Source organism: Eucalyptus grandis, chromosome 5, assembly GCF_016545825.1.
Source record: "Eucalyptus grandis isolate ANBG69807.140 chromosome 5, ASM1654582v1, whole genome shotgun sequence".
Taxonomy (NCBI): Eukaryota; Viridiplantae; Streptophyta; class Magnoliopsida; order Myrtales; family Myrtaceae; genus Eucalyptus; species Eucalyptus grandis.
Window position 1 is genome coordinate 15,738,414 of NC_052616.1, and position 63,105 is coordinate 15,801,518.

The 63,105-nt window shown below is 40.4% G+C and overlaps 5 protein-coding genes, 1 long non-coding RNA gene and 2 pseudogenes across 8 annotated transcripts in view; all 8 read right to left on the reverse strand.

The window, feature by feature from the left end:
* Window positions 1–6,846, reverse strand: part of LOC104444358 (vestitone reductase) — a 13,114-nt gene extending 6,268 nt beyond the window's left edge. The window contains 1 exon segment of the mRNA XM_010058016.3: window positions 6,648–6,846. Coding sequence (XP_010056318.2) covers window positions 6,648–6,768 — 121 coding nt within the window. The 5' untranslated portion in view covers window positions 6,769–6,846.
* Window positions 6,847–11,794: 4,948 nt separating this feature from the next.
* On the reverse strand, window positions 11,795–14,426 carry LOC104444362 (vestitone reductase). 2 transcript variants are annotated; one of them, XM_010058018.3, is made up of 4 exons: window positions 14,219–14,426; window positions 13,004–13,528; window positions 12,439–12,634; window positions 11,795–12,354 (listed from the first exon to the last, which is right to left on the reverse strand). In XM_010058018.3, exons 1-4 carry the CDS (start codon window positions 14,337–14,339, stop codon window positions 12,213–12,215), a joined length of 984 nt encoding a protein of 327 aa, XP_010056320.2. In that variant the 5' UTR covers window positions 14,340–14,426; the 3' UTR covers window positions 11,795–12,212. The 2 variants fall into 2 exon arrangements, with proteins under 2 accessions (XP_010056320.2, XP_039168480.1); XM_039312546.1 differs by lacking the exon at window positions 14,219–14,426 and adding an exon at window positions 14,051–14,202.
* Window positions 14,427–17,660: 3,234 nt separating this feature from the next.
* Window positions 17,661–19,595, reverse strand: LOC120293384. Its single transcript, XR_005551144.1, has 3 exons — window positions 19,239–19,595; window positions 18,736–18,852; window positions 17,661–18,021 (listed from the first exon to the last, which is right to left on the reverse strand). It is a non-coding gene; the product is annotated as an uncharacterized LOC120293384 (long non-coding RNA).
* A 9,466-nt stretch (window positions 19,596–29,061) lies between these two features.
* On the reverse strand, window positions 29,062–31,674 carry LOC104430684 (vestitone reductase). 2 transcript variants are annotated; one of them, XM_039312543.1, is made up of 4 exons: window positions 31,479–31,674; window positions 30,263–30,787; window positions 29,699–29,843; window positions 29,062–29,614 (listed from the first exon to the last, which is right to left on the reverse strand). In XM_039312543.1, exons 1-4 carry the CDS (start codon window positions 31,597–31,599, stop codon window positions 29,389–29,391), a joined length of 1,017 nt encoding a protein of 338 aa, XP_039168477.1. In that variant the 5' UTR covers window positions 31,600–31,674; the 3' UTR covers window positions 29,062–29,388. The 2 variants fall into 2 exon arrangements, with proteins under 2 accessions (XP_039168477.1, XP_039168476.1); XM_039312542.1 differs by having other exon boundaries at window positions 29,699–29,894.
* Window positions 31,675–33,538: 1,864 nt separating this feature from the next.
* LOC120293383 lies at window positions 33,539–34,080 on the reverse strand. Its single transcript, XM_039312548.1, has one exon. The coding sequence runs from the start codon at window positions 34,077–34,079 to the stop codon at window positions 33,645–33,647; it is 435 nt and encodes a 144-aa protein (XP_039168482.1). The 5' UTR covers window position 34,080; the 3' UTR covers window positions 33,539–33,644.
* Window positions 34,081–36,661: 2,581 nt separating this feature from the next.
* On the reverse strand, window positions 36,662–39,389 carry LOC108953995 (vestitone reductase). Its single transcript, XM_018873884.2, is given in 5 exon segments — window positions 36,662–37,186; window positions 37,271–37,466; window positions 37,836–38,333; window positions 38,336–38,359; window positions 39,033–39,389. Coding segments are annotated over 5 exon segments (981 nt in total). The 5' UTR covers window positions 39,154–39,389; the 3' UTR covers window positions 36,662–37,044.
* An 8,981-nt stretch (window positions 39,390–48,370) lies between these two features.
* On the reverse strand, window positions 48,371–50,987 carry LOC120293382 (annotated as a pseudogene).
* A 7,144-nt stretch (window positions 50,988–58,131) lies between these two features.
* LOC120293675 lies at window positions 58,132–60,293 on the reverse strand (annotated as a pseudogene).
* Between the last annotated feature and the right edge of the window lie 2,812 nt (window positions 60,294–63,105).

A 63,105-nucleotide genomic window follows, 5' to 3' on the forward strand; every position in this document is an offset into this window, starting at 1 on the left:
ACGACCTAAATCTCCTTACAAAGAATATTAAGTCGAAACGGGTTTCGGACTCGTGGCCTTCCATCGTCGTGGTTTGATCCAATATTATAGTGGTTAATTAACCGGTTATGGATACATAGGGGTTAATTACCATTTATAATATTGGACCACTCCATTATGCATATGATGTTGTGGGGTTGGAGCCAAATGATTTCCAATAACTATTAAGTGAGGGAATTATTTGTGTTTTCAATACTTGCATGAGATGATGGGCTAGACTTAACTATGATCATGATGCCAATAACTGTTAGGTGAGGCTTTCATGGTCTAGAGGCCGAAGTTATGATTGGGACTCGCATATGATGCGTTGAACAAGCTGGTTCACTCACTAAGTTCATAGGACACCAATAATTGTTAGGTGAGGTGGACTTTGGGCTAGTGGGACTCCAATCCCCACTAGTAATCTTTACCCGACGAAGATTACCGCTTCCCATCTTAAGGAGTATGGGATTCGAATATAAATTTAGTGGGAGGATCTATTTCATTTAAAGGCCAAAATGAAATAGTTATTTTGAAAGATACAACGGCTAACAATTTATTTTCTGCAACAGATATATTATTACTCTGAAAATGGTGACCACAAACCCACTCGCTTCTATACTTGACAAGAATTGTTTGACCGGACCCAATTTCACTGATTGGGTGAGAAATTTGAGAATTGTTCTCAATTCAGAAAAAATTGGGTATGTGCTTGATGAAAAGATGCCAACCTCCTTTCCTGAGGGTGGGACCCAAGAGGAGCGTGTCACTTATGATAAGTGGCGTGATGATGACTTAAAAGTTAGGTCATATATGCTTGCTTCTATGAATAATGAATTACAGAAGAAGTATGAATCCATGGAAGATGCTGGGTCGATCATTTTGCACTTAAAGGAATACTTTGATGAGAATGGTCGAACCTCTAGATATGAGATATCTAAGGCATTGTACCGTATGAGGATGGCTGAAGGATCATCTGTTAATGATCATGCTTTGAAAATGATCGGCACATTGAAGAATTGGCTAGGCTGAATCTTGTTATGGACAATGAGTTAGCGTGGATTTGATCCTCCAATCTTTACCCGATTCCTTCTCTGGTTTTGTCCAAAACTTCCACATGCATAAGATGGAGAAAACTCTTGCTGAGTTACATAGCATGTTGGTAGTTTATGAGAAGGAAATGCATAACACGAGGCCAAATGTAGTGGCTATGGCTAAGGCTTCTTCTTCAAAGGGTAAGACCGTTTTAAAGAAGAATAAATGGAAGAGGCCTGCCAAACCCGTTGTGCAACCAAAACCCATGATTGATAAAGGGAAATGTCATTCTTGTGGTGTCAAAGGGCACCGGAGGAGGAACCGCAAGAGGTACCTCGCGAGCTTGAAGGTCAAGCCCAAGAACCGACCTTATGAAGGTATGGTGTCTATGCTTATTGAAACCAATCTTATGGTTAGTGCTGAATCCAGCTCATGGGTTCTCGATTCTGCTGCAACTTCACATATTTGTATGTCTTTGCAGAATCTGGAAATAAGCAGGATGCTAAGGCGAAATGAGATTGTCCTGACGTTTGCCAATGGAGCAAGAGTTGCTGCATTAGCTATAGGGACTTTTCGTTTATGTTTCCCTTCTGGACATGTAATGATTTTAAAGAACTGTTTGCATTATAAGAATGCTGTTAGGAACATCATCTCTGTACCTCGTTTGGGTAAAGAGAATTATGAATTTTCTTTTGCTGATGATGTATGTTCTATTTATCATAATAGAATATGTGTTGGTTCTAGCTTATTAACCAACAATCTTTATACCATTGCAATGTCCGGTAATGCGATTACCAATGTCAATAAGCAAAATAGAATTGATATAAATGCCATAACTAATAAACGCCCTAGAGACGGTCCAAATAAAAAGTATGTTTGGCATCTCCAATTAGGTCATATTGGAGAAGACAGAATTAACAAGTTGAGTAATGATGGATACATTGATCCTTCAAATTTTGAGTCATACTCGACTTGTGAGGCATGTCTTCTAGGAAAAATGACCAAAGCGCCTTTGTGGGACAAAGTGCGCGAGCTGCTGACATATTAGAATTAATACATACAGATGTATGTGGACCAATTAATGAAACTGCTAGAGGTGATTATAATTACTTCATTACCTTCACCGATGATCAGTCACGATATGGTTATTTATACCTCATGAAGTATAAATCTGAATCCTTTGAAAAGTTCAAGGAATTCAAGGCTGAAGTTGAGAAACAAACAGGAAAATGTATTAAGGCTCTTCGATCGGATCGAGGAGGTGAATACCTTAGTACTGAATTCCTGGACTATCTTAAAGAGAATGGCATTTTATCACAATGGACACCTCCTGGAACTCCAGAACATAATGGTGTATCTGAACGAAGAAATCGTACTTTATTAGATATGGTACGGTCTATGATGAGTTACACCGATTTGTCAATATCCCTTTGGGGATATGCCCTTGAGACAGCTGTATATATACTGAATAGAGTGCCGTCCAAATCTGTTCCAACTACGCCCTATGAGATATGGCATAGTAGGAAACCCAGTCTTAATCATATTAAGATTTGGGGTTGTCTAGCTTTCGTGAAAAAGCTAAAAATGGAAAAATTGGAGGCAAGATCTGAACAAGGTCGCTTCATTGGATATCCAAAGGAAACTCTTGGATATTATTTCTATTTTCATTCAAACCAAAGAATTTTGGTATGCAAGCACGCTTCTTTTGGAGAATGAGTTCATCCAAGAAAGTGGTGCTGGGCGGAAAATAGTCTTACAAGAAGAAAATAATGAAGTGCCAAACAACCGAGTTCGATACCAATCTACGATTCAAAGTGGGAGCTTCTGATACACAACCTCTTAGGAGAAGTGCGAGAATGTCTCGCCCACCTGCTCGTTATAGACACTCGGTTGATCATATCGAACCATTATTCATTGTGAATGATAGTGATCAACCCGGTGATCCTAAAACCTATGAGGAGGCGATGTTGGACATCGATTCTGGTAAATGGCTAGAGGCCATGAAATCCGAAATGGATTCAATGTATTCCAATGAGGTTTGGACCTTGATTGACCTGCCTGATGGTATTGTACCAATTGGCTGTAAATGGATCTTCAAGAGGAAGATGAACGTTAAAGGTCAAATTGGAATTTACAAAGCACGGCTGGTGGCGAAAGGATATCGTCAAAAGAAGGAATTGATTATGACGAAACTTTCTCACCTGTGGCCATGCTAAAATCCATTCGGATTATGTTGGCTATAGCTGCACACCTTGATTATGAGATATTCCAGATGGATGTCAAAACGGCTTTTCTAAATGGTTTCTCGATGAGGACATCTATATGGAACAGCCACGGGTTTTGAATCCAATAGTGAAAAACAGAAGGTGTGTAAGCTTAAGAGATCCATTTATGGACTCAAACAAGCCTCAGAAGTTGGAACATTCGTTTTGATGAGGTAGTCAAATCGTTTGGCTTCATCAAAATCCGGATGAACCTTGTGTATATAAGAAGATCAGTGGGAGTGCAATTGCATTTCTGGTTTTGTATGTCGATGATATACTTTTGATTGGAAATGATGTACCAATGATATCATCGATAAAACTATTCTTGTCACAGAAATTCTCCATGAAAGATTTAGGAGAGGCAACCTACATTTTAGGTATCAAGATCTATAGAGATAGATCAAGACGATTGATTGGCCTCTCACAATCTACGTACATAGACAAAGTGTTAACACGGTTTAACATGCAATGTTCCAAGAGAGGATTATTGCCTTTTAGGCAAGGGATCCGTCTTTCTAAGGAGATGTGTCCCAACACTCTTGAAGAAAGAGAGCGGATGGCAAAGATACCATATGCATCCGCTATTGGAAGCATAATGTATGCTATGCTATGTACTAGACCGATATTGCGCATGCTGTAAGTATTACCAGCAGATATCGGTCGATCCAGAGAAGAGCCTTTGGATAGCAATCAAGAATATTCTTAAGTACTTGCGAAGGACTAAAGATTTATTCTTGATATATGGAGAAGGAGAATTTAAAGTTGTAGCTTATACGATTCCGATTTTCAATCGGATCCTAATGATTATAAGTCTACATCTGGGTTTGTCTTTACATTCAATGGTGGTGCAGTTAGTTGGAAAAGTTCCAAACAAAGTATAACTGCTGATTCCACCACTGAGGCAGAGTATGTAGCTGCTTCTGAAGCAGCAAAGGAAGCCGCTTAGATGAAGAAGTTTATTTCTGAACTTGGAGTCGTTCCTTCAATTGAGCAACCGATCACATTGTTTTGTGACAACAATGGGCGATAGCTCAAGCTAAGGAACCAAGGTCTCACCGAAGTCCAAGCATATTGAGAGACGCTTCCATCTCATCGGAGAAATTGTTGGGAGAGGTGATGTCGCCTTGCAGAAAATTGCCTCAGCAGAAAACGTGCAGATCCCTTCACTAAGGCCTTACCTCAATCTTCTTTTGAAAGACATATTGACAAAATGGGTTTGAGGTACCAGACAAGTTGGCTTTAGTGCAAGTGAGAAATTGTTAGATTTATGCCCTAAAGTTGTTATGTAATAGTTACATATTAGGGATTTCAGTTGTACTTTCATTATTATTATTTAATTAATGGCAATGACGTATTCATTCATTTGTCCAATTATTTTATATTGATGAATGATTCCATAAGATCAGTTGCAACTAGACCTATTCTTGAGACGTCAAGAATATATGTGACGGGTTCATAGTTAGACTGAATCTTTAAATCGTTCCGGTCGATGGATTATTAAGTGGATATTAATAATCCTGTTGAGACCGGTGTGTTCTTAACTTCGCCATTAAGTATTGGATACTTAAGGGAATGATGAGTCACATGTCATTGGGTATTATGATGCCTGAGTTAGAACACGGGTGTTTGTATTAGACAAATTCACTGAACGTGACGCATATGGAACGATTAGCGACATGGAAGCTTTTAGCGTGGTCAATGTCTAATTGTTCATGCTTTGGTCTTGTGTAAATAATCCTTAGACCTGAGGCACAGTGTTAACTTGTGTATCGAACAACTATGGTTCACGGGTGCACATAATGCCGGATCGTCGATCCGTCTTTATACTTAATGGTCATAGTTTGTTCATATACGAAGTTACACGTGTGCGCAATATGGAATCTGTCTCCTTGTTATATGCAAGGTATGATAATGATGTCCTATGCGATCTAATTGTGACACTGCATTGAAATCCTCGGCCGGGGTTGAAACCGAGAATAAATTGTTTATGTCTCGAATAAAATGCATGTCAATTAGATTTGTGCATATGATCGAATTAATGACTTGACAAATATTCAATGGTCTTTGTTTGATCGGGACATAGTAAGACAGAGGGATTGAATTACATTGTAGCCAAAGCGACAGGTTCATTATGTTCTTAAAGCATTCACACTATCTGGGTAGCCATGACATATTGCTAGATGTCAATCGTGGCTTGTAGGACCTAAAAGATTAATCGGGACAATTAATTCTTTTGGAAGTACTAATGTGTTAGTACAAGTCTTACTACCAGCTTAGTGATGAACCTAGGGATGTCACACACCATAAACAACTAGGATGACGTGGAACAAGAGAGAAATATTTTTGCAAATGTGTTTGCAATTACTACAATCGAATTGAGTCGATTTGAAATTAAATTAAATTAGTTGTATCATAGTCACGAGCCTATTTGCATATGATGCACACGCATGCCCAAAGTCAATATATGTTAACATACCAAACAAGTTGGCTTTAGTGCAAGTGGGAGATTGTTAGTAGTATTATGCTCTATATTAACTTGTTTATTTAAAAAAAAAAAAAAAAAGCTTCATGCATGTGCACGAATTCGTGCACATGCCAGCGTAATGGTCAGCGGTTGCTGACCATTATGCACGTAGCATTGATGGTCAGCAACCGCTGACCATCATGCCACATTCGTGCATGAGCGGTTGCTCATGCACGACCATCGTGCATGAGCAACCGCTCATGCACGATCGTCCATTGATCAGCAACCGTTGCTGGTCATTTTTAATATAAAATGAGAGATGGGACGAGAGTTAAAGAGGGTTGTTGAAAAACAGAGAAAAGAGTTAGTGTGTTTTTTTGGTTTTGTTCGAGAGAAACACAAGTGAGAAATCAGTGATGCTTTGCTGAAAATAGAAAGCAAAGTGCATGCGTGTTCTTTTGTCTTTGAGACACGAGGAAGAGAAACAATTCTCTCGTTCGGGCCGTGACTACTATACACCAAGAATACGACGGATTCTTTTCACGTGATTGCTAGCACGATCGAAGTGGTGGATATCCGAAAGTTCTCCCTTCCGTTCAACGTTCGTTGTTGGTGTGTGTCGAACTAGAGGTCCGACGCTTGTGGGACTCGTACTGTAGAACATCCGAACCGACTTGTTTCAAAGCGCGCTTCAAGAGGTATTTCATTTAACTCCCTTTTATGTTTAGATTTTTGATTGAAACGCACGAACAACGCCTAAGGAAAATCATGTGTAAAATATATATTTGTTTCCGCTGCGTACTTTATGTTAATATTTCTTATACATGATTAATGAAAACCCAACAGAAAGAAGAAGGGAGACTTACCCGGGTCGGGTCTGACGGTGGTCCGGACGGAGTAACCATGTTCAAGGAGCCTCATGATGAGCCATGAAGCTACGAAGCCAGTACCGCCTGTCACGCACACCGTGCCTCTGTCGCCCTCCATGGCTTGGAGAAGTGAGACTTCAATTTTCAGGAAGCATCCAACTTTTTTGAGTGACCTCGATGTTTCGGCTGGCAGAACGGGGGGCGCTTCTCCACTTAAAAGCGGATGCAACGCCGCTTACGTCACTTTGATTTTCATTTTCAAAAGGGGCCAAAAAAATAAATGAGTGGTAACGGATACATCTTCCCCTGAAAGTCATTTTCCATTTGAATCATAGACACTCAATCTACTTTTCAATCATCCATTGTGGACGCAATCCTACACCAATGTGTCAATAGACAAGTATCTCTCGACATTAAATGCCTATGACACAAGTTGGCTAGAGATTCATACTCAATAAAACTCTAATTTATGACTTAATTAAAGACAAGATACCCATTTGCTACTAGACTACCACATTCGGTGGTACAACGACTTGACATATGTTGGATAATATTTTTTAACATCTTAAATACTTTGAAAAAAAATAATTGTTTAACATGGTATTAGAGCACAAGTGACAAGGTTGAATGCCTAGACTCCCTCCCATGTTTTGTATGTTTATCCATCCTCGATTTTTCGTTTGATGTGATTATGCACCTATCTCGTATTTCAAATGTAAGTCTTGATTCACACACAATAAAGGGTCTTAAATAATATGGTGTATCAATAATGTTGGCAACCATCTAAACAGCTTAAAACTTTTTTGAAAGAAAAAATGATTTGTTTCACTATCTATAGATCTTTTGATTTCTTAGAATTCAATGAATTCGTCATTTCATTCAAGTTTTTCACTTTATCACCAATCAATAGTTGGACGGAAGTGTTACAACATGATCAGCAATTATTTCTTTTTTCTACAAAATGTCAGGATCATAACAAATACACAAAAAGATCTTAATTGTTTGTGAAAATTAATTTGCCGATCGATAATAGATAGAACAACTGCCCGACACATTAAAATGCTTTAATGATATAGAGTTGTGGGCATCAAGATATCGCGGCACTAAACTATACCAATAATGCCATTCATTTTGTGAAATATGTTCGCCCAATTAAGCGATATAACTGTTGGCCTCAAATAAGAGAATATCGTAATGAACTTGTTACCGAGACAATATGAAATTCTCTCTATACATATTTTTATAACCCTCAGAAATTCTCATTTGAATCAAATAAACCATGAACACACTGGCAAAATCATTCATGGTTTGACGAAGAGATTTGTACGATTCCATCATTATCGCGTCCCAAAAGAGGACGACCCTCGTCGTGCCATTCGATGTTAGTGGAGGTGTCCACAATTCTCTGTCATGGTCCTGCTCGAATGCTGGCGGTGGGGTTGGCGCTCGGTCTCAATCCAACGAAGAGGACCATCCATGGCGAGAAACCCTACTTTTCATCTCAATTGAACTCGCTATCCGGACCAGTGCATGACCGGTGTCGATCGTTTACACGATCTTTATCCTCACCCAGCTGTGCTTGGAGGGAGCACTCCTAGTTAGGTTAATCAGTGCATGTTGACTCTCTTTCCTGCGATGAGACAAAGCTACTTTTCCCTTTTGTCTCTCTCGTGCTCTCGTCCTTTCCTTTCCCTCAATATGGCCGTTCGATCTACACGCTGGTTCGCTTTCTCTGAAGATGTGGGTGATTCTACACTGACCCAGCAGCTGCATTAGGCCTCTGCGGTAGCGCCATTAGCATTTGGACGTCCCTATTAGAAAAGACTCACATAGCATCTGTTTCCACTTCAAGTAATTGCGCTCCCTTATCTGCACTAGGTTCCTTGATCATCACGCAATACGCTTCCAGCTCCCAGGTGCACCTATTGCTCCTACGACGGCACTTTTAGTATTGAGCTTGTGCCAGCCTTCGTGGAGGTCACTTCCAAGGATGAACAGCTCTATTCCTAGCTCCTCCTCCCCCACTTTTGTTCCCAACCCAATTCTTATGTGCAGACGCATAACCAATCTGTGGCCAACATTAGCGCCGGTCCAGTCCCTCAGACTAAGATCATAACTATGGTGAAGGGGAGAAGGAGCACCAATGTCAGCCCAACATTCATTAAGGAGAGATAGTGCTAACATTCGAATCTCTTCTCGCCAGAGTGGATCTCGTGGCAATGCTGGTAGTGACATTAACCAAATGATGAGGAACAACATCCGCTTTCCACGCGCAGCTCCAGTCTTCTTCCAGCTTTCTCCAAGCATCCAAGCCTTCAGCCAAATGATAAGCATCGTTCAAAGTAAAGCGCCAGTCCCTAGAGAAACCCCAACCGAATTCAGAGTGTCCCTTGCCCCTCTTCCGATCTGGACTGCCTGGGTCCATTACCGTTATTCTATAAGTGCTCGGATAAAGTCGCGATCCGCCGTGCTTACCTGGGTCGGGACGGATGGTGGCCCGGACCGAGTAACCCTTCTCGAGGAGCCTCATGATCGTCCATGTAGCCAAGTATCCAGTCCCGCCCGTTACACACACCATGCCTTTACCGCTCTCCATCAACGACTCTCTCTCTCTCTTTCCCAAGCTAGCTTGTGATGGAAATGGTGCTTTTTTATGCTACTGGAGAGAGGTGGCCGACAGTAGCCAGGAAAGAATGTTAGATATTTCGCCGCATATGTAACAGGGTTTGTGGACATTCATTATGAGATCCTGAATTAAATCGCTTGAGAGTGTTCGCTTTGACCAATTCCATGTCGAGCTTCGTGGTTGTCCTTTAACGAACGGGGAAGTAATTTCTCATGAGGTTACCAATCTTGGAAGCTATGAAACATCGACACACCTCAAGAGCTTTTGTGTCGTGTCGGACACTTCGATACATGTCCGACACTCTCCAACACTTTCGGACACTCTCTGACACTCAGTCAACACATGTCGGAAAATCCAACACTTAGTCAACTTTTCTAACACTCTCCAACACTTGAGTCGAAATTCTAACATGCGAGTTTCTAACACAAGATTTTTATATTGAGGTCAATTTTAAAAATTCAATAAATGAGAGGTCAAAATATTTTCACACACAATAATAAAAATAATAAATGGAGAAAGAAGAAAAACCCAATCTTCTTTTATCTTTTGACTCCCACTTCCTGTGATACACAATTTTACCTCTTAAGTTTTTTTCATCATCTTCCAACATATATAACATGCGAGTCCAGAAATATAGACTGCTTGTTTTTTCTCTAAGTTTTATGAATTATTGAAATATAATTGAATTTGTCAAATTGAAACAATAAATGATATTAATAAATGGCGAATTAATGTTTTTAGTGTATATTCATTCTAGGCTTATTTATTTATTTATTTATTTATGAATTTGATTAAAATTATCTTGATTGAAATAATCATAAATATGATAATTTTAATATGCATGTCCCAACGTGTCGGAATTCTCTAGTTTTTGAAAAATGATGTGTCGACGTGTCGTGTCGTGTGGTATCGTGTTGCGTGTCGATGCTACTTAGCTTGGAAGTGCCTTAATTTGAGCTCACTTAACTTTGAAGTTCCAAAGCAAATTTTAACATTATATCAAAAACGCCTCTGTAAGTTAGTTTTTGCACAATTCGGTTCAGTACATAATTCAGTTCATTCATACACCCTTCACCATCCTAAAAGCTCGTCACGAGCCACTCATTGTCTAGGCCTTCTAGCCCCGGCAACTACTCCCCACTCTTATCGGATCGAGTTGTTATGTTTATAATGTAGGATCCATTATCGTTATTATTAGAAGATTTAAATTTACAAATAGAGAAGATTGGCATTCGCTCTGACGGATGATGACCACTCCCGTTCCCCTTCCCCTTCCGCATACGCAACCATATGGAAAGCAAAGGACCCCCTTGAATAGTTTGCAAGCGATAGCATCGAAAAATTGGAGCCTTTACTCAGTCTAGAATCGGCGTGAAGACCGGAATTTTTTTTATTTTTTTTGGCGTGTGAAGACCGGAAATTTGAAGACCGAGCAGTAGTATACCAGTCGTTCCGGCACGGTTGAAATACTAATTCCTAGATGAACGGATTTCAACTTCATGCACGGTCGGATCATAGCATTGACACAGGGAACGATTAGTTTTTCTTGCCCTTTTAGATAAACAGTCTGCAGCGTGGGCAACCATGCTTGGTAGTACCCACTTGAATGAAGGTCAACCTGTTGTTCAACCTCTGCCTCTTTCGCGGCTCTGATTTTGTTTATAGGAGATGCAGAAATGGAGATGTTCATCAAATCTATAGATCAGGAAGCATGGAAAGTCATTGAAAATGGACCATGCGCTGCATCAAACGAAGGAAGAGATGATATTCATGAGAAGGAACTAGCGCAAGCTACAAATCTGGGCATAGGCTCGATTGCACTCCAACGCGGGCTGAATATAATTAGATATCAATGTGGAGAACAGCGATGGAGATTCGGGATGGATCGGGGGTAACCAGTGAGGAAACCAAAAGTGAAGAAGAGTTAAATTATCTCAGCTGATGCGCTTAACTCGAAGGAGCATACCAACTCTCCAAGTAATGTTTATACTGACTAGAAAAATTTGAGCGTTTTCTTTAGGACTTTAGGGGCAAAAGAAATTGTCACGGGACAATGACGAAAGCAACGGGGACAAAACGGAGGTAATTTGCTTTGCTTGTAAGAAATTAGGACATGTCAAGTTAGAGTATCCTGCTTGCACGAGGAGGAGGGAGGAAATCAAAGAAATACAGGGCAATGGAATCAACTTGGAGTGATCTTGGTATCTCTAGTGAAAAGGAGAGAAAAGGCGAACTTGTGTTTAATGGCTAGTAGCCTAGTACCAATGCTATGGAATAGGTAAACGATTTTCTAGATTGGTGATGCTTTTTGATGACGATTTTGATTTTGTCTTGGAAGAAATGTAAGTTGAGTGGAAAAGGGTTTCGACAATGAACGTTGTATTGAATAAGGAAAATGGTTCTATGCAATACTTTCTTGAAGAATGAAAGGGTGTTTTCAGTAGTACTTCCAATAGGAAAGGCAGACTTGCTTGATATAGCATGGATTAAAAAAGACAGTGGAGATGCTATCGATTTCTTACAGTACATGGCAACATAGATGGTGCATTAAGCTTCGGAAACAGAAATTCTCAACAATATTCACGAAGAACAAAACGCACGTATATCATGATCTATGCTATAACTACTTCTGTTCTCAGTACTGCAATATCAAATGCATAAGAACAGAAACATACAGTACCAAGATTATTTATGCGGTTTGCTATCTCCTCTATGGCGCTCGGATAAATTAGTTTTCACAAGCTGTGCTAGGTACATGGTACGCATTTGCTCAACATGTTTCTCTATTCTTTCTGCATTTTGTTTAGAGGACTATCTTTAGCCAAGGTCAGAAAAGAAATACTTTATACCGTTATACGGCATCATGTCCACTTTCTGGTACTCTGAACATTCCTACGTTCGGCCTGATGTACTAAATTCCGTAGGCTTCGGTTGATCTAGAGATACCCCTTTTCTTTGCAGCATTGGATGGCTCCATCGAACATGTCCTCGATCCCGTACTTATACTCAAAACCGGCATCCAACAGTTTCCTTGACGATAGGCGGAAGAACCTGGGGCTTTTCAATTCCTTCAAGGACCTACAAAGATTTGAAAAGCTTTGCTTTCAGTCCAAGAACAGCAATAATCTGTTACATCATGAAATGGAATATATCAGGACTTACTCTGGAGAGGGTATGCGAAACTCCGGGTATCTTTCCGAGAGAAACTTAGACATCTCCTCAATGGTCATCGTGGCCGAGGTACAAATGTACCGCCCCTTGGTGTCGGGGTGCTCGAAGAGGAAGATGTGTGCTCTCGCCAAGTCATCTACATGCACGAAAGCTACTTCGAGAAGAAGAGAGTACTCATTCTCGTTCCCTGTTAAGTTTGAACGCAGTCAATCTAAGATTTGAGATTCTTTGTATCATCGAAATGAAGATAAACATATGGATGGACAGATTATAGTCTTGTCTTCTTTGTCATATACTTGACATTGAGCAGAGAAACATTGTCAAATTATAGAATTCTGGTATCATTCTGGTGACCAAAACAATCAAATTGATCATGAATTTGACAGCAGGACCGAAAATGTATCACAAAAAGTTAATGTAAAATCAATAGATCATGGAGATTAATATTATATGAAACATAGTTTCTCTGTAGATTTCACATGATCAATGGTTCAGATAGACTTGACTGACCCTATTTATATTTGATCATATGATTTTTTCTCGTTTATCACATTACCTAATACCAAAGCCAGCGAAATTCGGACGGATCCAGCGAACTTAGGGCAAAGGAAGGGCCCATGGACAAACGTGGGAGCCACCGTCACCACTTCCAGTCCGTGCTGCTCTCCGAACTCAAGAACCGCCTTCTCAGTCAATGTCTTTGAGATTGCGTAGGAAGCTCCAATCCCCGTCATTTCTCGGATGGACTCAACATCGCTCCAGGAGTCCTCATCCAATATATCGGCCCCAGAGTTGTTAAATGGAATTGCAGCCGCACTCGAAGTGTACACGACCCGCTTCACCGTCTTGGAGTTCAGGCAGGCCTTCAGGATGCCCAACGCTCCATCGATGGATCGTTTGGTGACGACTGGCTCTGGCTCTCTGTCCTCGAAGTCCATCGGGGTGGCAACGTGGAAGACTCCGACACAGCCCTTGACGGCTGGGCTGAAACTCTCGGGGTCACTGAGGTCAGCGGTTAATATTTGGAGCCTTTCTGATGCTCCTGGTAGATTTTTCAAGAAGCTCATGTCCCTTTTGCCATCTGAGCGGAACAAATCGGTCAATCGCTTTGCGAATAAAAGCTCAAACATCTAATGGGAAACTGATGTGTGAGGTTAACTGGAGATAGCAGCCCAAAATAAATTAACCAACATGACTCATTCAGGAAACACTCCGAATTACAGCATTAAACTTAGAAACGAGAACTGCAAGAAAAGCTGATTCAAGAGAGAATGAGCGAATTCATATGTAGAACAAGAGCAAGAGATCATCATTAACCGTTTCAGCTGCCCCTAATTCAAGACATCCTTAGTTCATCTTATGCTTTCTCATGCTTGAAAAAGCGGCAAAAATGGGTTGCTTTTCTTATGGTTCCATGCCCAATGACAATTCCGATCAGAATCGAACCTCAAACGCCCGAATCGGACAAAATACATAGAAATTTCTCCATCTGTCCACACCCCAACTTTCAGCATAAACATTTTACATGCACGGACCGTTCGAAACACATGAGTAGTCCCATACACTTAATCTATACGATCAATCTTCGATCAAGAAAGCTAACCTTAGTATTGCCGATAAATTTACAGGCACAGACAGATCAGATCACGTTGGACCGTCGTGTTGACATATACAGTACAAAACATCGATCTCAGACTATACACTTGATCAGAACTCATGGCAAGAACGAATCTCCATGTTCAAGCAGGAAGAAAGAAGAAGGGAGACTTACCCGGGTCGGGTCTGACGGTGGTCCGGACGGAGTAACCATGTTCAAGGAGCCTCATGATGAGCCATGAAGCTATGAAGCCAGTACCGCCTGTCACGCACACCGTGCCTCTGTTGCCCTCCATGCCTTGGAGAAGTGAGACGCTTCAATTTTCAGGAAGCGTCCAACTTTTTTGAGTGACCTCGATGTTTTGGCCAGCAGAGCGGGTGCGCTTCTCCACTTAAAAGCGGATGCAACGCCGCTTACGTCACTTTGATTTTTTTTTTTTTTTGGTAAGAATACGTCACTTTGATTTTCATTTTCAAAAGGGGCCAAAAAAATAAATGAGTGGTAACGGATACATCTTCCCCCGAAAGTCATCTTTCGATTTGAATAATGAACTCAATCTATATTTCAATCATCCATCGTGGACTTAGTCCTACACCAATGTGTCCATAGACTAATGTCTCTCAACATTAAATGCCTAACTTCAAAAGGGGCCAAAAAAATAAATGAGTGGTAACGAATACATCTTCCTCCGAAAGTCATCTTTCAATTTGAATCATAAACACTCAATCTACATTTCAATCACCCATCGTGGACTTAGTCCTACACCAATGTGTCCATAGACAAATGTCTCTCAACATTAAATGCCTAACTTCAAAAGGGGCCAAAAAAATAAATGAGTGGTAACGAATACATCTTCCTCCGAAAGTCATCTTTTAATTTGAATCATAAACACTCAATCTACATTTCAATCATCCATCGTGGACTTAGTCCTACACCAATGTGTCCATAGACAAGTGTCTCTCGACATTAAATGCCTAACACAAGTTGGCTTGAGATTTTTTTTTTTTTTAATGATCGAGAGACCGCCGGAGATCAATCTTTAAAAATTACAGGACTACTCACCACAAGCCGCTATTTAGACGTAAACCCTCGAGGGCTGGCGCAGTAAACCACCCTTGGACCCCACTTAAGTTGCGAATATCCGGAGATTCGAACTCATTCCCTCAGTAATGAGATAGTAAAGCCCAACCATCACGGCTACCTATGGGTGGGTCAAGTTGGCTTGAGATTCATACTCGATAAAACTCTAATTTATGACTTAATTAAAGACAAGATACCCATTTGCTACTAGACTACCACATTCGGTGGTGCAACAACTTGACATATGTTGGATAATATATATATATATATATATATATATATATATATATTTCTTATTTTAACATCTTAAATTCTTTGGGAAAAAAATATTTGTTTAACATGGTATTAGAGCACAAGTGACGAGGTTGAATGCTTGGACTCCCTCCCATGTTTTATATGTTTATCCGTCCTCAATTTTTCGTTTGATGTGATTATGCACCTATCTCGTATTTCAAATGTAAGTCTTGATTCATACACAAGAGAGGGTGTTAAATAATATGGGGGAAAAGTACCAAAAAAGTCATAAACCTATTGCATTGGTACCAATTCAGTCCTAAACTTTACAATTGGACTAATTCAGTCCTAAACCTTTTAATATTGGTACCAATTCAATCCATCCGGCCAATTTTGGCCGGCCGATGCTGACGTGGACGTCGGCTGGTGGCCGGACACTGACGTGGCAATTTTTATGATTTTTTCGAATGTTTTTAATGATTTTTTATGATTTTTTTATTAATTTTTTTCCTTTTTTCTTTTCTTTTTCCTTTTCTTTTCTACTTTCTTCTTCGTGGTTGCCGGCGAGCCTCACCGGAGGCTCGCCGGCCACCGGGCGAGGGCCACGAAGCCCTCACCTGCCGCCAGCGAGGGCCGTGGCCCTAGCCCGGCCTCTCCGAGCCGCCGGCGAGGCGCCATCGCCGAGGCGGAGAGGCGAGGGCCACAAAGCCCTCGACGGCTGCCAGCGAGGGTCGCGACCCTCGCTCGGCCTCGCCCGGCCTTGCCGCCGAGTCCCCGGCGCCTCCTCCGCTGTCGACCCGGAGCTTCTCGACCTCGTCACCGTTGCCCTCACCTCCACGAGATCCCATTCGAGACCCTGGTTTCCCACCTCCCGCGACTCACGCCGTCGCTCCTCCGCCCGATCTTCGCCTCCGAAACCTTAGCCCGCCGCCCCAACACCCTCCTCTCCTTCTTCCGAGGCTGGCCTCACCCGCGGCCTAGGCAAGGCCAAGCGAGGGTCGCAACCCTGGTCGGCGGCTAGCGAGGGCTTCGCGGCCCTCGCCTCCGCCCTGGCGATGGCCGCCATGGCCTCGCCAACCATGGGTGAGGCTGGCCTCGCCCAGATCCGGGCAAAGCCGCCTTGCCGGCAGCTCTGGGAGAGGCCGGGCTAGGGCCGCAGCCCTCGCCGGCGGCAGGCAAGGGCTTCACGGCCCTCGCCTAGTGGCCGGCGAGCCTCACCGAAGGCTCGCCGATAACAACGAAGAAGAAAGCAGAAAAAAATTAATAAAAAATTCGAAAAAATCATTAAAAAAATCATAAAAATTGCCACGTCGTCGTCGACCACCGGCCGACCAAAATTGGCCGGATGGATTGAATTGGTACCAATATTAAAAGGTTTAGGACTGAATTGGTCCAATTGTAAAGTTTAGGACTGAATTGGTACCAATGCAATAGGTTTAGGACTTTTTTGGTACTTTTCCCAATAATACGGTGTATCTATAATGTTGGCAACCATCTAAACAGCTTAAAAAAATGATTTGTGTCACTATCTATAGATCTTTTGATTTCATAAAATTCAATGAATTCGTCATTTCATTCAAGTTTTTCACTCTATCACCAATCAATAGTTGGACAGAAGCCTTGCAACATGGCCAGCTATTATTTCTTTTTTCTATGGAGTGTCGGGATCATAACAAATACACAAAAAGATCTTAACAATTGTTTGTGAAAATCAATTTGCGATCGACGATAGACTGAATAATTACCCGACATATTAAAATGCTTTAATGATATAGAGTTGTGGGCATCAAGATGTCATGGCATTATACTATACTAGTAATGCCATTCATTTTGTGGAATATGTTCACCCAATTAAGCGATATAACTGTTCGCCTCAAATAAGAGAATATCCTCATGAACTTGTTGCCAAGGCAATATGAACTTCTCTCTATACATATTTTTATAACCCTCAGAAATTCTCATTTGGATCAAAGAAACCATGAACACGCGCTGGCAAAATCATTCATGGTTTGACGAAGAGATTTGTACGATTCCATCATTATCGCGTCCCAAAAGAGGACGACCCTATTAGAAAAGACACATAGCATTTGTTTCCACTTCGAGTAATTGCACTCCCTTATCTGCACTAGGTTCCTTGATCATCACGCGATACGCTTCCAGTTCCTGGGTGCACCTATCGATCCTATGACGACACCATCAGTATTGAGCTTGTGCCAGCCTTCGTGGCGGTCACTTCCAATGATGAAGAGCTCTATTCCTATGCTCCTTTCGCCGCCCGCACCACCCCCCCCTCAACCCAACCAATGTGTGTCCGACTTAGCGCCGATCCAGTCCCTCAGACTAAGATCATAACTATGGTGAAGGGGAGAAGGAGCACCAATGTTAGCCCAACATTCATTAAGGACAGATAGTGCTGACATTCAAATCTCTTCTCGCCAGAGTGGATCTCGTGGCAATGCTGTGAGTGACATTAACCAAATGAAAAATCGAATGTGAGGAACAGCATCCGCTTTCCACGCGCAGCTCCCAGTCTTCTTCCGGCTTTCTCCAAGCATCCAAACCTTCAGCCAAATGATAAACATCGTTCAAAGTAAAGCGCCAGTTCCTAGAGAAACTCCAACCGAACTCAGGGTCTCCCTTGCCCCTCTTCCGATCTGGACTGCCTGTATCATATTCAGAATCTCGTTAGGAAGCGATAAGAGAGTCTGGAAAAGTCCCAAACTCCCGTAGAAATCGAACAAGTCCTTCACTTTCAACTCCAAATCACTGACACGTCGAGGCTCAATTACTAGATCCCCTAATGGACCAGACCCTGGTCAGATGTCAAGTACGCTTTCCAACTAGTGAGCCTAGTCCGAGCCTTCTCAATGATGAACCCAAAACGACAAGCACTAACACGATCTGTATGCAAAGTAAATCCCGACTAGCAACACCTAGACAACCCAAGCCATCTGTGGAGATCGTCATAAGCAGCAATAATACCAGAGAGTTAAATCACACTCATCATATCATATCTCCGGAAAAGAAGACCTCGGATTTACTGAAAATTTAACCTTTTTCCCAGAATCCTCACAGAAAGACTTGACGGTGTCTACTACCAATTGACAACCAGCCTCAGTAGCCTCTCCAAACGGAAAACATTCCACTGGTAAAGAATAAATGCGAGAAATCCAAGGCCCCTCTCGAGGCCTTCATCGGCTTCCAATTGCCATTGCGACATTCCTCGGTAAATAAATAGCCTAGTATTTCCATATAACGGATAAATAGGTAAAGGGTAAATAAGATCACCTTGCTTTAATCCCTACACGGCGAGAAAGGACATAGCATACCACCGTTCACAAATGATAGCAGTAGAAGCAGTAGTAATACAAATTCACCTGTAATTCGAGATTGGTTTTACAGCAAAGGAACCGGTTCTTCGCTTCAGTGTGTTGCATCATAGAACATCATCTTGCGTTCACCTCCCGCCGGGGATGAGGCTAGCCTAGCAAGGACTAATGAGATCATCAAGAAAAAGGCCTCAAATGCCTGATAAATAAGCAAAGCCTTCCTAATTTTCCAGTTCTTCCATTTTATGCGGCAAAACATAAATTGTATGTTTTTGATCCTCTTTCTTCTTCTTTTTTTGTGTGTAGCATGGCCCAAAGGTAGCATGTAACAAATAAAATGAACGAAGTTTTCATGGATTAAAGTTCAGTGAGATCAAACAAAATAATTTTGCGAGTCATATTAGCTACTTAACTCTCGTTTAGCGTGACATAAGATTACAAACATCTTTTTTAAAATTTGTGCAATTTGTGTAGTCTGAAATAAACAAGGAGAAAAATTCTTCTCACCCCTTTTTTTTTTGTCAATCCTCTACCCGAATATGGAAACTTACCCATTGCCCCATGCTTCCTCCACGACCCCCCAAGACCATCTCGACAGCCACCGTTTCCGATAGCTACCTTCGCCTCGATAAAATATTCGATGGGTCCATAGCGTTTACATCAACTGCTGGTCATGTTGCGAGTATTTTTTACTCACGTCCGCTTATAAATTGACTCGTGTTTGTTGATGTGGATGGGAAAAGACAATTAAAATATGTTTCTACTTCCACCGACCATGAAACTCGGACGAGCCGCCTCGCGTTTGTTTTTTCAGTTTGCCTTTTGAGGTCATGGATGAGCAAGGCATGTGGTCATGATTGGCAGCGTCACCGGCCAGCCATGATAGCAGCAACATCAATATGGACGAGCAAGGCTAGAGAGAAATGTGATGGGAGAACGGTATTAGTTCAAACAATATCGAATCAATACAGCGGAATAAAATAATCTCCCATCTTATGTAAACCTAATAGGAATCGATATGATAGAGTAAAATAAATACCAAACACGTGAACACAAGACGATTTTTTTACGTGGAAAACCTCCTCGATGTGAGGAGATAAAAAACCACGGGACCGGAGTCCACCTGAAAATCTTCACTATCAATAAAATTGTTTTTCTCTAGCAAATACTAGAGATACATAACAGCAAACACCTCAAGAACATAATTCTTGGCAATACACATGAACTTCACAAGAGATCAAGGATAAATCTAACCAAAAACGTAGGTTTTGATCAATCCACGAAAAACATGATGTATGGAGCTTCAAACAAAAATCAAACCGTTCAGATTCGATTAAATTGTGCCACGAACATGCTGACAAAATTTAAGCTCAATCGGACCACGAATCGACCTCCGACGCTAGCTTGATGCAAATCAGATATTGCCTCAAACCCAAGATTTTCTGCTTTCTCTTATTGTTTCCTTTTCTGCTACTACCTCTTTATATAGATAGTGAGAAACCATATTTCCTCATATAACTTATTATATGGGCTCAAGTCCTTTTTGGGCTTGCAACTCATTGGGCTTCCTCCACATAGGAGTGAACCCAGCTAACAAATCTCACCATCACGACAATGTGGAGGGATTCACTATCCCTGCTATCAAACGGCAATGTTCAAGCTTCTCTCTTGGTAAAGTCTTCATCATCATATCAGAGCCATTATGATCTGTATGAATTTTCTCAAGTTCCAACAACTTTTCATCTAGAACATCCCTTATCTAATGATATCTAACATCAATATGTTTCGATCTAGAATGAAAAGATGAATTCTTACCAAGATGAATTGCGCTTTGATTATCACAAAATAGCACATACCTCTTTTGCTTGAACCCAAGTTCTTCTAAGAACTTCTTCATCCATAGCATCTCTTTACTAGCTTCAGTCACTGCAATAAATTTAGTTTCGGTTGTAGAAAGTGCAACACACTTATACAATCTTAACTTCCATAACACAGCTCCACCCGCAAAAGAAATCAAATAACCAGAAGTAGATTTACGAGTATCAATATCTCTTGCCAAGTCGGAATCTGTGTATCCAACTAACTCAAGTTTCCCGGTCCCGAAACTGAGTTTCAAATTTGAAGTTCCCCGAAGATACCTCATAATCCACTTCATTGCATTCCAGTGCTCTTTGCCTAGATTTGATAAATAGTGACTAACAACGCCAACTACGTGTGCCAAGTCTGGGCGTGTACATACCATCGCATACATTAAGTTTCCTACAGCTGAAGCATATGGAATACTTTCCATATCTTTCTTTTCTTAATCAGTTGTAGGACTTTGCATCATATTTAACTTAAAGTGGGTAGCAAGAGGAGTACTAACCACTTTAACCTTGTCCATGTAAAATTTCTGAAGGATCTTCTCGATATATTTCTCTTGTGAAAAAAATAACTTCTTAACATTTCTGTCTCGGGTAATTCTAATGCCAAGAATCTACTTCGCCGAGCTCAAGTCTTTCATGACAAAAGACTTGCTCAACTGTTTCTTCAATAACTCAATTCTTGAAGCATTCTTGCCAACAATCAACATATCATCAACATAAAGCAAGAGAATAATAAAGTCATCATCAGAAATTTTTTTGACAAACACACAGTTATCCGAGGAAGTCTTCTTATAGCCCTGTTCTGTCATAACTGACGCAAATTTATTATACCACTGCCTCGTTGCTTGTTTTAGGCCATAGAGACTTTTCTTCAATTTGCACACATAATCCTCTTTCCCTTTCACTTTGAAACCCTCAGGTTGTTTCATGTATATCTCTTCCTCCAAGTCACCATGTAGGAAGGCCGTTTTAACATCCATTTGCTCAATTTCTAAATCTAGGCTAGCTGCCAAGCCTAGTACCACACGGATAGAAAACATTTTCACTACCGGAGAAAATATATCATCAAAATCAATACCCTTTCTTTGACCGAATCCCTTAACAACCAATCTAGCTTTGAACCGTGGTTGTAAAGTATGTTCATCTTGCTTCAACCTATATACCCACTTGTTCTTCAAAGCTCTTTTACCTTTAGGTAACTTCACCAATTCAAAAGTATGATTATCATAAAGTGACTGCATCTCATCTCGCATAGCATCGAACCAATTGCTTTTGTACTCATCTTCTATTGCTTCTACATAGCACTCTAGTTCAACTGCATCAGTCAATAATACATACTTATCTTTAGAATACCTGGTGGAAGGTCGTCGGTCTCTAACGGATCTCCGGACTAGAACATCCAATGGAACAACTAATTGAGCCTCTAGTTCAGAAATACTATTATCTATTTCAACATATGCGTTATTTGGAACATTGACTTCCTGCTGCTCTTCATCAACTTGTGTAGGAATATTTGTAAGAGGAACTGGATCTAAATCAATCAGATTATCAATAACCTGTGGTACTGAAATCATCTTTGATTTCTCAATATTTTCTATTGTTTGATCTTCCATAAACACAACGTCTCTGCTTCTTACAATTTTCTTTTCAAGTGGATCATAAAATTTGTAGCCAAGCATATCCTGTCCATAACCAATAAATATGCACTGTCGTGTTTTCACATCAAGTTTAGACCTCTCATCTTTGGAAATATGCACAAATGCTTTGCACCCAAATGCACGCAAATAATCATAAGAAACTTCTTTGCTTGTCCAAACTCTATTAGGAACATCAAATTCTAAAGGAACGCATGGAGTAAGATTTAATACATACACAACTGTACTTAAAGCCTCACCCCAAAAGGATCCAGGTAGCTTTGATTGTAAAAGTAAGCATCTTACCCTTTCAACCAGTGTTCTGTTCATTCTCTCAGCTAAGCCATTTAACTGAGGCGTCTTGGGAGGTGTCTTTTGATGTCGAATACCTTGTTGTCCGCAGTATTCATCAAAAGGTCCAATATACTCTCCCCGTTATCAGTTCGATGCATTTCAATTTCTTTCTAGTCTGTCTCTCAACTGAAGCCTGAAACTGCTTAAAAGCATCTAACATTTGATTTTTAGTTTTCAAGGTATAAATCCAAATTTTCCTTGAAAAATCATCTATAAAAGTAACAAAATAAAGAGAGCCACCAAGTGATTTTGTTTTCATAGGACCACAAACATCATAATGCACTAAATCCAATATACCTAACTTTCTTGAATGAGGGGAGCTTTTAAATGCAACTCTATTCTGTTTTCCTGCTAAACAATGAGCACACTTCTTTAGTGCTGAACTTTTCAATCCTGAAAGAAGCTTCTTCTTGGCCAATATTGACAAACCCTTATCACTAATGTGACTGAGCCTCTTATGCCATAACTCAGCTGCATCTTCGCTATCTACTGCATTAATTTTGTCTGTAGACAACTTTGCTTGCATAATATATAACGAATAATATTTTTCACCTCTAGCCACAACAAGAGAACCTTTGGTAAGTTTCCATTGACCATTACTGAAGGTGCTGCAATACCCCTCATCATCCAACTTGCCTGTAGAAATCAAATTCAAGCGGATATCAGGTATATGTTTAACATTATTCAATACTAACCTTGTGCCATTGCTGGTTTCTAGGCACACATCACCGATGCCTCCAGCTTGAGCTAGTCCATTGTTTCCCATCTTCACAGATCCGAAGTCACCTGACTTGTATGATGTAAAGAAATCCCTACGAGATGTAGCATCAACGGATGCACCACTATCAATTACCCAATTGGTCTCATGAGAAACAAAATTCACCACATCACCATAAAAAATAGTGAGAAAATCTTCTTTAAGTGCAACGACACGATTGTCATCACTGTCATCATCACTTTTCTTCTGTTTACCTTTCTCCTTTTGTTTCTCCCTTTCTAACTGGCAACAAAACCTCTGAATATGTCCCTTCTGATGACAATAATGGCACTCAACATTAGCAAATTTATTGACGTGCGGACCTCTCAAGTGTCATAACTTTGCCCAAAGGGACACTTAAGTGCCATAACTTACGAAAGGTACACTTAAGTGCCAAAATCGGAGTAAAATAGATCACTTGAGTGCCAATCCGGCCAAAATCCGGCCAAAACGCCAACGTGGCGTTTTTCCGGCGAAGCGCGGCCAAAACGGCGCCGTTTTGCACGTTGACGTGGCCAAAACGGCGTCGTTTTGACCCGACGTGGAACAAAATAAATAAATAAATAATTTAATTTAATTTAAAATTAAATTTAGTTAAAATATTTTAAAAAATAATATTTAAAAAACTTTAAAAAACTTTAAAAAATTTAAAAAAAAAAAAAAAAGGAACAGGGGAGGCGGCCGAGGGATCGCCCTCGCCCCCGCCCGCCGCCCCCGCCGCCGCCGGGAAGAGCCGGCGACGGCGGGGAGGGTCGGCCAGGGGGTCGCCGGGCCACGGCCGGGGCCGGCAACCCCGGCCGACCGGCGGCGAGGGCTCGTGAGCCCTCGCCGCCGGATTCGGGCGCTAGATCAGGGGGGCGCACGGCCCTCGCCCAGATCGGCGAGGGTCGGCGGCCCTCGCCCGGCCGGGCCAAGGCCGCCGCCCGCCGGGGCGACCCCGACGGGCGGCGGCCCTTGGCCCGGCCGGCGAGGGCCGCCGACCCCCCCGCCGTCGCCGGCCCTTCCGGCGGCGGCGGGGGCGGCAGCGGCGGGCGAGGGCGATCCTCACCCGCCGCCCCCATTCCCTTTTTTTTTTTTTTAATTTTTTTAAAATATTTTAAAGGTTTTTAAAGTTTTTTAAATTATTATTTTTTAAAATATTTTAAATAAATTTAATTTTAAAATTATTATTTTTAAATATTTTAACTAAATTTAATTTTAAAATTAATTTAATTAATTTTCTTTTTTTTCGGCCCAAAACGACGCCGTTTGGCCACGTCGGCGTGCAAAACAGCGTCGTTTTGGGCGCACTTCACCGGAAAATGCCATGTTGGCGTTTTGGCCGGATTTTTTGGAGTGGCACTCAAGTGATCCGCTTTTTTGAATTTGGCACTTAAGTGTACCTTTCGTAAGTTATGGCACTTAAGTGTCCTTTGGCCAAAAGTTATGGCACTTGGAAGCGTTCTTTGCCCAAATTTATTATACTTACGAGAAACAAAATTCACCACATCACCATAAAAAATAGTGAGAAAGTCTTTTTAAGTGCAGCGACACGATTGTCATCACTGTCATCATCACTTTTCTTCTCTTTACCTTTCTCCTTTTGTTTCTCCCTTTTAAGCGGCGACAAAACCTCTGAATATGTCCCTTCGATGACAATAATGGCACTCAACATTAGCAAATTTATTATACTTACCTCTGTTTTTGTCTCGACTTTTATCTCTATTTCTCGAACCTCGAGACTCACTTCTCCCCCTTTTCTCAACAACCAAGGCATCAGAATGTGAAGACGACGATCCATGTGTCTTCCTTCTCATCTCTTCATTCAAAATACTACTCTTGGCTAAATCCATGGTAATTGTACCATCCGGGGCAGAATTAGACAAAGATGTTCGGAACGTCTCCCATGAGTCCGACAAAGTACCAAGCAACCATAGTGCTTGTATCTCATCATCAAACTTGATTCCCATCCAACTGATTTATAATTCCTTGAAAAGAATTTAAATGATCAGTCAAATGAGTACCATCATGATATCTTAGAGCCATCATCTGTTTTATCAAAAATAACTTATTATTCCCAGTCTTTCGAGCATATAACTGTTCGAGCTTATCCCATAAACTGCGTGCATGTGTTTCCTCAATAATATGGTTCAAAACATTATCATTTACCCACTGCCTGATATAACCACATACTTGACGATTAAATATAGACCATTCAACATCAGTTTTATTCTCTAGTTTCTCCTCAGCAAATACAGGCAAATAAAAATCTTTCACATATAAAAGATCTTCCATCTTCCCTTTCTAGATATGACAATTTGAACCATTCAGTGTAACCATTCTACTCGTATTCGTTTCCATTGTTTAACACAAGGCAAAAAAATCAAGCAATAACTTGTTGCTCTGATACCACTCTGATGGGAGAACGGAAATAATTCGAACAATATCGAATCAACACAACGGAATAAAATAATCTCCCCTCTTGTGTAAACCTAATATGAATCGATATGGTAGAGTAAAATAAATACCAAGCACGCGAATACAAAACGATTTTTTTACGTGGAAAACCTCCTCGATATGAGGAGATAAAAAACCACGGGACCGAAGTCCACCTGAAAATCTTCACTATCAATAAAATTGTTCTTCTCTAGCAAATACTAGAGGTACATAGCAGCAAATACCTCAAGAACATAATTCTTGGCAACACACATGAACTTCACAAGAGATCAATGATAAATCTGACCAAAAACGCAGGTTTTGATCAATCCACGAAAAACCTGATGTATGGAGCTTCAAACAAAAATCAAACCGTTCAGATTCGATTAAATTGCGCCACGAACATGCTGACAAAATTTCAACTCAATCGGACCACGAATCGACCTCTGACGCCAGCTTGATGTAAATCAGATATTGCCCCAAACCCGAATTTTCTGCTTTTTTTTTCTCTTGTTATTGTTTCCTTTTCTGCTGCTACCTCTTTATATAGATAGTGAGAAACTTATTTCCTCATATAAATTATTATATGGGCTCAAGTCCTTTTTGGGCTTGCAACTCATTGGGCTTCCTCCACATAGGAGTGAACCCAGCTAACAAAATGTCCATGCTCGACCATTTTGTTTGGCCAGATCCGGTCGGCTCTGTCTCCCGTCGCCAAGGTCGCAGATCCGGACCACCAACAAGTTCCACCTTCTACCTTAGACGGGAAGACGGAACCAAGGGGCGAGTTCCTCCTTCTCCATGGCAATAGAGCTCTTAATGGGCCTTTGAGATCACTAGCCCTTCGAGTTGGATGGCACCATCCCGTCACACCATCTCCGCCCCTTAATGGGCATCGCTCGTGATCAGCCTAAGCCACTCGCCCCGCCGTGTTGCTTGTCCAGATATGGTTTCGCCCATCGCCACAAACCTTGCTCAACATAGCTCACGAGGCGGCTCATCCACAGACTGCAACTCATCCATGGCTACGAACCCTTGATGATGAACTCGGAATTCCGGCGGCCGTGATCAGTAAACAATCGCAAGCTTGGATGGCCGGATAGCGCTCTATGGATGGAGGAAGAGACGAGTCAATGTCCACATGTCAACTTAAAATCGAACCCGTCAGCAGCTAATGTGGCGCTACGAAATCACTTCATAGTTTCTCCACCTTTGTCCAACATGCGATAGATCTCTCTCTCTCTCTCTCTCTCTCTCTCTCTCTCTCTCTCTCTCTCTCTCTCTCTCTCTCTCTCTCTCTCTCTCTCTCTCTCTCTCTCTCTCTCTCTCTCTCTCTCTCTCTCTCTCTCTATGCATGCGCGAGCCAGAGTGCACAGAGGCTTGATTACCATTGACAGTCCTTGTCCATGATCAGGACTCCTTCAAATCTTTGCATCAGGCAGGCTTGGAGGGCGACCCAAAATTTACATAGATGCCTCCACGGCAAGAGGGTTCTCATAGGGTGATCAGTTTCCGGTATGTTCCAATTTCCTAAAAGAGAACCGAACCAGGGACCGGACTGAGAATCGGACCACACCTTCCAATCCGGTAAAATCAGTTACTTAATTTTTCCTATTACTTAGAACCGGATCAAGATAATATTTAGTTTACATTTTATTAATTTTTTAAGAAATAATATAATAAAAAAGTATATTTAGTTAGTCATGTTTGGTTTGATCTAGTTTCCCCTTGGAACTAGGAACCCAATTTGGGCATTTTGCACACCTCTATCTCACACTATCGAGATCTAGATGAGAGCAATGTCCACATGTCTTGTTGGCAAAATCTAATGCCTCCATCCCTTGGATGAGTGACAATGCGCAGAGAGAGAGATAGAGAGAGAGAGAGAGAGAGAGAGTTGCGTGGAGAGGGAGAGAAGGGCATTGACAGTTGCTCAAAGAAGAGGAGAGGGAGAAAGGCAAAGTCAGCTAAAGTTTGGCGAAACCAGCGGCGAAATAATACTGTTAATCCGTCAATTTTGACCAAGTTATCGCTTTTAATTTGTTTATTATGATTCTTCAATTATTTTTCATGTTCGATATAATTTCTTAAACTTTTGAATTTTTTATCTAATTTCTCAATGTCCTTATAAAGTCAAATCAATCATTTAGTGCGATTCAGAGGTTTTCGTAAGTGGGTTTTTTTTAATATCTTTTCATTTCAATAGTTTTTCTCCCAAAAAAAATAATAATGTTATTTTGTGCCTTTTTGGTTTTTATGAATATCACAATAACTCAATCAAAATCTTTATAATTGTAAAGTGTAGCTAATAATCTCTAAAATAGTAAAATTAGAATCCCATTTGAAGCTGTGTTACATTGGTATTCCTATTCTATTATTTATATATGCTTTCATATTGACATATATAAATGATATTGATTTATCTGTAGATATATGTATTTGTATTAATCTAAATCGTGTTATTTATTAAACAAATATGGAACAAGATATAAGACACTGAAATTTTTATTAATTTGAAAAAGAGGAACCTTGTTCTTGAAAGTGATTGACTACGAAGTAGCGATACCATCCAGGAACCTTTGTATCATGTGGACACTTTGACACATGTCTAACATTTGGTCAACAGGTATCAAAATCAATTTTCCCGATACTCTTTGACACGTGAGAGGGAATTCTAACATCTGTGTTCCAAATTATAATACGCAATTCTAACAAGCATGTGATCAATTTTTTAAATTTTTAATAAATGAGGGGTCAAAATATAAATATGTAAAAAAATTTTAAAAAAAAAAGAGGAAAAAAGAAAAACATAATCTCTCCTTTTTTTCTCTTTTTTTCTAAGTCTCACTTCCCGTGACATGCAATTCATCCTTAATGTGTATTTTTCTTTTCTCTTCCAACACGCTCTGACACACAAGTCCCGGACGTGAATTGCTATTTTTTTCCCTCCAATTTTATGCATTATTAGAATATAATTGAATTTGTCAGATTGAAATAATGAATGATATTAACAAAATATGGATTAACGTTATTGGTGTAAATTCATTCTACACTCTTTTTTATTATATATTTAGTTTTGAATTTAATTAAAATAATCATAAAAATAATAATTTATCATTTATATCTATTAACATATACATTTAATATACACCGTGTTTCAATGGGTTCGAATTCTTTATTTTTGGAGAATTAATGTGTCAGCGTGTTAGGTCGCACGTGACTTGTTAGTATCAATACTTTCTTGAAGAATGAAAGTGTGTTTTCAGTAGTACTCCCAATAGGAGAGGCAGAGTTGCCTGATATAGCATGGATTAAAAAAGACAGTGGAGATGTTATCGATTTCTTAAGGTACATGGCAACATAGATGGTGCATTAAGCTTCGGAAACAGAAATCCTCAGCAATATTCAAGAAGAACAGAAGGCACATATATCATGATCTATGCTATAAGTGCTTCTGTTCTCAGTACTGCAATATCAAATGCATAAGAACAGAAACATACAGTACCAAGATTATTTACACGGTTTGCTATCTCCTATATGGCGCTCGGATAAATTAGTTTTCACAAGCTGTGCTAGATACAAGGTACGCATTTTCTCAACATGTTTCTCTATTCATTCTGCATTTTGTTTACAGGACTATTTTCAGCCAAGGTCAGAAAAGAAATAGGTCATACCATTAAACGGCATCATGTCCACTTTCTGGTACCCTGAACATTCCGACGTTCGGCCTGATGTACTGAATTCCGTAGGCTTCAGTTGATCTAGAGATACCCCTTTTCTTTGCAGCATTGGATGGCTCCGTTGAACATGTCCTCGATCCTGTACTTATACTCAAAACCGGCGTCCACCAGTTTCCTTGACGATAGGCGGGGAACCTGGGGCCTTTCAATTCCTTCAAGGACCTACAAAGATTTGAAAAGCTTTGCTTTCAGTCCAAGAACAGGAATAATCTGTTACATCATGAAATAGGATATATCAGGACTTACTCTGGAGAGGGTATCCGAAACTCCGGGTATCTTTCTGAGAGAAACTTGGACATCTCCTCGATGGTCATCGTGGCCGAGGTACAAATGTACCGCCCCTTGGTGTCGGGCTGCTTGAAGAGGAAGATGTGTGCTCTCACCAAGTCATCTACATGCACGAAAGATACTTCGAGAAGAAGAGAGTACTCATTCTCGTTCCTGTTAATTTCGAACGAAGTCAATCTAAGATTTGAGATTCTTTGTATCATCGAAATGAAGATAAACGTATGGATGGACAGATTATAGTCCTGTCTCCCTTTGTCATATACTTGACAATGAGCAGAGAAACGTTGTCAAATTATGGAATTCTGGTATTGTTCTGGTGACCAAAACAATCAAATTAATCATCAATTTGACTGCAGTACCAAAGGTGTATCACAAAAAGTTATTGTAAAATCAATAGATCATGGAGATCAATATTATATGAACCAGAGTTTCTCTGTGAATTTCACATGATCAACAGTTCAGATAGACTTGACTGACCCTATTTATATTCATCATATGATATTTTCTCGTGTATCGCATTACCTAATACCAAAGCCAGCGAAATTCGGACGGATCCAGCGAACTTGGGGCAAATGAAGGGCCCGTGGACAAACGTGGGAACCACCGTCACCACTTCCAGTCCGTGCTGCTCTCCGAACTCAAGAACCGCCTTCTCAGTCAATGTCTTTGAGATTGCGTAGGAAGCTCCAATCCTCGTCATTTCTCGGATGGACTCAACATTGCTCCAGGAGTCCTCATCCAATATATCGGCCCCAGAGTTGTTATATTGAATTGCAGCCGCACTCGAAGTGTACACGACCCGCTTCACCGTCTTGGAGTTCAGGCAGGCCCTTAGGATGCCCAACGCTCCATCGATGGATCTTTTGGTGACGACCGGCTCTGGCTCTCTGTCCTCGAAGTCCACCGGGGTGGCAACATGGAAGACTCCGACACAGCCCTCGATGGCTGGGCTGAAACTCTCGGGGTCACTGAGGTCAGCGGTTAGGATTTGGAGCCTTTCTGATGCTCCTGGTAGATTTTTCAAGAAGCTCGTGTCCCTTTTGTCATCTGACCGGAACAAATCGGTCAATGGCTTTGCGAATAAAAGCTCAAACATCTAATGGGAAACTGATGTGTGAGGTTAACTGGAGATAGCAGTCCAAAATAAATTAACCAACGTGACTCATTCAGGAAACACTCCGAATTACAGCATTAAACTTAGCAACGAGAACTGCAAGAAAAGCTGATTCAAGAGAGAACGAGTGAATTCATAATGTAGAACAAGAGCAAGAGATCATCATTAACCGATTCAGCTGCCCCTAATTCAAGACATCCTTAGCTCATCTTATGCCTTCTCATGCTTGAAAGGGCGGCAAAAAAGGGTTGATTTTCTTATGGTTCCAAGCCCAATGACAATTCCGATCAGAATCGAACCTCAAACGCCCGAACCTGACAAAATACATAGAAATTTCTCAATCTGTCGACACCCCAACTTTCTGCATAAACATTTCACATGAACAGACCGTTCGAAACACATGAGCAGTCCCATACACTTAATCTATACGATCAATCTTCGATCAAGAAAGCTAACCTTAGTATTGCCAATAAATTTGCGGGCACAGACAGATCAGATCACGTTGGACCGTCGTGTTGACATATACAGTACAAAACATCAATCTTAGACTATACACTTGATAAGAACTCATGGCAAGAACGAATCTCCATGTTCAAGCAGGAAGAAAGAAGAAGGGAGACTTACCCGGGTCGGGTCTGACGGTGGTCCGGACGGAGTAACCATGTTCAAGGAGCCTCATGATGAGCCATGAAGCTATGAAGCCAGTACCGCCTGTCACGCACACCGTGCCTCTGTTGCCCTCCATGCCTTGGAGAAGTGAGACGCTTCAATTTTCAGGAAGCATCCAACTTTTTTGAGTGACCTCGATGTTTCGGCTGGCAGAGCGGGGGGCGCTTCTCCACTTAAAAGGGGATGCAACGCCGCTTACGTCACTTTGATTTTCATTTTCAAAAGGGACCAAAAAAATAAATGAGTGGTAACGGATACATCTTCCCCTGAAAATCATCTTTCGATTTGAATCATAAACACTCAATCTACTTTTCAATCATCCATTGTGGACGCAATCCTACACCAATGTGTCAATAGACAAGTATCTCTCGACATTAAATGCCTATGACACAAGTTGGCTAGAGATTCATACTCAATAAAACTCTAATTTATGACTTAATTAAAGACAAGATACCCATTTGCTACTAGACTACCACATTCGGTGGTACAACGACTTGACATACGTTGGATAATATTTTTTAACATCTTAAATTCTTTGAAAAAAAAATACTTGTTTAACATGGTATTAGAGCACAAGTGACAAGGTTGAATGCCTAGACTCCCTCCCATGTTTTGTATGTTTATCCATCCTCGATTTTCGTTTGATGTGATTATGCACCTATCTCGTATTTCAAATGTAAGTCTTGATTCACACACAATAAAGGGTCTTAAATAATATGGTGCATCAATAATGTTGGCAACCATCTAAACAGCTTAAAACTTTTTCGAAAGAAAAAATGATTTGTTTCACTATCTATAGATCTTTTGATTTCTTAGAATTCAATGAATTCGTCATTTCATTCAAGTTTTTCACTTTATCACCAATCAATAGTTGGACGGAAGTGTTACAACATGATCAGCAATTATTTCTTTTTTCTACAAAATGTCAGGATCATAACAAATACACAAAAAGATCTTAATTGTTTGTGAAAATTAATTTGCCGATCGATAATAGATAGAACAACTGCCCGACACATTAAAATGCTTTAATGATATAGAGTTGTGGGCATCAAGATATCGCGGCACTAAACTATACCAATAATGCCATTCATTTTGTGAAATATGTTCGCCCAATTAAGCGATATAACTGTTGGCCTCAAATAAGAGAATATCGTAATGAACTTGTTACCGAGACAATATGAAATTCTCTCTATACATATTTTTATAACCCTCAGAAATTCTCATTTGAATCAAATAAACCATGAACACACTGGCAAAATCATTCATGGTTTGACGAAGAGATTTGTACGATTCCATCATTATCGCGTCCCAAAAGAGGACGACCCTCGTCGTGCCATTCGATGTTAGTGGAGGTGTCCACAATTCTCTGTCATGGTCCTGCTCGAATGCTGGCGGTGGGGTTGGCGCTCGGTCTCAATCCAACGAAGAGGACCATCCATGGCGAGAAACCCTACTTTTCATCTCAATTGAACTCGCTATCCGGACCAGTGCATGACCGGTGTCGATCGTTTACACGATCTTTATCCTCACCCAGCTGTGCTTGGAGGGAGCACTCCTAGTTAGGTTAATCAGTGCATGTTGACTCTCTTTCCTGCGATGAGACAAAGCTACTTTTCCCTTTTGTCTCTCTCGTGCTCTCGTCCTTTCCTTTCCCTCAATATGGCCGTTCGATCTACACGCTGGTTCGCTTTCTCTGAAGATGTGGGTGATTCTACACTGACCCAGCAGCTGCATTAGGCCTCTGCGGTAGCGCCATTAGCATTTGGACGTCCCTATTAGAAAAGACTCACATAGCATCTGTTTCCACTTCAAGTAATTGCGCTCCCTTATCTGCACTAGGTTCCTTGATCATCACGCAATACGCTTCCAGCTCCCAGGTGCACCTATTGCTCCTACGACGGCACTTTTAGTATTGAGCTTGTGCCAGCCTTCGTGGAGGTCACTTCCAAGGATGAACAGCTCTATTCCTAGCTCCTCCTCCCCACTTTTGTTCCCAACCCAATTCTTATGTGCAGACGCATAACCAATCTGTGGCCAACATTAGCGCCGGTCCAGTCCCTCAGACTAAGATCATAACTATGGTGAAGGGGAGAAGGAGCACCAATGTCAGCCCAACATTCATTAAGGAGAGATAGTGCTAACATTCGAATCTCTTCTCGCCAGAGTGGATCTCGTGGCAATGCTGGTAGTGACATTAACCAAATGATGAGGAACAACATCCGCTTTCCACGCGCAGCTCCAGTCTTCTTCCAGCTTTCTCCAAGCATCCAAGCCTTCAGCCAAATGATAAGCATCGTTCAAAGTAAAGCGCCAGTCCCTAGAGAAACCCCAACCGAATTCAGAGTGTCCCTTGCCCCTCTTCCGATCTGGACTGCCTGGGTCCATTACCGTTATTCTATAAGTGCTCGGATAAAGTCGCGATCCGCCGTGCTTACCTGGGTCGGGACGGATGGTGGCCCGGACCGAGTAACCCTTCTCGAGGAGCCTCATGATCGTCCATGTAGCCAAGTATCCAGTCCCGCCCGTTACACACACCATGCCTTTACCGCTCTCCATCAACGACTCTCTCTCTCTCTCTTTCCCAAGCTAGCTTGTGATGGAAATGGTGCTTTTTTATGCTACTGGAGAGAGGTGGCCGACAGTAGCCAGGAAAGAATGTTAGATATTTCGCCGCATATGTAACAGGGTTTGTGGACATTCATTATGAGATCCTGAATTAAATCGCTTGAGAGTGTTCGCTTTGACCAATTCCATGTCGAGCTTCGTGGTTGTCCTTTAACGAACGGGGAAGTAATTTCTCATGAGGTTACCAATCTTGGAAGCTATGAAACATCGACACACCTCAAGAGCTTTTGTGTCGTGTCGGACACGATACATGTCCGACACTCTCCAACACTTTCGGACACTCTCGACACTCAGTCAACACACGTCGGAAAATCCAACACTTAGTCAACTTTTCTAACACTCTCCAACACTTGAGTCGAAATTCTAACATGCGAGTTTCTAACACAAGATTTTTATATTGAGGTCAATTTTAAAAATTCAATAAATGAGAGGTCAAAATATTTTCACACACAATAATAAAAATAATAAATGGAGAAAGAAGAAAAACCCAATCTTCTTTTATCTTTTGACTCCCACTTCCTGTGATACACAATTTTACCTCTTAAGTTTTTCATCATCTTCCAACATATATAACATGCGAGTCCAGAAATATAGACTGCTTGTTTTTCTCTAAGTTTTATGAATTATTGAAATATAATTGAATTTGTCAAATTGAAACAATAAATGATATTAATAAATGGCGAATTAATGTTTTTAGTGTATATTCATTCTAGGCTTATTTATTTATTTATTTATTTATGAATTTGATTAAAATTATCTTGATTGAAATAATCATAAATATGATAATTTTAATATGCATGTCCCAACGTGTCGGAATTCTCTAGTTTTGAAAAATGATGTGTCGACGTGTCGTGTCGTGTGGTATCGTGTTGCGTGTCGATGCTACTTAGCTTGGAAGTGCCTTAATTTGAGCTCACTTAACTTTGAAGTTCCAAAGCAAATTTTAACATTATATCAAAAAACGCCTCTGTAAGTTAGTTTTTGCACAATTCGGTTCAGTACATAATTCAGTTCATTCATACACCCTTCACCATCCTAAAAGCTCGTCACGAGCCACTCATTGTCTAGGCCTTCTAGCCCCGGCAACTACTCCCCACTCTTATCGGATCGAGTTGTTATGTTTATAATGTAGGATCCATTATCGTTATTATTAGAAGATTTAAATTTACAAATAGAGAAGATTGGCATTCGCTCTGACGGATGATGACCACTCCCGTTCCCCTTCCCCTTCCGCATACGCAACCATATGGAAAGCAAAGGACCCCTTGAATAGTTTGCAAGCGATAGCATCGAAAAATTGGAGCCTTTACTCAGTCTAGAATCGGCGTGAAGACCGGAATTTTTTTTATTTTTTTTGGCGTGTGAAGACCGGAAATTTGAAGACCGAGCAGTAGTATACCAGTCGTTCCGGCACGGTTGAAATACTAATTCCTAGATGAACGGATTTCAACTTCATGCACGGTCGGATCATAGCATTGACACAGGGAACGATTAGTTTTTCTTGCCCTTTTAGATAAACAGTCTGCAGCGTGGGCAACCATGCTTGGTAGTACCCACTTGAATGAAGGTCAACCTGTTGTTCAACCTCTGCCTCTTTCGCGGCTCTGATTTTGTTTATAGGAGATGCAGAAATGGAGATGTTCATCAAATCTATAGATCAGGAAGCATGGAAAGTCATTGAAAATGGACCATGCGCTGCATCAAACGAAGGAAGAGATGATATTCATGAGAAGGAACTAGCGCAAGCTACAAATCTGGGCATAGGCTCGATTGCACTCCAACGCGGGCTGAATATAATTAGATATCAATGTGGAGAACAGCGATGGAGATTCGGGATGGATCGGGGGTAACCAGTGAGGAAACCAAAAGTGAAGAAGAGTTAAATTATCTCAGCTGATGCGCTTAACTCGAAGGAGCATACCAACTCTCCAAGTAATGTTTATACTGACTAGAAAAATTTGAGCGTTTTCTTTAGGACTTTAGGGGCAAAAGAAATTGTCACGGGACAATGACGAAAGCAACGGGGACAAAACGGAGGTAATTTGCTTTGCTTTGCTTGTAAGAAATTAGGACATGTCAAGTTCGAGTATCCTGCTTGCACGAGGAGGAGGGAGGAAATCAAAGAAATACAGGGCAATGGAATCAACTTGGAGTGATCTTGGTATCTCTAGTGAAAAGGAGAGAAAAGGCGAACTTGTGTTTAATGGCTAGTAGCCTAGTACCAATGCTATGGAATAGGTAAACGATTTCCTAGATTGGTGATGCTTTTTGATGACGATTTTGATTTTGCCTTGGAAGAAATGTAAGTTGAGTGGAAAAGGGTTTCGACAATGAACGTTGTATTGAATAAGGAAAATGGTTCTATGCAATACTTTCTTTAAGAATGAAAGGGTGCTTTCAGTAGTACTTCCAATAGGAAAGGCAGAGTTGCTTGATATAGCATGGATTAAAAAAGACAGTGGAGATGCTATCGATTTCTTACAGTACATGGCAACATAGATGGTGCATTAAGCTTCGGAAACAGAAATTCTCAACAATATTCACGAAGAACCAAACACACGTATATCATGATCTATGCTATAAGTGCTTCTGTTCTCAGTACTGCAATATCAAATGTACAAGAACAGAAACATACAGTACCAAGATTATTTATGCGGTTTGCTATCTCCTATATGGCGCTCGGATAAATTAGTTTTCACAAGCTGTGCTAGATACATGGTACGCATTTTCTCACCATGTTTCTCTATTCTTTCTGCATTTTGTTTAGAGGACTATTTTCAGCCAAGGTCAGAAAAGAAATAGGTCATACCATTAAATGGCATCATGTCCACTTTCTGGTACTCTGAACATTCCTACGTTCAGCCTGATGTACTGAATTCCGTAGGCTTCGGTTGATCTAGAGATACCCCTTTTCTTTGCAGCATTGGATGGCTCCGTCAAACATGTCCTCGATCCTGTACTTATACTCAAAACCGGCGTCCAACAGTTTCCTTGACGATAGGCGGAAAAACCTGGGGCCTTTCAATTCCTTCAAGGACCTACAAAGATTTGAAAAGCTTTGCTTTCAGTCCAAGAACAGCAATTATCTGTTACATCATGAAATGGGATATATCAGGACTTACTCTGGAGAGGGTATCTGAAACTCCGGGTATCTTTCCGAGAGAAACTCGGACATCTCCTTGATGGTCATCGTGGCCGAGGTACAAATGTACCGCCCCTTGGTGTCGGGGTGCTCGAAGAGGAAGATGTGTGCTCTCGCCAAGTCATCTACATGCACCAAAGCTACTTCGAGAAGAAGAGAGTACTCATTCTCGTTCCCTGTTAATTTGGAACGCAGTCAATCTAAGATTTAAGATTCTTTGTATCATCGAAATGAATATAAACATATAGACGGACAGATTATAGTCTTGTCTTCCTTTGTCATATACTTGACATTGAGCAGAGAAACGTTGTCAAATTATGGAATTCTGGTATCGTTCTGGTGACCAAAACAATCAAATTGATCATGAATTTGACTGCAGTACCAAAAATGTATCACGAAAAGTTATTGTAAAATCAATAGATTATGGAGATCAATATTATATGAACTATAGTTTCTCTGTAGATTTCACGTGATCAACGGTTCGGATAGACTTGACTGACCCTATTTATATTGATCATATAATATTTTCTCGTGTATCACATTACCTAATACCAAAGCCAGCAAAGTTCTGACGGATCCAGCGAACCTGGGGCAAATGAAAGGCCCGTGGACAAACGGGGGAGCCACCGTCACCACTTCCAGTCCGTGCTGCTCTCCGAACTCAAGAACCGCCTTCTCAGTCAATGTCTTTGAGATTGCGTAGGAAGCTCCAAGCCTCGTCATTTCTCGGATGGACTCAACATCGCTCCAGGAGTCCTCATCCAATATATCGGCCCCAGAGTTGTTAAATGGAATTGCAGCCGCACTCGAAGTGTACACGACACGCTTCACCGTCTTGGAGTTCAGGCAGGCCCTCAGGATGCCTAACGCTCCATCGATGGATCGTTTGGTTACGACTGGCTCTGGCTCTCTGTCCTCGAAGTCCACCGGGGTGGCAACGTGGAAGACTCCGACACAGCCCTTGATGGCTGGGCTGAAACTCTCGGGGTCACTGAGGTCAGCGGTGAGGATTTGAAGCCTTTCTGATGCTCCTGGTAGATTTTCAAGAAGCTCGTGTCCCTTTTGCCATCTGACCGGAACAAATCGGTCAATCGCTTTGCGAATAAAAGCTCAAACATCGAATGGGAAACTGATGTGTGAGGTTAACTGGAGATAGCAGCCCAAAATAAATTAACCAACATGACTCATTCAGGAAACACTCCGAATTACAGCATTAAACTTAGAAACGAGAACTGCAAGAAAAGCTGATTCAAGAGAGAATGAGCGAATTCATATGTAGAACAAGAGCAAGAGATCATCATTAACCGATTCAGCTGCCCCTAATTCAAGACATCCTTAGTTCATCTTATGCTTTCTCATGCTTGAAAAGGCGGCAAAAAAGGGTTGCTTTTCTTATGGTTCCATGCCCAATGACAATTCCGATCAGAATCGAACCTCAAACGCCCAAATCCGACAAAATACATATAAATTTCTCCATCTGTCGACACCCCAACTTTCTGCATAACATTTCACATACACAGACCGTTCGAAACACATGAGCAAACACTTAATCTATACGATCAAACTTCAATCAAGAAAGCTAACCTTAGTATTGCCAATAAATTTGCAGACACAGACAGATCAGATCACGTTGGACCGTCGTGTCGACATATACAGTACAAAACATCAATCTGAGACTATACACTTGATCAGAACTCATGGCAAGAACGAATCTCCATGTTCAGGCAGGAAGGGAGACTTACCCGGGTCGGGTCTGACGGTGGTCCGGACGGAGTAACCATGTTCAAGGAGCCTCATGATGAGCCATGAAGCTATGAAGCCAGTACCGCCTGTCACGCACACCGTGCCTCTGTTGCCCTCCATGGCTTGGAGAAGTGAGACGCTTCAATTTTCGGGAAGCATCAAACTTTTTTGAGTGACCTCGATGTTTTGGTCAGCAGAGCGGGCGCGCTTCTCCACTTAAACGCGGATGCAAAGCCACTTACTTCACTTTGATTTTCATTTTCAAAAGGGGCAAAAAAAAATGAGTGGTGACAGGTGCATCTTCCCCGCTGAAAGTCGTCTGTCGGTTTGAATCATAAGCACTCGATCTACTTTTTTCAATCATCCGTCGTATTTCAAATGTAAGTCTCGATTCACACACAAGAGAGGATGTTAAATAATATGGTATATGTATAATGTTGGCAACCAATTGCCAAACTCCCGTGGAAATAAATAGCCATTGCGACACTCCTCTGCTTCCAATTGCCATTGCGACATTCCTCTGCAAATAAATAGCCAGGTATTTCCATACAACGGATAAACAGGTAAAGGGTGAATGAGATCGCCTTGCTTTAATCCCTACACGGCGAGAAGGGATAGAGCATCCCACCGTTCATAAATGATAGTGGTAGAAGCAGTAGTGATGCAAATCCACCTGTAATTCAAGATCGTTCAAGATCGATTTTAACAGCAGAGGAACCGGTCCTTCACTTCCGTATGTTGCATCATAGAACATCATCATGCGTTCCCCTCCCGCGGGGATGAAGCTAGCCCAGCAAGGACTCTAATGAGATCATCAAGAAAAAGGCCTTAAGCGCTCGATAAATGAGCAAAGCGTTCCTAATTTTTCCAGTTCATCCCTTTTATGGGGGCAAAACATAAATTTTATATTTTGGATCCTCTTTTTTTTTTTTCTTTTTTTCTGTGTAGCATGGCCCAGGGCGGCATGTAACAAATGAAATGAACCAAGTTTTCATGGATTGAAGTTCAGTGAGGTCAAACAAAAGAATTTTTGGGAGTCATATTAGCTACTTAACTCTCTTTTAGCATGACCTAAGATTATAAACATCTCTATTAAATTTGTGCAATTTGTGTAGTCTGAAATAAACAAGGAGAAAAATTCTTCTCGCCCCATTTTTTTGTCTATCCTCTAACCGATTATTGCAGCTTACCCATTGCCCCATGCTTCCTCCACGACCCCCCAAGACCATCTCGACAGCTACCGTTTCCGATAGCTTCCTCCGCCTCGATAAAATATTCGATGGTTCCATAGCGTTTACATCAACTGCTGGTCATGTTGCGAGTATTTTTACTCACGTCCGCTTATAAATTGACTCGTGTTTGTTGATGTGGATGGGAAAAGACAATTAAAATATGTTTCTACTTCCACCGACCATGAAAGTCGGACGAGCCGCCTCGCGTTTGTTTTTTCTTTTCGCCTTTTGAGGTCATGGATGAGCAAGGCATGTGGTCATGATTGGGAGCGTCACCGGCCAGCCATGATAGCAGCAACATCAATATGGACGAGCAAGGCTAGAGAGTAATGTCCATGCTCGACCATTTTGTTTGGCCAGATCCGGTCAGCTCTGTCATCCCGGACCTTGGACAAGTCGCCGTCGCCAAGGTCGCAGATCCGGACCATCAACAAGTTCCATCCTTCTACCTTGGTTGGGAAGACGGAACCAAGGGGCGAGTTCCTCCTTCTCCATGGCGATGGAGCTCTTACTGGGCCTTCGAGATCACTAGCCCTTCGAGTTGGATGGCACCATCCCGTCGCACTATCTGCGCCCCTTAGCGGGCGTCGCTCGTGATCAGCCTAAGCCACTCGCCCCGCCGTGTTGCTTGTCCAGATATGGCTTCGCCCATGGCCACAAACCTTGCTCAGCATAGCTCACGAGGCGGCTCATCCACAGACTGCAGCTCGTCCATGGCTACGAACCCTTGATGACGAACTCGGAATTCCAGCGGCCGTGATCAGTAAACAAGCGCAAGCCTGGATGGCCGGACAGCGCTCTGTGGATGGAGGAGGAAGAGAGGAGTCAACGTCCACATGTCAACCTAAAATCGGACCCGTCAGCAGCTATTGTGGCGCTACGAAATCACTTCTTAGTTTCTCCACCTTTGTCCAACATGCGATAGATCTCTCTCTCTCTCTCTCTCTCTCTCTCTCTCTCTCTCTCTCTCTCTCTCTCTCTCTCTTCATGCATGCGCGGGCCAGAGTGCACAGAGGCTTGATTACCATTGACAGTCCTTGTCCATGATCACGGCTCCTTCAAATCTCCGCATCAGGCAGGCTTGGAGGGCGACCAAAATTTACATAGACGCCTCCACGGCAAGAGGGTTCTCGTAGGGTGATCGGTTTCCGGTAAGGTTTGATTTCCTAAAACAGAACCGAACCAGGGACCGGCCCGAGAATCGGACCACATCATCCGATTCAATAGAATCAATTACTTATTTTTTTCTATTACTTAGAATTGGATCAAGATAATATTTAGTTTACATTTTATTTATTTTTTAAGATAATATAATAAAAAAAGTATATTTAGTTAGTCATGTTCGTTTGATCCAGTTTTCCCTTGGAATCAGAAACCAAACCGCCACTCCTAGAAATTGAACCAAATCAGTCAATCTAGATGATTCCCAATTAGGGCGGTCCATTTTGCACACCTCTATCTCACACCGTCGAGATCTAGATGAGAGCAATGTCCATTTGTCTTGTTGGCAAAATCTAATGCCTCCATCCCTTGGACGAGTGACAATGCGCAGAGAGAGAGAGAGAGAGAGAGAGAAGGGCATCGACAGTTGCTCAAAGAAGAGGAGAGGGAGAAAGGCAAAGTCAGCTAAAGTTTGGCGAAATCAACGGCGAAATAATACTGTTAATCCGTCAATTTTGACCAAGTTATCGCTTTTAATTTGTTTATTATGATTCTTCAATTACTTTTCATGTTCAATATAATTTCTTAAACTTTTGAATTTTTAATCTAATTTCTCAACTTCCTTATAAAGTCAAATCAATCATTTAGTACGATTCAGAAGTTTTGTAAGCGAAGTTTTTTTTTAATATCTTTTCATTTCAGTAGTTTTTCTCCAAAAAAAAAATTAATAATATTACATTACTTTGTGCCTTTTTGGTTTTTATGAATATCACGATAACTCAATCAAAATCTTTATAATTGTGAAGTGTAGCTAATAATCTCTAAAATAGTAAAATTAGAATCCCATTTGAAGCTGTGTTACATTGGTATTCCTATTATGTTATTTATATATGCTTTCATATTGACATCTATAAATGATATTGATTTATCTGTAGATATATGTATTTGTATTAATCTAAATCGTGTTCTTTAATAAACAAATAAGGAACAAGATATAAGACACTGAAAATTTTATTAATTTGAAAAATGAGGAACCTTGTTCTTAAAAGTGATTGACTACGAAGTAGCGATACCATCCGGGAACCTTTGTATCATGTGAACACTTTGACACATGTCTAACATTTAGTCAACAGGTATCAAAATCAATTTTCCCGATACCCTTTGACACGTGAGTGGAATTCTAACATCTGTGTTCCGAATTATAATACGCAGTTCTAACAAGCATGTGATCAATTTTTTAAATTTTTAATAAATGAGGGGTCAAAATATAAATATGTAAAAAAATTAAGAAAAACATAATCTTTGTTGTAAAATATTGCGTTGCGAAGATATAATAGAGAAGAGATTGAGAATAGAAAGCAAGTGAACACTAGAGATAATAGAGAAAGCCAGATATTTCACTATATTGTAATCGTTGTTCTATTGTACATCAAAACTAAACTCCTATTTATAGGAGAACAAGAATGTACTTATTATTAATATCAATGTATCGAATGATACATGTACTGGATAAGGAAAATGAACATTCATTGTATAGGAAGATGTACTTAGAATATATGATACAAATGTATCATAATAAGTACATTAGATAAGATGAATATAATGAATATTCATTCATGTATTTTATAACACTTTCCCTTGAATATTCATTGTATTTATTATGAATGTGCGTCGAATGATACTGCCTCATTAAAAACCTTAGGCCGGAAAAACCCAGTGAGACAAAAACTAGACAAAAGGGAAAAAGAGTGCAGAGCATAAACTTTATAATCTCTCCCTTTTATGGATGCATTAATTGTCTCATTAAAAACTTTAAGTCGGAAAAACCCTGTGGGAAAAAATTGGACAAAAAGAAAAAAGAGTGTAATGCATATATAGCCACTGCAGCGGCTAATCAATCTTGCATCTTGTGAACTTGCCGCATATCAATGCTGCAATGCATAGTTCATAATATCTCCCCCTCAATTGAGCCATGTAACCACTGCTGGGGCTAATCAATCTTGCATCTTGTGAACTCGCCACATACCAATGCCATATACTAATTTCTCAAAACTTGATGTTGGCAATGATTGGGTAAAAAGATCTGCAAGATTATTTATAGATAGAATCTTTTTAACATCAATTTGTCGACTTTCTTGAAGTTCATGAGTATAAAAAAATTTCGGCAAGATATGCTTGGTCCTATCACCTTTGATATATCCTCCCCTGACTTGTGCAACACAAGCAGCATTATCTTCATAAATTATAGTGGGAGAATTTGTAACCGATATTAAGTAACAAGAATTATGAATATGTGTTATAACGGATCTTAACCAAACACACTTTCTTACAGCTTCATATAAAGCAATAATCTCAGAGTGGTTAGAAGATGTAGCTACTAGCGATTACTTCGTAGAATGCCAAGAAATAGCAGTGTCGTTATAACAAAATAAATACCCGGTTTGAGAGCGAGCCTTATGTGAATCAGATTTATACCCAGTATCAACATATCCAACTAAACCAGAGTTAGTGGAATCCTTGAAATAATATAATCCCAAATCTATGGTTCCTCGGAGATGACGGAAAATATGTTTAACTCCATTCAAATGTCTCTGAGTTGGCTCGGAACTAAAATGTCCCAATAAATTTACCGTAAAAGCAAAATCTGGTCTTATACATTGTGCCAAGTACATCAAAGCCCCAATTGCATTGAAATATGGTACTTCGGGACCAAGTATCTCTTCATCAAATTCTCTAGGACGAAATGGGTCCTTTTGGGGATCTAGAGACCTGACAACCATAGGGGTGCTCAATGGGTGAGCTTTGTCCATGTTGAAACGTTTAAGCAATCTTTCAATGTATGCTGATTGATGGACAATTATTCCATTTGCTTTATGATCAAGCTCTAGACCAAGACAAAGTTTGGTTTTACCCAAATCTTTAACTTCAAACTCCCTTTTCAAATATTCAGCAGTTTCAGCTAACTTTTCTGGAGTTCCAATTAAATTTATATCGTCGACATAAACTGCTATAATAGCAAATCCAGTTTCTAATTTCTTAATAAACACGCATGAGTAGATAGGATCATTCTTGTACATTTCCTTAATTAGGTACTCACTTAGGCGTTGATACCACATGCGACCGGATTGCTTTAACACCTACAAAGATCTTTGCAATTTTATTGAGAATAAATTGCGGGGAGTGCATGCTTCAGACATTTTGAATCCCTCGGGAATTTTCATATAAATATCATAGTCTAATGAATCATATAAATATGCCGTCACAACGTCCATAAGACGCATTTCCAATCTTTCAAAGATTGCTAGGCTAATGAGAAAACGAAATGTAATCATATCCATCACAGGTGAATATGTCTCATTATAATTAATCCTAGGTCTCTAGGAGAATCCTTGGGCAACGAGTCGGGTTTTATACCTAACAACCTCGTTTTTCTCATTTCGTTTTCAGATAAATACTCATTTATATCCAACGGGCTTTACATTATCAGGGATACGAGTTATAAGTCCAAAAACATCTCGTTTAGTTAGGAAGCTAATTCAGCTTTAATTCATTCCTCTCACTTAGGCCAATCTTGCCTTTGACGACATTCAATAATAGATTGCGGCTCACAATCATCATCCATAATTTTATGAGCAACTCAGAATGTAAAAGCATCATCAATGATGATTTCATTTCGATCCCAAATTTCATTACAATATGTAATGGAATTCTCGGTATTCCCAGAGCTAGTGTTCCTTTCATGGGTTTGCGCCTCTTCAGGGGCAATAAACTCTTTTGGAGTAAGCACAACGCCAGGCTCTTCTAGAGCGAATTCCTAATTCTTTCCCTTTTGTTTTCGAGAGATAATATCTTTTGATCCTATCGTATACCACACTTCAAGTGCGCAAGTAAACATGCAAATGTGACATTGCACGTAGATAATAAGCAAATATGGGACCATCTACCGGATGCGTCCACTAGTACCATAAAATATCGAAATGGTCCATTTTGTGGTTGTATTAGTCCACAAATATCACCATGAATTCTTTGCAAGAATAAATGAGATTCAAGATTAACCTTTGTTATAGAAGGTTTGATAATGAGATTTCCTTGTGAGCAAGCCTCACAATTATAATCTTTGGACAGCAATATCTTTATATCCTTTAAAGGGTGCCCTTTTGTATTTTGAATTATTATACCCATCATTAAAGCGCCAGGATGACCAAGGTGATCATGCCACAGTCCAAACTGATCAAGACTTACCAATCTCCAGGATGTGGTGGCGGCGTAAGTTTTAACAGCCTTAATCATGACACAATACAAACCCATAGAAGAAGCTTCTAACTTCTCATTAATGGTCTTCAGGCCCATCTTATAAGAGGAAATGCCAATATATTTCTTATATATTTCATAAACAGTCTCAATACGGTACCCGTTACGGCGTACATCTTTAAAACTGAGCAAATTCCTTTTGGATCTAATGCTTAGAAATGCATTCTCAATATGCAGGATGGTGCCATTTGGCAAAATAATTATGGCATTCCCAAAACCATCAATAATTGGAACAGAACCTGATATTGTATGGATTTGTTTCTTACGTAATGTCATACTCGAGAAAAAAAGTGTCTACTACAAAATATAGTATGTGTTGTTGCATTATCAAACAAACAAACGTCTTTTTTTTTTCTCGGTATTTTCCATTTGCATTTATATTGACAACTTCAGGTGTCAAGTATCATAAAAGTTGCATATTAATTATATAGTCGAATAAAATTTCAAAAATAAATATTATATAAAGTTCATAAGCATTTCATAACCATATTAAATAACAATAAAAAGTAATACATTTAAAGCGAAACAACATAAAATTCGAAATTCAAATTATCATCCACCACTCGATGCCTCATCAAAGTAATCAGAGGTCCTCAAAGAAATCAGAGACATCCAATGATGCATTTGTTACTTCAGGAGCAAAAGGAGTCCCACCAACGGAGATATTGTTGGCCTCAACAATGGTTATGGTTAGGATTGATTTCAATGGCATGAGATTCACCACGCTTGCCCGTATTCTTTAAAGATGCCTGGTATAGATCAACAAAATGTTTTGGCGTACAACAGTTACGTGACCAGTGCCCAGTCATGCCACGGTGATGATAAATACTTTCATTAATCATATTTTTTGGCTTCTTTTCTTTGCCATGATTCAGGTCAAAGTTTGATTTCCTAGGGCGGTTAAATTTCTTGCCATCCCTTCTAGGATTATGTTCTTGCCTGCGCTTATAGCCCTTCAAATGGCCAGTATTTTTCTCAAAGTTAGCATGTGCTTCAGGCAATGCTTTTGAGCTAGCAGGTCTAAGATCATGATTTTTTAGCAGCAATTCATTAGTTTGCTCGGCAGTAAGAAGCACAAAAATTAATTCAGAGTATGTGGCAAACTGACGCTGCCGATATTGCTGTTGCAATACAATATTTGAAGCATGGAAGGTGGAGAAAGTTTTCTCTAACAATTCCGCATCAGCGAGTTTGATACCGCATAACTCAAGCTGAGAAACGATATCAAATAAAGCAGAATTATAGTCAGACACTAATTTAAAATCTTACAGTCTAAGATTTTGCAATCATATTGTGCTTGAGGGAGGATAACAGTTTTGATATGATCATACCTATCCTTCAACCTCCTCCACAAAATATGAGGATCTCGAATAGATAAATATTGAGTTTGCAGACTCTCATGCAAATGACGGCGAATAAAAATCAGCTCATTTGCTTTATCCTTTTCATTTGAGGTTCCATCCTCTGTAATTGTATTAGCGAGACCTTGCCATTGGAGGTGCATTTCCATGTCAAGGCACCATGATAAATAATTCTTTCCACTCACTTCCAAGATGTGGAATTTGGGATTTTCAATATTTGTCATAATCCTTGCAAAAATAAATCCTTAAATTAATTAAAAGAATTTCCAAATATCCACCGCTATTTCAGGAGCAGAATAATACTTTTAGATTTGAAATTTGGCTTTGGGCAAATAAAAATAAAGAATTGATAGAAGAATATGAAGTATAAGTTGATTAATAAAAATAACGTGTTGTAAAATATTGCGTTGCGAATATATAATAGAGAAGATATTGAAAAAAGAAAGCAAGTGAACACTAGAGATAGTAGAGAAAGTCAGATATTTCACTGTATTGTAATCGTTGTTCTATTGTACATCAAAACTAAACTCCTATTATAAGAGAACAAGAATGTACTTATCATTAATATCAATGTATCGAATGATATATGTACTGAATAGGGGAGATAAACATTCATTGTATAGGGAGATGTACTTAGAATATATGATATAAATGTATCGTAATAAGTATATTAGATAAGATGAATATAATGTATATTCATTCGTGTATTTCATTCATTCATGTATTTTCTAACAATCTTCTCTTTTTTTCTCTTTTCTTATAAGTCTCACTTCCCGTGACACGCAATTCATCCTTAATGTTTATTTTTCTTTTCTCTTCCGACACGCTCGACACGTAAGTCTCGGACGTGAATTGCTATTTTTTTTTCCCTCCAAATTTTATGCATTATTAGAATATAATTGAATTTGTCAAATTGAAATAACAAATAATATTAACAAATTACGGATTAACGTTATTGGTGTAAATTCATTCTACACTCTTTTTTTATTATATATTTAGTTTTGATTTTAATTAAAATAATCATAAAAATAATAACTTATCATGTATATATAAACATATACATTTAATATACACCGTGTTTCAATGTGTCGAAATTCTTTATTTTTGGAGAATCAATGTGTCAACATGTCAGGTCGCACGTGTTGTGTTAGTATCAATACTTTCTTGAAGAATGAAAGTGTGTTTTCAGTAGTACTCCCAATAGGAAAGGCAGAGTTGCTTGATAGAGCATGCATTAAAAAAGACAGTGGAGATGTTATCGATTTCTTACAGTACATGGCAACATAGATGGTGCATTAAGCTTCGGAAACAGAAATCCTCAGCAATATTCAAGAAGAACAGAAGGCACATATATCATGATCTATGCTATAAGTGCTTCTGTTCTCAGTACTGCAATATCAAATGCACAAGAACAGAAACATACAGTACCAAGATTATTTATGCGGTTTGCTATCTCCTATATGGCGCTCGGATAAATTAGTTTTCACAAGCTGTGCTAGATACATGGTATGCATTTTCTCAACATGTTTCTCTATTCTTTCTGCATTTTGTTTAGAGGACTATTTTCAGCCAAGGTCAGAAAAGAAATAGGTCATACCATTACACGGCATCATGTCCACTTTCTGGTACTCTGAACATTCCAACGTTCGGCCTGACGTACTGAATTCCGTAGGCTTCGGCTGATCTAGAGATACCCCTTTTCTTTGCAGCATTGGATGGCTCCGTCAAACATGTCCTCGATCCTGTACTTATACTCAAAACCGGCGTCCAACAGTTTCCTTGACGATAGGCGGGGGAACCTGGGGCCTTTCAATTCCTTCAAGGACCTACAAAGATTTGAAAAGCTTTGCTTTCAGTCCAAGAACAGCAAGAATCCGTTACATCATGAAATGGGATATATCAGGACTTACTCTGGAGAGGGTATCTGAAACTCGGGTATCTTTCCGAGAGAAACTTGGACATCTCCTCGATGGTCATCGTGGCCGAGGTACAAATGTACCGCCCCTTGGTGTCGGGGTGCTCAAGAGGAAGATGTGTGCTCTGCCAAGTCGTCTACATGCACGAAAGATACTTTGAGAAGAAGAGAGTACTCATTCTTGTTCCCTGTTAAGTTTGAACGAAGTCAATCTAAGATTTGAGATTCTTTGTATCATCGAAATGAAGATAAACATATGGATGGACAGATTATAGTCCTGTCTTCCTTTGTCATATACTTGACATTGAGCAGAGAAACGTTGTCAAATTATGGAATTCTGGTATCGTTCTGGTGACCAAAACAATCAAATTGATCATGAATTTGACTGCAGTACCGAAAATGTATCATGAAAAGTTAATGTAAAATCAATAGATCATGGAGATCAATATTATATGAACCATAGTTTTTCTGTAAATTTCACATGATCAACAGTTCAGATAGACTTGACTGACCATATATATATTGATCGTATGATATTTTCTCACGTATCACATTACCTAATACCAAAGCCAGCGAAACTCGGACGGATCCAGCGAACTTGGGGCAAATGAAGGGCCCGTGGACAAACGTGGGAACCACCGTCACCACTTCCAGTCCGTGCTGCTCTCCAAACTCAAGAACCGCCTTCTCAGTCAATGTCTTTGAGATTGCGTAGGAAGATCCAAACCTCCCCATTTCTCGGATGGACTCAACATCGCTCCAGGAGTCCTCATCCAATATATAGGCCCCAGAGTTATTATATTCAATTGCAGCCGCACTCGAAGTGTACACGACCCGCTTCACTGTCTTGGAGTTCAGGCAGGCCCTCAGGATGCCCAATGCTCCATCGATGGATCTTTTGGTGACGACTGGCTCTGGCTCTCTGTCCTCGAAGTCCACCGGGGTGGCAACGTGGAAGACTCCGACACAGCCCTTGATGGCTGGGCTGAAACTCTCGGGGTCACTGAGGTCAGCGGTGAGGATTTGAAGCCTTTCTGATGCTCCTGGTAGATTTTTCAAGAAGCTCGTGTCCCTTTTGCCATCTGACCGGAACAAATCGGTCAATCGCTTTGCGAATAAAAGCTCAAACATCGAATGGGAAACTGATGTGTGAGGTTAACTGGAGATAGCAGCCCAAAATAAATTAACCAACATGACTCATTCAGGAAACACTCTGAATTACAGCATTAAACTTAGAAACGAGAACTGCAAGAAAAGCTGATTCAAGAGAGAATGAGCGAATTCATATGTAGAACAAGAGCAAGAGATCATCATTAACCGATTCAGCTGCCCCTAATTCAAGACATCCTTAGTTCATCTTATGCCTTCTCATGCTTGAAAGGCGGCAAAAAAGGGTTGCTTTTCTTATGGTTCCAAGCCCAATGACAATTCCGATCAGAATTGAACCTCAAACGCCCGAACCTGACAAAATACATAGAAATTTCTCCATCTGTCGACACCCCAACTTTCTGCATAACATTTCACATGAACAACCGTTCGAAACACATGAGCAGTCAAACACTTAATCTATACGATCAATCTTCGATCAGAAAGCTAACCATAGTATTGCCAATAAATTTACAGGCACAGACAGATCAGATCACGTTGGACCGTCGTGTTGACATATACAGTACAAAACATCAATCTGAGACTATACACTTGATCAGAACTCATGGCAAGAACGAATCTCCATGTTCAAGCAGGAAGAAAGAAGAAGGGAGACTTACCCGGGTCGGGTCTGACGGTGGTCCGGACGGAGTAACCATGTTCAAGGAGCCTCATGATGAGCCATGAAGCTATGAAGCCAGTACCGCCTGTCACGCACACCGTGCCTCTGTTGCCCTCCATGGCTTGGAGAAGTGAGACGCTTCAATTTTCAGGAAGCATCCAACTTTTTTGAGTGACCTCGATGTTTTGGCCAGCAGAGCGGGTGCGCTTCTCCATTTAAAAGCGGATGCAACGCCGTCACTTTGATTTTTTTTTTTTTTTTACGTCACTTTGATTTTCATTTTTAAAAGGGGCCAAAAAAATAAAAATGAGTGGTAACAGATACATCTTCCCCGCTGAAAGTCATCTTTCAATTTGAATAATAATCACTCAATCTACATTTCAATCATCCATCGTGGGACACAATCCTAGACAACCAATGGGTCGATGGGCAGTCAGAATCATAAACACTCAATCTACATTTCAATGTCCATCGTGGACTTAGACACCAATGGTTATAAATGCCTATGACATAAGTTGGCTTGAGATTTTATTTTATTTTTGTGTGATCCAAAGATCATCCTTTAGAGATTACAGACCTGGGGTGCTACTCACCATAAGCCGCTATTTAGACGTAAACCCTCGGAGAAAGCCCTTGGACCCCACTTAAGTGGCGAACATCCGGAGGTTCGAAACGGGAGTAAACCCAACCATCACATGCTACCTATGGGTCAAGTTGGCTTGAGACTCATACACGATAAAACTCTAATTTATGACTTAATTAAAGACAAGATACCCAATTGCTACTAGACTACCACATTTGGTGGTGCAACGACTTGACATATGTTGGATAATATTATATATATATATATATATATATATATATATATATATATATTATTTTAACATCTTAAATTCTTCCGGAAAAAAAATACTTGTTTAAATGGTATTAGAGCACAAGTGACGAGGTCAAATGCCTAGACTCCCTCCCATGTTTTGTATGTTTATCTGTCGTTGATTTTCGTATAATGTGATTATGCACCTATCTCGTTATTTCAAATGTAAGTCTTGATTCACACACAAGAGAGGGTGTTAAATAATATGGTGTATCAATATAGTTGGCAACCATCTAAACAACTTAAAAATGGAAAAAAATAATTTGTGTCACTATCTATAGATTCTTTTTATTTCATAAAATTCAATGAATTCGTCATTTGATTCAAGTTTTTCACTCTATCACCAATCAATAGTTGGAAGGTAGTGTTGCAACATGGCCAGTGATTATTTCTTTTTTTATAGAATGTCGGGATCATAACAAATACACAAAAAGATCTTAATAATTGTTTGTGAAAATCAATTTGTTAATCAACGATAGACAAAATAATTATCCTGACATATTAAAATGCTTTAATGATATAGAGTTGTGGGCATCAAGATGCCGTGGCATTATACTATACTAGTAATGCCATTCATTTTGTGGAATATGTTCACCCAATTAAGCGATATAATTGTTTGCCTCAAATAAGAGAATAATGAACTTGTTACCAAGACAATTTGAACTTCTCTCTCTACATATTTTATAACCCTCAGAAATTCTCATTCGAATCAAAGAAACCATGAACACACGCTAGCAAAATCATTCATGGTTTGACAAAGAGATTTGTACGATTCCATCATGATCGCGTCCCGAAAGAGGACGACCCTCGTCGTGCCTTTCGATGTTGGAGGTGGATGGTTTCGAATGCTAGCGGTGGGGTTGGCGCTCGGTCTCAATCCAACGAAGAGGACCTTCCACGGCGAGAAACCCTACTTTTCATCTCCTTTGAACTTGCTATCCGGACCAGTGCCTAACCGGTGTCGATCGTTTACACGATCTTTATCCTCACCCAGCTGTGCTTGGAGGGGCACGCCTAGTTAGGTTAATCAGTTCATGTTGACTCTCTTTCCTGTGATGAGACAAAGTTACTTTTCCTTTTGTCTTTCTCGTGCTCTCGTCCTTTCCTTTCCCCGCTATGGCCGTTCGATCTGCACGCTGGTTCGCTTTCTCTGAAGATGTGGGTGATTCTACACTGACCCAGCAGCTGCATTAGGCCCCTGCGGTAGCGCCATTAGCAGTTGGACGTCCCTATTAGAAAAAGACTCGCATAGCATCTGTTTCCACTTCCAGTAATTGCACTCCCTTATCTGCACTATGTTCCTTGATCATCACGCAATACGCTTCCATCTCCCAGGTGCACCTATCGCTCCTACGACTGCACCATCAGTATTGAGCTTGTGCCAGCCTCGTGGAGGTCCCCAATGATGAACAGCTCTATTCCTAGTCTTCCCAACCCAGACGCATCACCACATGTCTTCCGAGACGCATTGTGTCCGACATTAGCACCGATCCAGTCCTCAGGCTAAGATCATAGATCATAACTATGGTGAAGGGAGAAGGAGCATCAATGTCAGCCCAACATTCATTGAGGACATAGTGCTAACATTCAAATCTCTTCTCGCCAGAGTGGATCTCGTGGCAATGCTGTACGTGACATCAACCAAATGAAAAATCGAGTGCGAGGAACAGTATCCACTTTCCATGCGCAGCTCCAGTCTTCTTCCGGCTTTCTCCAAGCGTCCAAACCTTCAGCCAAATGATAAGCATCGTTCATAGTAAAGCGCCAGTCCCTAAAGAAACTCCAACCGAACTCAGAGTGTCCCTTGCCCCTCTTCCGATCTGGACTGCCTTATCATATTCATAATCCTGTTAGGAAGGGATAAGAGAGTCTGGAAAAGTCCCAAACTCCCGTGGAAATTGAAAAAGTCCTTCACTTTCAACTCCAAATCACTAACACGTCGACGCCCAATTACTAGATCCCCTAATGGACCAGATCCTGGTCAGTTGTCAAGTACGCTTTCCAACTAGTGAGCTTACTCCGAGCCTTCTCAATGATGAACCTGAAACGACAAGCACTAACACGATCTGTATGGAAAATAAATCCCGAGTAGCAACACCAAGACAACCCAAGGCATCTGCGGAGATCGTCATAAGCAGCAATAGCAATAATACCAGAGAGTTAAATCACAATCATCCTTTCATATGTCCCGAAAAGAAGACTTCGGATTTACTGAAAATTTGACCTTTTCCCAGAATCCTCACAGAAAGACTTGACGGGGTCTACTACCAATTGACAACCAGCCTCAGTAGCCTCACCAAATGGAAAACATTCCGCCAGTAAGAAAAATGCGAGAAAGCCAAGGCGCTCTCTCAAGGCCTTCATTGCGCCATTGCGACATTCTTCTGCAAATAAATAGCCAGGTATTTCCATACAACGGATAAACAGGTAAAGGGTGAATGAGATCGCCTTGCTTTAATCCTACACGGCGAGAAGGGATAGAGCATCCCACCGTTCATAAATGATAGTGGTAGAAGCAGTAGTGATGCAAATCCACCTGTAATTCGAGATCGATTTAACAGCAAAGGAACCGGTCCTTCGCTCCGTATGTTGCATCATAGAACATCATCATGCGTTCACCTCCCTCGGGGATGAAGCTAGCCCAGCAAGGACTAATGAGATCATCAAGAAAAAGGCCTTAAATGCCTGATAAATGAGCAAAGCGTTCCTAATTTTCCAGTTCTTCCTTTTATGAAGGCAAAACATAAATTTTATATTTTGGATCCTCTTTTCCTTCTTTTTTTGTGTAGCATGGCCCAAAGGGTGGCATGTAACAAATGAAATGAACGAACTTTTTGGATTGAAGTTCAGTGAGGTCAAACAAAATAATTTGGGAGTCATATTAGCTACTTAACTTCTTTTAGCATGACCTAAGATTATAAACATCTCTATTAAATTTGTGCAATTTATGTAGTCTGAAATAAACAAGGAGAAAAATTCTTCTCGCCCCATTTTTTTTGTCTATCCACTACCCGAATATGGCAGCTTACCCATTGCCCCATGCTTCCTCCACGACCCCCAAGACCATCTCGACAGCTACCGTTTCCGATAGCTACCTCGGCCTCGATAAAATATTCGACGGTTCCATAGCGTTTACATCAACTGCTGGTCATGTTGCGAGTATTTTTACTCACGTCCGCTTATAAATTGACACGTGTTTGTTGATGTGGAATGGGAAAAGACAATTAAAATATGTTTCTACTTCCACCGACCATGAAACCCGGACGAGCCGCCTCGCGTTTGTTTTTTTCTTTTCGCCTTTTGAGGTCATGGATGAGCAAGGCATGTGGCCATGATTGGCAGCGTCACCGGCCAGCCATGATAGCAGCAACACCAATATGGACGAGCAAGGCTAGAGAGTAATGCTCATGCTCGACCATTTCGTTTTGGCCAGATTCGGTCGGCTCTGTCTTCCTGGACCTTGGACAAGTCGCCATCGCCAAGGTCGCGGATCTGGACCACTAATTGTTGGAAATTGGTCCATCCTTCTACCTTGGTTGGGAAGTTTCACGTGGGGAACCGAGCCAAGATGAAGAAGGGCGAAGTTCCTCCTTCTCCATGGAAAGATGGAGCTCTTAATGGGCCTTTGAGATCACTAGCCCTTCTAGTTGGATGGCACCATCCCGTCGCACCATTTTAACGTCCATCCTACCCGCGCTGAATTCCTCCTCCTTCCTAACGGGAGATCACTAGCTCGAGTTGGTGATCAGCCTGAGCCACTCAGCCCCCGCCGTGTTGCTTGTCCAGATATGTCTTCGCCCATGGCCGCAAACCTTGCTCAGCATAGCTCGCGAGGCGGCTCATCCACAAATTGCAGCTTGTCCATGGCTACGAACCCTTGATGACGAACTCGGAATTCCAGTGGCCGTGATCAGTAAACAAGCGCAAGCCTGGATGGCCGGATAGCTCTATGGATGGAGGAGGAAGAGAGGAGTCAACGTCCACATGTCAACCTAAAATCGGACCCGTCAGCAGCTAATGTGGCGCTACGAAATCACTTCTTAGTTTCTCCACCTTTGTCCAACATGCGATAGATCTCTCTCTATGCATGCGCGGGCCAGAGTGCACAGAGGCTTGATTACCATTGACAGTCCTTGTCCATGATCAAGACTCCTTCAAATCTCTGCATCAGGCAGGCTTGGAGGGCGACCCAAAATTTACATAGACGCCTCCACGGCAAGAGGGTTCTCATAGGGTGATCAGTTTCCAGTAAGCTCCAATTTCCTAAAAAAGGACCGAACCAGGAACCAGACTGAGAATCGGACCACACCATCCGATCCGATGAAATCACTTACTTATTTTTTCCTATTAGTTAGAACCGGATCAAGATAATATTTAGTTTACATTTTATTAATTTTTTAAGAAATAATATAACAAAAAAGTATAATTAATTAGTCATGTTTGGTTTGATCCAGTTTCCCCTTGGAATTAGAAACCAAACCACCACTCCTAGAAATTGAACCAAATCAGTCAATCTAGATGATTCCCAATTAGGGCGGTCCATTTTGCACACTTCTATCTCACACCGTCAAGATCTAGATGAGAGCAATGTCCACATGTCTTGTTGGCAAAATCTAATGCCGCCATCCCTTGGACAGTGACAATGCGCAGAGAGAGAGAGAGACTGTTGCGTGAAGAGAGAGAAGGGCATGACAGTTGCTCAAAGAAGAGGAGAGGGAGAAAGGCAAAATCAGCTAAAGTTTGGCGAAATCAGCGGCGAAATAATACTGTTAATCCGTCAACTTTGACCAAGTTATCGCTTTTAATTTGTTTATTATGATTCTTCAATTATTTTCATGTTCAATATAATTTTTAAACTTTTGAATTTTTAATCTAATTTCTCAATTTCCTTATAAAGTCAAATCAATCATTTAATACAATTCACAAGTTTTCGTAATCGAACTTTTATTAATATCTTTTCATTTCAATAGCTTTTTTTCCAAAAAAAAAAAAAAAAAATTAATAATGTTATATTACTTTGTGCCTTTTTGCTTTTTATGAATATTATGATAACTCAATCAAAATCTTTATAATTGTAAAGTGTAGCTAATAATCTCTAAAATAGTAAAATTAGAATCCCATTTGAAGCTGTGTTACAATGGTATTCCTATTATGTTATTTATAAATGCTTTCATACTGACATCTATAAATGATATTGATTTATCCATAGATATATGTATTTGTATTAATCTAAATCGTGTTCTTTATTAAACAAATAAGGAACAAGATATATGACATTGAAAATTTTATTAATTTGAAAAATGAGGAACCTTGTTCTTGAAAGTGATTGACTCACAGTAGCGATACCATCCGGGAACCTTTGTATCATGTGGACACTTTGACACATGTCTAACATTAGTCCAGCAGGTATCAAAATCAATTTTCCCGATACTCTTTGACACGTGAGAGTGGAATTTTTAACATATGTGTTCCGAATTATAATACACAGTTCTAACAAGCATGTGATCAATTTTTTTTTAAATTTTTAATAAATGAGGATCAAAAATATAAATATGTAGAAGAAATTTTTTATAAAAAAAAAAAAAAAAAGAGGAAAAAAAGAAAAACATAATCTTCTCTTTTTTTCTCTTTTTTTATAAGTCTGACTTCCCGTGACACACAATTCATCCTTAATGTTTATTTTTTCTTTTCTCTTCCAACACACTCGACACGCAAGTCCGGACGTCCCTCCAAATTTTATGCATTATTAGAATATAATTGAATTTGTCAAATTGAAATAACAAATTATATTAACAAATTACGGATTAACGTTATTGGTGAAAATTCATTCTAAACTCTTTTTTTATTATATATTTAGTTTTGAATTTAATTAAAATAATCATAAAAATAATAATTTATCATGTATATATAAACATATACAATTAATATACACCGTGTTTCAATGTGTCGAATTCTTTATTTTTGGAGCATTAATGTGTGTCAGGTCGCATGTGGTATGTTAGTATCAATACTTTCTTGAAGAGTGAAAGTGTGTTTTCAATAGTACTCCCAATAGGAAAGGCAGAGTTGCTTGATAGAGCATGGATTAAAAAAGACAGTGGAGATGTTATCGATTTCTTACAGTACATGGCAACATAGATGGTGCATTAAGCTTCGGAAACAGAAATCCTCAACAATATTCACGAAGAACAAAACGCACGTATATCATCATCTATGCTATAAGTGCTTCTGTTCTCAGTACTGCGATATCAAATGTACAAGAACAGAAACATACAGTACCAAGATTATTTATGCGGTTTGCTATCTCCTATATGGCGCTCGGATAAATTAGTTTTCACAAGCTGTGCTAGATACATGGTACGAATTTTCTCACCATGTTTCTCTATTCTTTCTGCATTTTGTTTAGAGGACTATTTTCAGCCAAGGTCAGAAAAGAAATAGGTCATACCATTATACGGCATCATGTCCACTTTCTGCTACTCTGAACATTCGTACGTTCGGCCTGATGTACTAAATTCCGTAGGCTTCGGTTGATCTAGAGATACCCCTTTTCTTTGGCATTGGATGGCTCCGTCGAACATGTCCTCGATCCTGTACTTATACTCAAAACCGGCGTCAACAGTTTCCTTGACGATAGGCGGGGGAACTCTGGGGCCTTCAATTCCTTCAAGGACCTACAAAGATTTGAAAAGCTTTGCTTTCAGTCCAAGAACAGCAATAATCTGTTACATCATGAAATGGGATATATCAGGACTTACTCTGGAGAGGGAATGGAAACCTGGGTATCTTTCGAGAGAAACTTGGACATCTCCTCGATGGTCATCGTGGCCGAGGTACAAATGTACCGCCCCTTGGTGTCGGGGGTGCTCAAAGAGGAAGATGTGTGCTCTCACCAAGTCATCTACATGCACGAAAGCTACTTCGAGAAGAAGAGAGTACTCATTCTTGTTCCCTGTTAAGTTTGAACGCAGTCAATCTAAGATTTAAGATTCTTTGTATCATCGAAATGAAGATAAACATATGGATGGACAGATCATAGTCTTGTTTTTCTTTGTCATATACTTGACATTGAGCAGAGAAACGTTGTCAAATTATGGAATTCCGGTATCGTTCTGGTGACCAAAACAATCCAATTGATCATGAATTTGACTGCAGTACCAAAAATGCATCACGAAAAGTTATTGTAAAATCAATAGATCATGGAGATCAATATTATATGAACCATAGTTTCTCTGTAGATTTCACATGATCAACGGTTCAGATAGACTTGACTGACCCTATTTATATTGATCATATGATATTTTCTCATGTATCACATTACCTAATACCAAAGCCAGCGAAGTTCGGACGGATCCAGCGAACTTGGGGCAAATGAAGGGCCCGTGGACAAACGTGGGAACCACCGTCACCACTTCCAGTCCATGCTGCTCTCCGAACTCAAGAACCGCCTTCTCAGTCAACGTCTTTGAGATTGCGTAGGAAGATCCAAACCTCGTCATATCTCGGATGGACTCAACATCGCTCCAGGAGTCCTCATCCAATATATCGGCCCCAGAGTTGTCAAATTGAATTGCAGCCGCACTCGGGAAGTGTACACAACCCGCTTCACCGTCTTGGAGTTCAGGCAGGCCCTCCAGGATGCCCAACGCTCCATCGATGGATCTTTGGTGACGACTGGCTCTGGCTCTCTGTCCTCGAAGTCCACCGGGGTGGCAACATGGAAGACTCCGACACAGCCCTCGATGGCTGGGCTGAAACTGTCTGGTCACTGGGGTCAGCAGTTAGGATTTGGAGCTTTCTGATGCTCCTGGTAGATTTTTCAAGAAGCTCGTGTCCCTTTTGCCATCTGAGCGGAACAAATTGGTCAATCGCCTTGCGAATAAAGCTCAAACATCTAATTGAAACTGATGTGTGAGGTTAACTGGAGATAGCAGTCCAAAATAAATTAACCAACATGCTCATTCAGGAAACACTCTGGATCAGCATTAAAACTTAGCAAGGAGAACTGCAAGAAAAGCCGATTCAAGACAGAATGAGCGAATTCATATGCAGAACAAGAGCAAGAGATCATCATTAACCGATTCAGCTGCTTTAATTCAAGACATCCTTAGTTCATCTTATGCTCTCATGCTTGAAAGGCGGCGAAAAAGGGTTGCTTTTCTTATGGTTCCATGCCCAATGACAATTCCGATCAGAATCCAGACCTCAAACGCCCGAATCCCACAAAATACATAGAAATTTCTCCATCTGTCGACACCCCAACTTTCTGCATAAACATTTCACATGCACGGACCGTTCGAAACACATGAGTAGTCCCATACATAATCATGATCAATCTTCGATCAAAGCTAACCTTAGTATTGCCGATAAATTTACAGGCACAGACAGATCAGATCACGTTGGACCGTCGTGTTGACATATACAGTACAAAACATCGATCTCAGACTATACACTTGTGAGAACTCATAGCCAAGAACGATCACTATGTTCAAGCAGGAAGAAGAAGAAGGAGACTTACCCGGGTCCGTCTGACGGGTAGGTCGGACGGAGTAACCATGTTCAAAGGCCTCATGATGAACGCTGAAGCTATGAAGCCAGTACCGCCTGTCACGCACACCGTGCCTCTGTTGCCCTCCATGGCTTGCTGATGAGACGCTGAATTTTCAGGAAGCGTCCAACTTTTTGAGTGACCTCGATGTTTTGGCCAGCAGAACGGGTGCGCTTCTCCATAAAAGCGGATGCAACGCTGCTTACGTCACTTTGATTTTTATTTTTTGGGTAAAAGGTAATAAACGTCACTTTGATTTTCATTTTCAAAAGGAGCCAAAAAAATAAATGAGTGGTAACGGATACATCTTCCCCGAAAGTCATCTTTCGATTTGAATCCTCAAGCCTCAATCTACATTTCAATCATCATCAGTGGACTTAGTCCTACACCAATGTGTTATAGACAAGTCTCTCGACATTAAATGCCTAACTTCAAAGGGGGCCAAAAAAAATAAATGGTGGTGCTAGATACCTTCCCCCGAAAGTCATCTTTCAATTCGAATCATAAACACTCAATCTACATTTCAATCATCCATCGTGGACTTAGTCCTACACCAATGTGTTCTTAGACAAGTGTCTCTCAACATTAAATGCCTAACACAAGTTGGCTTGAGATTTTATTTTATTTTTTGTAACCGAGGGATGTCAGAGATCATAATTTAGAGAATTACACGACCCTCTGGTTCTACTCACCACAAGCGCTATTTGAGACGTAAACCTCGGCTGGCCGGTAAGCCACCCTTGGACCCCACTTAAGTCGCGAACATCCGGAGGTTCGGAACTCGTTCCTCAACAATGAGATAGTAAAAGCCCAACCATCACGGCTACCTATGGGTGGGTCAAGTTAGCTTGAGATTCATACCCAATAAAACTCTAATTTATGACTTAATTAAAGATAAGATACCCATTTGCTACTAGACTACCACATTCAGTGGTGCAACGACTTGACATATGTTGGATAATATATATTTTCTTATTTTAACATCTTAATTTTTTTGGAAAAAATACTTGTTTAATATGGTATTTGAGCACAAGTGACGAGGTTGAATGCTTGGACTCCTCCCATGTTTTGTATGGTTATCCGTCCTCAATTTTTCATTTGATGTGATTATGCACCTATCTACATTATTTCAAATGTAAGTCTTGATTCATACACAAGAGAGGGTGTTAAATAATATGGTGTATCTATAATGTTGGCAACCATCTAAACAGCTTAAAAATGGTTTGTGTCACTATCTATAGATCTTTTGATTTCATAAAATTCAATGAATTGGTTATTTCATTCAAGTTTTTCACTCTCACCAATCAATAGTTGGACGGAAGCCTTGCAACATGGCCAGCTATTATTTCTTTTCTACGGAGTGTCGGATCATAACAAATACACAAAAGATCTTAACAATTGTTGTGAAAATCAATTTGCCATCAACGGTAGACTAAATAATTACTCGACGTATTAAAATCTTTAATGATATAGAGTTGTGTATCAAGATGCCGTGGCATTATACTATACCAGTAATGCCATTCATTTTGTGGAATATGTTCACCCAATTAAGCGATATAATAGCCATTAGCTCAAATAAGAGAATATCCTCACGAACTTGTTGTCAAGGCAATATGAACTTCTCTCTCTACATATTTTTATAACCCTCAGAAATTCTCATTTGGATCAAAGAACCATGAACACACGCTGGCAAAATCATTCATGGTTTTGACGAAGAGATTTGTACGATTCCATCATTATCGCGTCCCAAAGAGGACGACCCCTCGTCGTGCCTTTCGATGTTAGTGGAGGTTTCCACAATTCTCTGTCATGGTCCTGCTCGAATGCTGGCGGGGGTTGGCGCTCGGTCTCAATCCAACGAAGAGGACCATCCATGGCGAGAAACCCTACTTTTTCATCTCCTTTGAACTCGCTATCCGGACCAGTGCATGACCGGTGTCGATCGTTACACGATCTTTATCCTCACCCAGCTGTGCTTGGAGGGAGCACGCCTAGTTAGGTTAATCAGTGCGTGTTGACTCTCTTTCCTGCGACGAGACAAAGCAACTTTTCCCTTTTGTCTCTCTCGTGCTCTCGTCCTTCCCTTTCCCCCAATATGGCCGTTCGATCACGCTGGTTCGCTTTCTCTGAAGATGTGGGTGATTCTACACCGACCCAGCAGCTGCATTAGGCCTCTGTGGCAGCGCCATTAGCATTTGGACGTCGACAGTTGCTCAAAGAAAGGAGAGGGAGAAAGGCAAAAAGTCAGCTAAAGTTTGGCGAAACCAGCGGCGAAATAATACTGTTAATCATCAATTTTGACCAAGTTATCGCTTTTAATTTGTTTATCATGATTCTTCAATTATTTTCATGTTCAATATAATTTCTTAAACTTTTGAATTTTTAATCTAATTTCTCAATTTCTTATAAAGTCAAATCAATCATTTAGTACAGATTCAGAAGTTTTCATAAGCGATCTTTTCTAATATCTTTTCATTTCAATAGTTTTCTCAAAAAAAAATTAATAATGTTATATTACTTTGTGCCTTTCTGGTTTTTATGAATATCACGATAACTCAATCAAAATCTTTATAACTGTAAAAAGTGTAGCTAATAACCTCTAAAATAGTAAAATTAGAATCCCATTTGAAGCTGTGTTACATTGGTATTCCTATTATGTTATTTATATATGCTTTCATATTGAATCTATAAATGATATTGATTTATCTGTAGATATATGTATTTGTATTAATCTAAATCATGTTCTTTATTAAACAAATAAGGAACAAGATATAAGACACTGAAAATTTTATTAATTTGAAAAATGAGGAACCTTGTTCTTGAAAGTGATTGACTCTGATAGCGATACCATCCGGGAACTTTTGTATCATGTGGACACTTTGACACATGTCTAACATTGGTC

Coding starts and splice junctions, on each gene's coding strand:
- LOC120293383 (XM_039312548.1), bottom strand. CDS start 34,079: ATGGAGAGCGGTAAAGGCATGGTGTGTGTAACGGGCGGGACTGGATAC.
- LOC104430684 (XM_039312542.1), bottom strand. CDS start 31,599: ATGGAGGGCAACAGAGGCACGGTGTGCGTGACAGGCGGTACTGGCTTC. Junction 29,895..30,262: donor TTCGCTGGCTTTGGTATTAG/GTAATGCGATAC, acceptor TCGAAATTAACA/GGAACGAGAATGAGTACTCT. Junction 29,615..29,698: donor TTTCGGATACCCTCTCCAGA/GTAAGTCCTGAT, acceptor AAATCTTTGTAG/GTCCTTGAAGGAATTGAAAG.
- LOC104444362 (XM_010058018.3), bottom strand. CDS start 14,339: ATGGAGGGCAACAGAGGCACGGTGTGCGTGACAGGCGGTACTGGCTTC. Junction 12,635..13,003: donor TTCGCTGGCTTTGGTATTAG/GTAATGTGATAA, acceptor CAAACTTAACAG/GGAACGAGAATGAGTACTCT. Junction 12,355..12,438: donor TTTCGCATACCCTCTCCAGA/GTAAGTCCTGAT, acceptor AAATCTTTGTAG/GTCCTTGAAGGAATTGAAAA.